This window comes from Helicoverpa zea, chromosome 15 (assembly GCF_022581195.2).
Source record: "Helicoverpa zea isolate HzStark_Cry1AcR chromosome 15, ilHelZeax1.1, whole genome shotgun sequence".
Classification (NCBI taxonomy): domain Eukaryota; kingdom Metazoa; phylum Arthropoda; class Insecta; order Lepidoptera; family Noctuidae; genus Helicoverpa; species Helicoverpa zea.
Window position 1 is genome coordinate 1,969,772 of NC_061466.1, and position 72,089 is coordinate 2,041,860.

General features: G+C 34.6%; 1 protein-coding gene across 1 annotated transcript; it reads right to left on the minus strand.

The window, feature by feature from the left end:
- Nucleotides 1–15,689: 15,689 nt before the first annotated feature.
- LOC124637166 lies at nt 15,690–16,298 on the minus strand. The gene has a single exon (XM_047173519.1). The coding sequence runs from the start codon at nt 16,296–16,298 to the stop codon at nt 15,690–15,692; it is 609 nt and encodes a 202-aa protein (XP_047029475.1).
- Nucleotides 16,299–72,089: the final 55,791 nt, after the last annotated feature.

A 72,089-nucleotide genomic window follows, 5' to 3' on the forward strand; every position in this document is an offset into this window, starting at 1 on the left:
ATGCATAACGAACCTCCCAAATATCAAGGAGGCTTAAATAGTGGGCTTAATTTTCACAACAAAGTAACACACATTTTCATACGAAACACTACGCGTAGCCAATTAATTCCATACAAAGTTAGGCAAAGGATTCACATAGGTACCAATATGAATGAATGGTTCAAACACAGACGGATCCGCGGGGCAAGTGAAGTGCCACGGGAATACCAGTTCGGACTTGACGTATGAATGAAGGCCGCTAAGCGAATTGAAAATCGCTTGCTATGTGAATCTGCAGTTCTTCATTATTGAGGGAATTCAGTGCATTTTGGGTTGGTCTAAAATTTGAAATGATTGATTTTGAGGTTAGAAAATCATTTTTACTGTGTTCTGTTTTATTGAGGGTAACTTTTATTTTGTCATACATTGAAGAAAATTTTATAAATTGACTAATACATTTATTTTGTAAAGATACCTAAAGATTATTGAGTCACCCATGATTCTTTGGCATTAAACTGATTAATTTACTAGTAGACATAGCCCTAGTCTGTCTTTCTAAATAGTTCCCCTGTCTCAAAATCACTTTATTCAGCATTTATTTCATCGATATAAAAGTATTCAAAAACTAAACCAACAAACAGTAAACACAAACATTTATTTAAACAAAAACAAAAGCACACTCTTTACTCACAATGTTTGCATCTTAAGAACAAACTTTCAACAAAAAATCGCTCGTATTTCCAAAATATTACAGAGACATATCATTATGTAAATATCTTGTAAAATTTCCAAAGAAATTGTTATTTGTTTGATGTACGAGTGTTTGAGATATACAAAGTTTACGTGACTCTGGTCGTGAAAGAGCAGATTATGTTCGGAATAAAATGTTATATTTTTTGAAACTAAAACAAAAAGGTGAGATTAAGTTATCAGTATTGGGAACAAGCTCGTGTAAAATGGTTTGGGTTACTTAAAAGGTAAGTTAAAACATGCGTGATGTAATTTTTTAAGCATTTTGAAAATTTATTTCACTGTTGGGCAGCTACACTATCCCTGGGTGATAAAGTGTATAATTTTAACCGGGTACGGGAAAAAGTTAACCTTCCATGGGATGCGGGTGAAACCACTGGAAACCACGAGTACCTACTATAAAGTTGCTTTATACAGTTTCCATTTTAAATCTTTGTCGATTTTCAAAAGTAATTTTAGTATACTATAGTAACTGGCTGTGCAACTTAAAAGGTTTTCAAGCTACAAGAGCCAGTCAATATTTGCTGATAAATTGAGATATTTTTAATTTAAAGGAAAACTGAATATTTCCCGGAAATATCGGTGCTAGCGAGCTATTAAAAATTGCTAAGATCTAAAAGGGATTTCAAGTATTTATCTCATCTTAAAATGGTTAAAACTCTTTAAAGCAAATTTTCTCTTTAGTGTACAACATTGTTGCTAACGATTTAGACGTAATTAATTATTCGATAAGCACAATAGAATCGATCGATACCTGTAGCATTCGATATTAAGTGTAGTAAATTGACACGCTAGACATGTGTCGGTGGTAATATCATTAGCCTAACGCCTGTTGTTACTAAATCGAATAGATACCTATTCGAATAGACGCCTATTCGATTATTGTCTGTTGTGTGAATTTTCGGAGCATGCTTAATTGGCTTGTCTGGTTGTTGATTTTTGTTTGTCAATATTCGAATAGGTTTGTCTGTAAATAATAGTTTTTAGAGATGAATGGAGTTATTTTGATTGTGAAATTGGGAATATTTTTGTGTCTCTTATGTAGAACAATGGTGTTTAAAAATAACTTTGATAGAGGAAGAAAGCGTCATGAACAAGAATTATTAGTCTAAATTCAAGTATAAGTAAGACGTTTGAAAGAATCCTATGTTGTGGCATTTTTTGGAATACCTCAGTTAGCCATGTTTGCTCTCGTTTAGTTGATCGATTAAAACCATAGTTGCTTAGAAAACTATATTTGTGGTATATTATCCGTTACGGAATGTGATATTTTTATCATAACAGATTAAAACGTACCAAAAAATGATTTGTCCGCACCGATCAACAGGCACCGGAACATTTATAGAAAACACAGTCTGACTGTTATCAGTACAATCGCGGTATAGCTCAACGCCCCTAATTGGTGCGAACGAACGAAACTTCCGTTCGACGGTTTACGATTTCCCTTCTCAAATGAACAGCGATACGTCATTTCCTTGCAACGATTGGTTTGATCGCGGTAACGACTTATCCGGTATTAATTTGTTCTGACGCAAACTCGTCAGCGGCGCGTGAATGGCTCCTTTATTTTATGCTGCCCTGGTAGTTTGGCGTGTGAGAATTATAGTTTAGTTTCTGGTTGCTTGTTTAAAGTATCAGTAGTTAGTTACTGGGGTCGGCTTCCAGTCTATTTTGATGCAGCTGAGTAAGACTATTTTACGTGGAGCCATAGAATATCTGACATCCTCAACCCAGTTATCCGGGCAACATGATACTCATTAGTAAAACTGATTGTCAGCTCTGAATACCCGTATAGACTGCCGAAGATATTCAAATGACAGCAGAACCAATCCAATGTGCTCAAATGGACACTCACACTCACAGATAATTTTAACAGATTATTTCGTTGTTGAACTAAATTGTTTTCGTGTCGTGTAATTGTACAGCAGACATTATTTACGAATAATAATCTAATAATCTTGCCTCCGAAGTGGCAAGTCAAATATGTACTCAATCAATCTAGGGAATCTTTGCTTGTTTTACCAATATTTTGTTTGAATAAAATACAAGTTCGTTTCAACAAAATGCCCACGCTTATCAAGGTTCAAAGTAATACCATCATTTCAGAGTACAGACAAACTGCAAAACTTTTAGTCGGCCGATAGTTTGTTTGGGCTCATAAATCGGTGTGAAGATGAATGGTAGCTACACACCTTACAACGATCAGGTATTTGGCCAGTATCAGACCGATTGAATACTTTGATTGGAATCCAGATTTTCTTTAAAAGATGTTTTCACCAATCATAGGTTCAATTGTCGGCCCACTGTTTGGTCTACAGTGTGCTTTCATTCGAAGTAAAATCGATATGCTTTGCATCTTTTCACCGGTAACAAACACAGCCACGGGGTAAGACAATGTTTGCAACACAATAGTTATCTTTAAAGCGATCTGTACGAAGATGCTGCGAAATGAAAGCGAGATTATTCTATGGACCAAGACGAAGGGTTTGTTGGGAATTACGTGGAAATATGCTGTTTCTTTCTGTCTTGGGATGAGTGAAAGAGTCAGTCACTTAGAATATTTAAAACGAAAATTCTTGCTTTGTATAGATATATACTTAAGTGACGATTTCATCCTTTCGTAAACGTAGCTATAGTTATCTACATTAACTGTGCACAGTTCTCTTTCTTTTTTTTAATGGTCAGTAATGAACCTTTTTTTCTTAAGTAGAAACTTGAACCAGTTTAGTGAATTAGATATCTCTAACGTTTAGTGATACTTGATCGATAAAATGCATAGATAGGCATCCTTCCAAAATTAATTAAAATAATGCAATACGAGATTTGACATTCTTCTTCAGAAGTAATGTTCCTCCTAGGTCATACTAATACCAGCCAACAAATTAAAATCTCTAACATAACATCTGACGTTTGCAATACCCCAAACGTATATCGACTAAGGCACAAACCCATACCCTCCGTGCACAGATTATCGCAAGGCCTCGTGCCGTGTGTACATTAGACACTTTGATGAGCTTATGAAGTCACTTTAGATGCAAAATTCTGTTACGGTACGGCTTTCGGACGTGTGTCGATAGCCTTATGAATTTCTGCCCAGCTTCTGCGGACTTTACTAAATTGTGTATTGATATCCGTTTTTGGTTGGTCTTGCTTGTTGTTGCTTGTTTATGAAGGCAGTTTTAGTTGCAGTGTTTTAGTGTTAAGACTTTTAGTTTTTGTTGTGTTGTGTGGCGTTGTAGAGTGTATCAATTAATGGACACCTTATTTGATTCTATTTGACCACTGCATGACATGACTTCTTAATTAAATGACTAGCCGACGTTATTTTATTCAGATAATAATGACATTGGGATCAAAATATTGTATAATGTCCCCCTTTTAAGCTATCTTAAAATGGCTAAAACTACTGGAACTCAGTAAGAAAGTAATACTAAAAGCCAAGTTATACGTCAGCAAACATGTCTAGATCACAATATTTTCAAGTACTGGCATCTATCTAAATTAATATTTTCTACAGCAAAATTCATCAAAAAAGTAGCAAATCATAAAAGAAAAATTCTTGGAGCAATTTTATCAAAATCAGTATAAATACCGTGACAATTCACAAACGATTAATTGAATACCCATGTAAGCATCACTCGCTAACATTTTATCTCCCTCGATATTATTCCGAGCAGAATTCTCCAACATAAAAATATCAATTAATGGACTAAACGTGTTTAAATGTACTTAATTTACCGCAGTATTTACTGTACATTTGAATACGTATTTATTCTGGTTTTTATATTATGAAAATAAATGTATTTTTTATACGAAAATTAGTTAAATAAGAAGGGACTGATTTATTGTGCGGAAAATTTTACGTCAATCTGTTTTTTTTTTTCTGATGCCAAAGTAAATAGACTACCAAATAAATTTTGGTTAATTCACAAGTGTTTCTTAGATGGTACCTCAAAAAATATTTGCTTGCGTAGGAAAAAAAAATATTTATTTGAAGCTGAAAAACCCACAAGTATAAATGTCATTTCATATAAAAAATACGCTTTCAAATACACCTCTGTTTACATTATCAGAACTGACAGTCTAACACATATTTTTATGTACAGAAACACGGTAACACACAAGACCCTTCTTGTGTAATAGGGCTATAATACCTACCTACCCTCCCTCGTACTTCGGTCATAAAATTCGCTACAAGAGTCGTAAAAAACTCCAGATATGTCATTATACATGTGTAACGTTACCCAGTCTAATATCAATAAGTTTTAGTGGCCTAGAATTTCGTTACTGGATACGTGACACCATGGGATGCCCATATAATACTGTCATCTTCAGAGCCTTTTCCCAACTATGTTGGGGTCGGCTTCAAGTCTAGCCGGACGCAGCTGAGTACCAGTGTTTTACAAGGAGTGACTACTTATATGAGGTCCTCACCTACTTGGCTACTTGGGTAAAACTGGCTGTCGATTTACCGGTTTCTGACTATTCGTAGCGACCAACGTGCCAAAGATGTTCAATGACAGCCGGGACGTACCGTTTAACGTGCCTTTCGAAACGCAGTTATTGGTGTCCAAGATATACTTAGAAAGTACATACAAACTTAGAAAAGTTGCATTTGTTCTTGCCTGACCTGGAATTGAACCCGCACACTTATACTTGAGAGGTTGATTCTTTACCCACCATGACATAAAATACTGTATAGTACGGTATATAGTGGTCTCTTCTGAGGTGTAAAGGATAAGTCGTGTGGAAGAAATTAGAATGTCGATTATGAGTGATGTATGGGTAAAATAGGGCCCTAGGGTACTCACCTATCTTCACCCTTTGGGTTTTGTAAAGGTTTATATACACTTTATGTAGGAAACTTTGGGAGGTTGTGTACGTTTTATGTAATCTGTGGAAAATTGCAAATCATTTTGTTGAGAGATGCCGAAGTAATTTTCCTTTTTCAATTGCATTAAATATAAAGTAAGAACACATCAAATATTTTTTTTCTTTTTGCTTTGATATTTTTAATCAACAAAAACAAACGTTTTAGCAGTCGGCTAAAAATCATATGCAGAATTGCGCCTAAAAACAATTCAATTCTAACAAGTACAGCCACTAACTGCCAAAATATGCTAAACAAAGTACATTTTCTTTCTCCAACACGATATTTTTACTCCAAAAAATATATTTTTAAATACAGAAGTATCGCGCGTAACATGTGGGACGAAAATTAGCGAACGCCGAGACAATGTTACTTGGAAGCCGGAATAATACATATACTTGTGTGCTCAGTAAATTATACAAATGTACTGTACTATACAATGTATTTCTGTGCAAAAGTATGTTGTATTTAATGTCTATGTCGCTGTGTAAAAATGTGGTTTTAGTATGCTTAGGTTGACATGATGTTAAGTGTCTTTTTTCGGAAGGATATGTAAGGATACTGGCTAATCTACTCTTAGTTTGTTTAGGCTTAAAATCAGTGAACTTTATTTAAGGTAAATTTTTCCGGGAATGTATAGTAAAATAATAATAATAAAATCACACCACAAATTATCTGCATGAACTCTTAATGGCAATTCGATACTATTTATAAAAACCAGTAAGACAATAAGGGGCCCTTTTCTTATGTTTTAAAGCTTGCAATAAAATCAACACAGATTTAAAATCACAAACTTACCTTATCCATTTGCACTCACCTGCAGCCCAGATTGCCGATACCACCGTGTCGGTGAGCGGTCAAATTGTGGTGATAAAAATAACTAAATAAAACCGGTAGAATCGACATGATGGATCACTGTGTCGTGATAGTGATCCAGTTTACCGTTTATTGTGTGTGTGACGGGTTTAAGATGCATGACTAGTATAGAAAGCGTAAAAGGGAATGTATTTAACACTCTTACATTTTAGTAACATTTTGTTTTTGTAAAATTTTTGGAGCTCCTCCTTCTAAACACTAGAATACTACGAACTTACATTTTAAAGTGAATAAGCTTTCTGCTCGTTGTTTGTCACTGTAAAAAAACATTCGGAATTAATGCGCCAAAGGCATTTTTCACTAGTCAACTATCGGATTAAAAGGAGATGAATCATTTTCTATGATCAAAAGCTATGATGTAGAGGTACGTACTGCGCAGCAAATAACCCTCAGACCTAAAACTAGATAGATAGCACAAAATCTCTAAAACAAAAATAATCTTCTTCAAGCATCCTGTAAATTAACTTTTCAGTTATCTAGGTGTACCTTGTATTAAAGGTTTCAGGAAGCGAGCGGAGCGAAGCGGAGCGAAGTGAAAACTCTGAAAATACACTTTTAAAACAAAGAAAGGAGAAAAATATAATGTTTTATCCTGTCTGTAGGTACCTAGGCTATGTAGGTCTGTGGTTCAACTGTAAAACTTTTGAAATAAGAACTAATGTGTCTAGCATTATCTAGATTAATGTAGGTAGCTAAAGTAAATTTTATGATGGGAAAAACGGAAGTTTGTTACTTGAAGACTGTGTGTTTTAGCTAAGTACTAACTTAAGTCGGAAATTAAGAAGACAGTTAACAACTTATTATGAGGAAGTTACAGTTATTAAGCTCTTGTTAAATTTAAAGTAATGTCGGTGTTTTATGGCTTTTGTAGTCTTCATTTAAATTCATAGATTTTAAATGATCGTCGTAAAAATAAAAACGCGGAATTTATTCTTATAACACACCTTTTTAAAATCGGTATGTATAGCAGATAGCATTTCCACAACATTATTTTGATGTATACATACATATATTGCAGAAGATCGAATATCAACCAATAAAAATAAATACACGAGTTTTTTTTTGCAAAATTTTCGTGGAACACATCATTTCGTCCTTTGACTTCAAAAATAACATCACCCCAATTGGCCTAAAATACATTTTTCCTAACTGTATGCCAACAATAATTGTGACAAGTTACCTTAGCATTGTATCGGCAATTCGTTGACAATGGGAGTGCCCAAACGTCCCAAATCATCTATTTGTCACGTACCGCTTTGTGAACGAAACCCCTTTTGACGTGGCGAACAGGTGGCATTAAATAGTTACTGCTGTTTGTTAACCGGTATCTTTGTTGACTGTACGTATGTCTGTTTGTCTGTTTGTTTTGATTGAAAACAGCATTCGTTGTGGTAAGACTGGAAGCATGGATGGGTCATTTATTTGCTTTGTAGCGATGGAAGTCTGCTTCAAAGTATTATTTTGATTGTGAAAATTCAGGCTACGTTTTAGCTAGACTATACATTTTAACCGTACATAATTTAATGAGATCTGTTTTTTTTTTTAATAAGGCCTGTATATCAATGCGCGAGTTAAATTCTCTTATATTATGTACTAGCCGTTTTCCCGCGGTTTTATCCGCGTCCCGTGGTAACTACTGCCCGCACCGGGATAAAATATAGCCTATGTTACTTGTGGATAATGTAGCTTTCGAATGGTGAAAGAATTTTTAAAAACAGTCCAGTAGTTTTTGAGCCTATTCTTTACAAACAAACAAACAAACAAAGTTTTCCTCTTATAATATTAGAATAGATATGTGCTTGTATCATGCAATTACTTGTGCTATGCACATGGCTATTGTCTCAGGTCCATAGTAAAAAGTACAACATAGAAACCTTAGTACGAAAATATGATCGACAAAATCGTTTCAAAATAGAGACATATTCTCATCAAACACAGATAGTCCTTTGTACAACATAATCCGTTTGCAATGAGCTCAGTTTTGAGTCGATAATCGTGTGGGTTCATCCTTTATGGTGACAAAATAGGTTTCATTCGCATTCGGTTCATAGCAATTTTGGGCCTATTTCAAACAACCTTTGTGTTAGCTGTTTGTATTTCATTTTATATTTTTGGTTGTAGAATTGTGGTAGAGAAATTGCATCAACTATATAATAGTACTTTTGAAGTTCGCTGTTCGATTTGTTATGGCTATTTTTATTCCACTCTGATATAAAAAAGAGGAAATGTTTAAAAATACTTTATACTGCAACTGGAATCCCTCAGGAAATACCTATATCTATATCTAAAATAAAAACCCATTATAAAGGAATGTTTATGAATCAGTGAACGCAACATTTATTTTCATGAAATAACCAATTTGAGTGAAACCGCTAACCACACAAAAGAATATAACAAATAAGCAAATACCACAAAACAATACAAATAAAATGTACCTCTTTGCTTACACAGCAATCAAGCATATTAGTATTCCCATGCCTAATATTGGCAGGGAGTTCTGACCCCATATACCCATACTGTTTCGCCCCATGCTAGTTACAGTTTCACCCCACCCCAGTTACAGTTTTGCCCCATATACGAGTCGTAAGTATGTTAACAGCATAGGTTATGGCTGGACCGACAGTAAATATGATAAACAGACATATTTATATAAATGTTTTACAAACAAAGTAATATGATATGTGGAATGGTTCAAGTGAATTGGGAAGTTGCTCGGTTTTGTTTTTAAAGTTTTGTTTGTTGCTCTTTTTTGTTTTATTGATTTATTTCGATTGTTTGTTTTGTATCATGTGAAACTAGAGGAAGAAAATGTAATAGTCATAACCAACAAAAAAAAAATCTCAAAATTTAAAACATTACAATAGTTCCGGCTTTGAAGGTAAGACATATTTATCCTGCCTATTTTGATTATTCCTGCTTATTTTGCAACTGGGTGCCATTTAAACTAAGCATTTCTATTCTCCACAGATAATACTGAACACCAAGCAACAACTAGGCACCAAATTCTTATCTCATTTATAAATACCTCGATAAGCTGAATTTCGCAAAACAAAATGATGCTTTCAACCACTAAAATTTTAATTCATATCATTTTCTAAGCATTGACAATAAATAAAATAGGCGTTTTAAAAACCTAACCGCAAAGTGCAGAGGCTGGTAACACCTAAAATAAACTTTAACGCTTAAGGTCGTATCGTAAAAATAAATGGGTGTTGCCCTTGCAAATATTCTGTTTCGACCCTTAAAAATTAGCATAAGCAGAACGCCTACTTCAAAGATTACGGCAGTAAGATACGTAGGCATAATTATATCGGTTCTATTTATACCTACGTAAGTAGCCGCTTCATGCGGCAATGCTTGCCTTTCGCAATTTACCCACTCTCCGACAATGATACGAAAAGTTAAATAAATCACTCTAGCCTTTAGAATACTGAACCTATTACTAAAAGTGTCTTTATTTGCATCTAGCCTTTAAATGTTTAAATGCCCCTGAAATCACAATTTTGGAGAACACTGAAGACGTGTGGGATACAGAAATCATAGCAAGTAAAATAGTTACATTGCAAAAAAAAAATATGTATTTGTTGAGATACAAAAACAACCTACATACAAGTTTGACCTACTATTGTATACATTTTCTTAAGGTTAAGCCGTCTTTCAATGGCACATCTTGTGAATGTCAATCGTATCGATTTCAGTTTTGTTTTTTATATTTTTAAGTGGCTGTAAACAGCTGTTTTACATTACTATTCAAGCCCAAATAGAATAATGGATTAATAAATTGCCCATATTTTGCGTTAAATAAATTGGAATTGAATAAAAGGCTTTTAGAGTCGTATTATTGATAAGTGTTGCGACTTTCTTGTCACCTCTAAAGGTAATATTTTAGGGTAATTTACGAGCTAGTGATAAATTTATTCCAGACGGCAATAACAATACTGTACAGTATAATATAGGTCTACATAATTATGCAATCATCAGCGTGTCAACGTCAAGTCCGCTACTTGACATAGGCCTCTCCCGTCACACGCCTCAAAACTATTAATCCCAGTCACCGAATATTCGCGAAACTTCCATACAACTTAGTACTAAAACAGTAACATCTAAACATAGCAACAGCAAAAGTATAGAAAAACTTGCTTCTGCTGAACAGCGACTTTCAGCGAGAGAGAAGTAAATACACGAATAAACATTAATAATTTAAGGTTATATCTGATACATCGGGCTTGGACGATGCTGGCGAACGTTTTCTGTAACTAGGGGACGGTTCAAGGCAAGAAATGTTGCGAAAAAACTTGTTTTTTTTTTCATCTCTTTCTTCTATTTGTTTATTTCCATATATTTTTTCATTCTATATGTCTCTTGTGATAACATAAATTATTAAAATGGCAAGTGGTGGGAAAGAAATGCAAGGGTTGCAATATACTTATTAGCTAATTATGTAAGTGGTAGCAAAGCTAACTGAACAATATGCAGTGTATTACGTAGTGATTATAGTGAGTGCTCTAGTAATACAGTACTATGTGTAGTACATATATTTTTTTTTATTTAACACTTTCATTGAAAATATGCAGACGATTCACAGGGAGATACTTAGTTAACAAAGTCTTGGTATTTAAAAAAATACAAAAAACCGAACCTCTTCCATTTCGGAATGTCGATTAATAACGTTCACGATTAGACAACCATACACATTTAAAAATATTTCATTTTCTGTAAAACTTAATAGCTGCTCCTGTTAACCAAAACTTCACAATCCCAATGCTGAAAAACTCTTACTCAAATAAACTACTAAATACCAATTTCCTATAACTTGCACCACACGCCCTGTCGGCGTACGGTCACGAACTACAGCGCCCCCTCCCACACAACAATGGGCGCCAGAAAATGGCTACAATAAAGTGATAGGGGGAGGGAATGGATAAATTTTGTCTTACACAGTTTTCGTGAATACTTTTAAGCACGAAGTTTACATTGAACGGCGTTTGAAAATTCTGTTTAGGCATTCTATTCGATATTAGGATAAGAAATGTACCTAGGTATGTATTGTAGTTATGATAGGAGCTAGCTATGATAGGAGATAGCTAGCTATGATAGGAGAGAAAAAAACAACGTGAGGTTGTAAATCCAAGCAGAAAAAGTATATTTTCCCAAGAAACAAAATATAACCAAGCATCTTTCTCAGCTTAATCATAACTAACACCTAGTGTATTTTCCTCCTCGCATCCGTATTTAAAGCAGGCTCATCACTGAGCTAAATACACAGAACTAACCTACTTTCCACGTTACAACTAGTCATAAAACAATCTCATCCGACCCTAACTTCAGAGCTCCACCGCCAAGAAAAAATAGAAAAAAAAAAGAAAACACATTCGCTCATTTATTTACGAGTGTGCCTTTGGCTCGCCTGCCCCGAGCCATTAGCAGGACTGCTATATCTGTCTGCTTCTATCTACAGCAGGCTTATATTAAGCTGTTTCGCCAAGATTTTCCACCACTATTACTCCACGGGTTAAAACACTTAAACTTTGAACTCGAGAAAATCGTACGTACGTTTTTATCAGTGTGCTGGAGATTTTTATCGCACGTTCAATTGTTTTTTTCGAGAATTTAGGCAACGTTACGGGCGGTAACTCTAACATGGTTACCTGGTTTTTATAAATAGGTGTACAGAAGGCGGGTTTAATATTTTCGGTGGGCAACGTATGCGTCGTTTGCAAGTCGTTTAACCGTTATTAAGCGTGATGAATTTTATTCAGAGCTATTTATTTTTGCGCTTGAATATTCGTTGTGCGGTAAACGGTACAATTTAACATGCGAACTGGAAGTTTCGTAGTATTTGTGTTACCCTTGCCTAGTTGTGTTCATTCAAGCATTTGAGGGTTTAAATGACGTCAGCACGGTGTTGTAATTTTCTTGGGTACATTTGCTGCTATCTACCAAGTTTGTTTACATAGAGTAATTATTTTTGTTAGCCATTTTAAAAGTGTTTTAGTTTCTTCAAAAAATGCATGCTTTGAGTTCCTTAAAAAAATGGATGAATGATGAACGTAAAAATCAAGCCTTACGCTATAATTTTGTTGTACTCAATGAAAATACCGGCCTTTAACACAAAACCACAATATTTTTCACGAAATACTTCAAAAGAGACATCAACAGCTTCTTGAACTCCACAAAAAAGAACACAGTGTAATTAAATAAACCTTTCAGTTAGAACGAAAATAGCCTTTCAAGACAATGCCTGTTTCAGTGTCCTAAAAAGAAGCCTTAGGAAGATTGAGATCAAAAGATTCTTTGATAACAATATATCTAAGTTCTTTTGAGGTCGATATTTGAGTCTCGGTGAGGCAGTGAGACCTTTTGTTTTGGGCAGTTGTGAATATGTGTTTTGGAACATTTATATTTGATGCTTCATATTTCGAAATTATTGTCAGGAAGTTGAAAGCTTAACTCGTACAACTGCCATATGATAGTCATCAATGTAAATGTTATTTCATGTCATAGGAGAAAATAATGATTGGTGGGAAGACTCAAAAGATCGAGAGGTGTGGAGACAAAATGGGGAGGCCTTTGCCCAGCAGTGGGACAATATCGGCTAAGAAAAAAAAAAGGAAAAACAGTTTTTTACAAACTTCACTACAACTAAATATTCATTGTTATAATAGTAATGTTTACAATCAGGATCTTGTGTCGCAATAAAAAAAAAAGAGAACAGAAATTATTCATGCCACTCTCACCTAAATTGAATAACCATCTCAATTAAAATTATCCCCCACAATCTTCACCCGCATCCCTACAACAAAAGAGAGCAAAAACAAAAATAAACAACATACAACAAAACAAAGTATAATTCCGGCCAAACACTTCCTTTACTGCTAATCTCTCATCGTTTACAACGTAATACCATTTATAAGGCCATTGCCGTTTCCTGTTTTTGTAGATTTTGGGACTCTCAAAAGGGATATATGGGGATAAAATAAATCTTATAATAAAGTACTCTATGGCAGTTGTAATTATTGTCGAAAATAACTTGTTTTTATTCTTAGTTGAATCTCCCGAAGTATTAGTAACGTCAATAGAAATGTGTGTAGTGTGTGAATATTTTAAGACTGCGCAGTCATTGCGTATGCACAAAAACGTCCTGAATAACTTTTTAGAGGACAGTGATGCGTTCTGCTTGACTCAGTAGGTGTAGGATATATTACTTGTTGTTAAGTTAAGTATGCTTAAAGACGCACGAAAGCGAAAAATGATCTAAATCTACAGGTTGTTATAAAAAAAAACGCTTAAAGCCAAAGGAGTCTCACAGAAGAACACTTATACTTCGGAATTCTAATATTAGTGAGTATTCTTCGAAAAGTGGTACTAAAGAATTTTCTCCAAACATACTAGTACTCAGTAATGGGTAGATAAAATCTATTCCATGCCCTTGTCTGGTCTAGGAGACATTTGTAGGATAATGATAATAAATACATGCTGAGATTTCATGATATGTACATGTAGGTATCAATAACATTGTGTTTCCATAAAATGTAGGAGTAACAAGACACCTCTGCCTGACCTTTACAAGGTGTGGGTTAAGCTAGACAGTTTTATACCTAGATCTAAAGGATAAGATTCTAATGATTTGTCATAATTTACGAAATTGATTTTATTGTAAAAACTAGCTTCCCCCGAGGGCTTCATCTGCCTACCGTGTCAACTACTTCGTGTACTCGGATAAATAGATTAAAGCCTCCTTCTATAAATGGGCTATCTCACAGTGAAATCATTTTTCAAATCGGATTGTAGTTGCTCAGATTTGTGCGTTCAAGCAAATAAACAAACTACACCTCACAATTAGGATTGAGAGTCGCAATAATTAACATCAAGTTTCATTTAAATGCCAGCAAAAATTAAGGTTCTCAAAGACAAGTTATTTTTTAAACCTTGTAATTTTTACTTCCTGCTTTCTCTTAAACAACTTCGCATAATCTTTAGCTCAACCCTTCGTACCGTGTTCAAAGTCATTCGAAAGCCAGTTGGTGCGTAAATAGTGTCAGCTACTAATTGCCTCCATGCTAACCCGTGTGCGCTGTCATGTGTATAATTATATTGAATATCATACGAGTACTGGGGTCTCATCGACCCCTTCGTTAGTTGGACGGTTGAAACTTCTGGAAAATTATTGGAACTGTATTGAAGATTATGGAAATTTCTTATTAAATTCGCAATACAAAATAAAAAATTACCTACCACTACAAACCTCCATGACCCATTGAACCACTAAAGCAAATAGCAAAAACCATTTCTATATTTAGCCGCACAATGCTAAATTTAACAGTATAGCATTAATTCTGGCAAAGTCTGGCTGATACCTGACAGGCTTGGCGCCGGACTGGCAAATTTGAATTGGTGCCAACACCATACAATACGCATGTATTCTTACTATGCCTCGAATTTGTAATCAATGCTTGCTCTTGTGGACATTAGGAAGCTGAAAATTAGTTATAGTTTCATGAGGTTATATTTAAATACAATCTGTTCCCCGTGGTGTCACTCGCGTTCCGAGGGACGACTTCTTGCCCCTGAATTAAAACTAGCCTACGTCCTTATTTTAGCAATACCTACAAATGTTTAAAACGGTATCTGAATAATATAGGTCAATAATTAAATACCCAATCACATGAAGTTTTAATATCATATGATCATCATTTATCTAAATACCTAATTTCATTTCCAAGAAACGTACCTGCTGATTCACATTAATTTATACAATTATACGCAAATCCGACGTCAGCTCCTTAAATACGACCTACAGCATAATTCAACATGTGTGTGTAAATATGGAAACTGCTGAATCTCCGCGGCTTATCTGTAGATCTAAATTTGTGGCGGTGGCTGTACCTAATTAAAGATGAATGTGACCTCACCTTGCTTCAACTGCAGACAGACGTAGCTTCCAATCAATAAGTATGCCGTTTTATGATTCTGTGCGGAACCCTATAAAAGTTATACTCAATTCAAGGGAAAACATTTCGGCCCTCTAATGTACATACGCTCCCTTTTCTCACTCCCGTTTCCTTGCCCTTCTGTACTGGCATTTTACTTTTATTGCTGTGTCTTGGTACATTTCTCGTTCTCACTAAGGTGTTACACTAAGATTTAAACTCAAAAATCATTAGAAGGAAAACACACAAAAATATGAACAAAAAATTTATTGAGAAAATTATTATCACAGGCTAGAACTTCTATTTGCTCCAAGGAGACTAGAAAGTGCGGTCTTGTCATGGGGAAAATCCACGTTCCTGATAATAAGCTTGAGTTGTTCTCTCAGTTCGTTTGTGAAAAATACTGTTTCGTATGATATTGATCTCTTTACTCTCAGCAGTTTAGGTAAGAGATTGCTATTTAACTTATTTGAAGTTTTTTCCTTGGAGCAGTCCACTGAATGGTGACTTTCCTTCTCAGTAAGAACACTTAAACTGGCAGTGTAAGAAAGTAGTGCTCTTACGCCGTATATCACAACGACCAGGAAAAGGGAGAAACCAGCAGTAAGGTAGTTCTTCTCCACATTATGCAGCAGAGTCAACTTGTCGTATTCATGAAGGTTAACGGTGAATATCAGTTTGTGAATACTCTGCAGAGGAATGTACATTCCCAGGTATAGAACAGATGTAAAATAGAAAGCGATGGAGAACAAATATGTTCGTCTGTAAGACTTGGTCACATCATTTATGAATTGCGTCAGTTTCGTCACATCGTAGATAGGATTCAGCATAGTCAGTACCATGGCCATTTGGATCATCAACAAGCAGCTCAGGATAATACAGCTGGCATCCATCTTTCTGGTGTTAATATTCTGGTGTGGTTGAGAAATTGTTTCTATGGCATTGTTACGTTAACTGTGTTTTTTTCTTCTTGGTACACTTTTCCTATTTTTTGTGCATTTGTATTTCACTATATTTGTGACAGTCTACTGACAATGTCATGACAAGCATTCGTTTTGTGAATTTGGAAATTCGTCATTTTATTCTTTTGTGGTGTTAGCCTGTTAATCTGTTATCGGACTTTTTCAAACTGTACTGCATGGTTTTAAAATGTTTATATTTCATGTCTTTTTAATTTTGTTAACAAATTTAAGTAATTTGAAAAATGTACCTTTGCAAATATTTAATAATTAAATGGTAGTTCTACGGATTTGGTGATCGCATTGTTTAGTACTAGATGGTTTATTTTTGGAAAAGGACGACTAACAGAAGCCGAATACACATCAGTTGTAATAACTGTAGTATTAGAAATCTGTGTGGTTTCGTCTCTAGTTAACACGGCATGTCTGCACATAAGCTCAAATTCTAAGAGTCGAGCAATTCTTATTGAAAAACTAACAAGCCATTCGATCAAAAAGAAGAGATAGGCTTGCATGAAGAAACAAGTATAGCATAGTGACACCTTACTACCATAAAATTGAAGAATGAGATTAGTGTTATGGACGTCTAAAAGGATATGACGATGGTCAGTGCTTTCCCAAGAAAGCTCTAATATAGTACCAAAAAATATAGCAGTTAGAAGTAACGCAATTATTTTAGGCGGTTGGGGAAATTTAGTTTTAAGTTTAAGGTAAGCATCCCTCAAGAAACATGGTTGTTGAAAAGGTTTTAATAATGCGATCACCGCAACCAATTCTAGAAATAGCGTAGCTCCAATACATATGCTAAATATATTAATCATTTTCGGTTCTTCGCGGCATTTGGGTCTGTTACCTTGTGGGGGGTCAAACGCGATGAGCTTAGTGATTCGACAGCATCAGACTGCTGGGGGATAAGTATCAACGAGTCTTGTTGTATAATAGTTACTGCCTGAGGAGTCTCCTCCAAGAACGTTTTTAGCCTTATAGCCTCTTTCTCACTGAGATGCACAACCAAAGGCCAATTTAGAGAATCATCATCCTCGTCTCCACTTAACGTATCTTCAATAATTTTCACCACAGGTAGGTCATCGTCATGGACTTGAGAGAATGCAATGTCGATCAAGTTGTAGTGGCCCATTAAATCGGAAAATTCGTGAAGTCTGGCTGAAAATATGATCAATTCAAGTATTCTCCACGTAATGAGTAGAAAGAAAAGTGAAAAAGATGCGAGCAAGTAGTTCCTGGTTGCGTTTGTAGATACAATGATACGTTCTATTTGCTCAGCCGATGTTTCGACAGGACGCACATGTTTTGGAATTTTATTATTGAACAATGTGAGCATTGGCCCATAAACTCCAAAGCCTCCTATTATCAAAATATATACAGAAGCAATAGCGAGAGTATAGTTGTTTTTTCTCAAATACTCGGAGAATTGCTTTATGTATTTGGAGAGGGTAACTATATCAGTAATCGGAAACATTAAACACGCAATCAGTGTCATTTGCAGTGCATTAGTTAGAAAGAGTAATACCGTGGAGCTATCTATAAACTGTTGCATTTTTACTTTAAATTTTACATTATGTTTACATCTGAATACTTAAGTCACAAATATGACAGTGACGTAGACGTCTAGATTAAAATGACAGCCATAGGTATTAAAGAAACCGCTGCCGTATATTCATTGCAATATTCCTTTTTGGTGGCATTGAGGGAAACAAAAATCCCTTTACGATCGTTTCCTTGAGGCGTATGAACGCAAATTGCGTCACCTACTTCCCCATGATTGAATTCGTTATCAAACGCCGCCTCACAATGGCGAATCGAAATCGAAACTTGTAACGGAGGCCTATTTACGTACGCAGCTATGAAACAAAATAACGGGACGGTATGTGGCATATATTTGGATGTTGAGCATATGTTGCGCTAGACTGTTCGGTGCGGCACCCACGCTACCTGTGAGCACTCGTACACGTCAGCCATTAGAGTGACGGAGAGGGGTGGTTCCGTCCCTGTCTCTCTGTTTCTGCACGTGGCGCCCCCTTACAGGTGGCAACCGCCCCACCTTCCCTTATCACAACCATTACCTATGTCGATTCAATTATGCTGAACTGTTGACTTTGCGGACACCGATATTTTCAACGGTTGCGGTTGTGTAACAAGCTCTCGTTGAGGAGCCCAATCTCGTGTCGATGGAATCTTTTAATTAATTACTGACTGCATGCAGTTGCTTAAATATTAAACGTATTTTTATTATGTTTGCGGTGGGCAATGAGATCAATCGCTTCACGGTTTGGCTGGTAATCTGTAAGGATATTTTTAAAACAGTGAACACTTTTGGATGGTTTATGAATATTCGTGTTTTTATGAGCTTTTGATGCTTCGTGTTTCGATTGTAGGATATTCGATGAACGATATTGTATTAATTTTCAATATATTGTTTTTTTTTAATACATTGTAAGTTTATCAACATTTTAATAAAAATAACTCTATTGGAATTGACTTGACGTGATAGGATATAATATTTGTTATTAAACTCTTATCGGTAACAACAAGCAAACTATCGAACAGGTAAAATTAAACAAAAAATAAACCACCAACAACACACAATTTCCTCTGCAAAAAACATACCTATCCCATTTGTAGAAATTCTTTTATTCTATTCAAATGAATTTATTACCAAGCCAGTTAGTATTTAGTACACTGCACTAACTCTAGAAGATTAACAAGCTATTTTAACTGTATCTCTGTGGACTTGCAATTAACCCGATGCTTCAGTGGCAGAAAAACTTGCAACTAAATATTTGAATATCGTAAAGCTTTTTATTTGAGGTCACGATGCTGGTTCTAATGTTTATGAGTTGTTTTTATTAACATTTGAAGTTACCCCTGTTCAACTTTGAGCCTTATTTCCTTAGGAACTTTTCTGATGATAAAATAATCAATCACTCTTTAAATTAGCAAAAACTTTAATATTATTTGCAAATGCCACTCGCATTGTGCTTGGTAACGAAATCATAGCTTGCTTTTAAACGCGGCAACGCCATCTAGTTATACAAAAGACAACATGTGCCAGGAATCGTGAACATAGGTACCCAGAATGGAATTAGAGTTTCGTAAATTACTAACAGCCGTTGTAACACAAGTCATGTGCATGTTCTGTTCTTATAAAAAGTTCAGGCATAATTAGTGTACTGATTAATTCAGAATCATAAAAGTATTCTGACAGCATTTACATAATTTATCAACAATTAAGCGACTTAACAAAAAGGATAAGGTTCCCAAATATTAACTAGATACAAAATACATGTCACTCATTTCAATTTCACAAACATAAGTAAGATAAATATCATACATAACTAAACAGCGTTCTTACTTGTTTCAGGTAAGTTGGACCTCTATCAAATGGACCCGTGGACGTCAACTTTTATTTACAGCTATTATTTGCGTAATATGACCTTTTGTATGCTGTGACCTCTGAAATCAAGGTTGAAAGATGTACCTTCATATGTGATGTGAAGCTATGATCACAGATAAGTTAAAAGATTAAATAATGATTTAATTAAAACCAGTATTTATAAAGTATTGAAAATGATATAAGCACTGTATTTTATTCTGTTTTTTTTTTTTTTTTTTTTTTTTTTTTTTTTAAATTCAGCTGTGATGTTAACCATATTGTTAGCCGAAACAAAATCTTTACAATATTTTGAATTATTCTGTTTGAACTACACCTACTAGAAAGTAATTGAATTGCGTTTTGAAAGCAACAGTAGCAGTAGCTACACATTTGTCAAAAATTCTTCTGGCGCAATTGGGTAAATAATTACCAATTTCAAAAAGATTCAAAAAAATATCGATGAACGGGATACAAGCTTTTTTCTACAGAAAAGATTATAAATTAATTAAATTAAATTAAATTAAATTAATTAAATTTTAAATTAAATTAAATTAAATATTGTTTATTTCAGGTAATTACCCATAACATACACGAGATACAGACACACTAACACAAACATGACTTAAACTTTGAAATACATAATACTTAATAAAATAAAATAAGTCTTAGGCGAAATTATAAAACGTATTACCTGAACAAAACAAGCTATTCTTGAGAACTTGTAAGTACAAACTTCAAGTAAAGCGTATAAAACTTCGAGTTGAACCAAATACCAAACTTAGGCGAACTAATACGTAGCATAGCATGTTATTCCAGTAGCTACCTATTTCTAGATTTTAGTTAAAGCTATAGTCATAGTTTGAAGTCTTGTTAAAGTAGAGGTGCTTTGAAATAGTTTTGAGTACACTGTGGTATCTGATAAGATTATTATAAATACAAATATTTGTCTGTATGTGCATCTTCAAAACTGCTGAAAAGATTTAAAGCAGTTCCCTCGAGAGGTGGTTCGCACCATGGGAAACAATACAGCTAGTTGTTTTATATAGGAAATTAATTCAGGAAATACGTATTTTTTCTTGTTTCATTAATTACGTTAGTCCATAAAATTAATCACATAAATTATACAAACATATTTGTAACATGAGACAAATGATATTAATTGAGTAGATTCTATCCACAAAATAATATTATACAAATATACATAACTTATTTTGAGGTGTACCACAAAACTTTCGTTTTCAGTTTCATTTCACACCATTACCAACGTGCACAAATGCAACCAATTTTCACTATTATATTTAAATACTGGAAAATGTGATAAGCGCGTCAAATCGTTTGCAATTTTCTAGGCAGTGATGTTTTACTGGTCATTAAATTTCAAGGAAAAGTGAAATAAAAAAAATCTTTAAGAGACTGCGATCGACAATTTCTTCTTTATTGAACACCCTTGTTCAACTTTGAGCTCTTTATATTGATTTTTGGTTAAAAACTTTTTGAAAAGGGAAAGCGTATCGTCAAACGACGTTTGGGATCGAGAGTAATTTTTGGCAAGCGGTCTTTGTGAAAAGTTTGAATGAAAAATCAAGTATCGTCTATATTGCCTACTTACCTTTGTATTAAAATTAATACACATTTCTTAGTTCGCGAAGAATCATTTATTCTTTGAAAACGATGGCTGGCAGGTGAATGATAAAAATGATACGTTTTTTGCATGGGTAGATAACTTGTTCACGGCTTTGTCTATCTTCGCCAATGTTTGTAATTGCTACTAGGTTTTGAAGTATGACCTTGTGATTTATATTTGATGTTCCGATGGTGTTGACAACTTTGACCTCTGCGAAATTGTGTAACATACACTTCTCTGTTTTTCATTTCTCAAAAATATTCTCATTAGCTGTTTATGCGTTCTTGCTTCTAAAATATCTCATCAAGTGGTTGATTCCAGGAACTGGTTCAGAAGGCGGTACTATATAATTCGTCAAGTATTGTAGGGAAGTTTCTGTCTCTTGAGACCTTCCTACCAGTCGTTTGGAAGCTTGAATATCGGTGGCCATCTTTTTGGTTCCAACAAAAATTAATGAACAAACTATACTAATATAATATACAGAAATAGTTTTTGTTTGTTTGTACCCTAAAGGCTTCGTGTCCATAGAGCCTGTTTGAAAAAATCTTTCACTATTCGAAAGCTACACTTTTCCCAAGTCACATAGGCTATATTTCATCCCGGTACGAGCAGTAGTTCTTACAAGACGCTTGCAAAAACGCATCAAAAGGGCTAGTCGTAAGCAAAATTTCAAATAATTATCGAATACAGCTAAATAATAACTATCCATTTGGCACGACATTCGCTTCAATACTGATGGTAACTAATTTAGCACCTCATTTACAATAACAGATAACTAATTGTTTCATGCGGGTCCTATCGGAGGAAGCTGGAGTAAATGCTTGATCAATTGGATAAGCCCTTTGTAATTGGTAAATTAATATTGTTCATTTTCGATATGTTTACCTTGTTCAGTCAGATCGATAGGGTTAAGGTTCTTGTGTGTCAATGTTTCATGTCAATATTGTTGTTTTATGGTGAATTAATTGCTGTGTTATTATGATTGTTGTACAATACATCAACGTATGCTCTACTAGTGTAGTATGTAGGTACTACCAATCTCTCGCATAGAAATAAAGGTATTTAGAGTATTCATCGAAGCTGACCACTACAAAAAAATACATAGAACTAATTTATAACTATTTATATGGATCGCCTACAGAAGCTACACTGCAGTAATATAAACATTCAAAACAATTATAGGTAACCACACCATACTATTCTGTTAGTTTTGTAAGTTTCCTTTTATCAATGAAACTATTCAAATTGCAACACGCGATAAGTAACTTCCTCTCTCACCTTAAGTCCGACCAAAAGCATTCAATGGCTACAAACTACTCCCAACCAATTAACGACAAAAATAGCTACCAAAAACCGCGAACCCTCAAATTTTTCACCGCCAACCTTTTACCGTCCACTGAAAGTTATCAGATGGCCACTTAAAGGCAATAACAATTAAGTTAAATGACTCAGTGTTACCCTAGCTTATTATCCCTGACCAATGAGGCGATCATGTTACTTGTGGATACATATGTACCTTTATATTCACTGTATTAGTAACAGGTGCCCCTTGTCCGTTGAAGTGTTAGTGGAAATGGTACCTAGTGGTAATTTTGTTGGGGATTTTTTTTATAACTGTTCGATTCGATTTATTCTTTGTTAAATTTCTGTGGGTTCTGTGATGTTTTTTTTTATTTTAATTGCCAGTGCTAATCATTCATTTGGATGCCCATTATTGCCCATTCTAGTAATACAATTAATTCTTATGAATCGCTGGTTGGGGACCACATTCTCTGTTTTGTTCTTAACATGTTAATGTTAATTCAATTTACTATGAAACAAATTACTCATAACTTAATTTTCTCATTCATTGTAATTTTTATTTTGATATTTGATGAGACCACAAAAAAAAAACAAACAAAAGAATTTTTGCGTTAAAATATGCTGGCAAAAAAGTATTCCATAATTATTAAATATCAGTATCTTCAAAAGCGAAAGATGAAAAATTTAATTAAAAAATAACAGTGGCCCCGCGGCCGGCGCTAACCATCGCTATCAATTTTATTTAAAAAAAGTTTTCGCTCGCAAATTCATCTGATTGCGACCTTCTTAGTTTACAAGACTTTTTAAATGCTTCTGTCTGCGTTCGTTTTGATAAATTCTTACCGGGACAAAAGAGGAGGATTTCGAGGGATTCGTTACCTTAGCCATCATTTCACAAGGAATACGAAACAAGTTTGTCGACACAACGGTATTGGTTTAGTTTTATCCAAGAATAAGAAGTTCACAATTTCGGAATGACCACAGTAACATAATTTCCTTGTTTCCTCATAAAAGGGTTGAATTAAGTTTGCGATTTTGTTACTTATACTCACAAAATGGCTTGAAAGATTCTTTCCTCAGATACGATAAAAGCGGACTTATTATTTTCGATGCTTAGTTCGAGTAGGCTTTGTGATTTAGCAATACGCATGGGAGGCCCTCCCTTTGTTGTGGTTATTACTCTCGGGATCAAGTATACGTAGTTATCAGTTATTACTTCTTGAACCATGAATTATAATAAAAAAGGGTACGCTACTTATTTGAACAACAATAGCTTTTTGTATAAATATTGATAGAGTTTAATCAAAAAATGATTACGCTGTTTTCTTTTATGAGAATGTAGTCGGCGTATTTGTAGGTAGGTAACAAAAATGTTTTGGTAAACAAAAATTTGGTAACTGTAAAAAAATAAAGCCACTGTATCTCCTAAGCTGTAGGCCCATAAATTCTGCCGACGAAGTCTTTGGAATCAACATATTTCACGTACTTAACAAATTTTATGTATGTCACGTTCAAACCGAATTCAGCTGCGAGTTTTCAGTGCCTACCAGGCTAATTCAGTTTTAGTTGGTTCCCTTTGCCCACTTCAATTCACTCCGTACATTCGCTTTTCAGTAGGTTCTTTGAAATTTTGTTTAATGTTGGCCGTTTGGCCCAATGTTTGGACCAATTTTGGGTTCGGTGTGTACGCAATTTGATCTAATTTTGTTAAGTCGGTAAATAGATGGGTTGATGTTGAATTTAGTTGAAAACTGCCTTTCCTTTTGGTAAGGGCGTGATTTTATTTCATTATTTGTTGTGCGTGGATGTTAGTACAAAATTCTAAGTAGGTATATTAAATAATTTCATACAAAGATACCACCACATAAAAGCAGGAAATAATAAACTGCTCCAGTGACATAGTTACCCCTAATAAAAATTCTGTTTCAACAAAAACTCGTAAAACTCGACACGATTTTTATCAAAACTGTCTAACTATCACCGCGAATCCTTTCCGATGCAAGGTTTACCTTTGTGCAAACTTTTGTTGACCTATCCTTTATGGTTTCCAAGTTTATTTTTGGTAACTTTGGATATCGGCCCTCGAAATCCCTGAGGTACATGTATATCGGTTTCACTTTCATCCCTTAAGGGGTAAGTTGAGCCTTTTCCCACCTTTTGAAGACGCATGTATCAAGCAAATTATTAAATGTACCGTATTTTATGGGAAGACATTTTATGGAGAAGAGGCCTTAAAAGTGTTGAACCGAGATCGTCTCATATTCCTACACTGTTTGTTATAGATAACTAATCGACATATAAACATGAAGTAGGTATATTTAAACATGCAAGGTGGAATTATGATGGTGATTAACGCTCACTCCTTCTCTGTGTGAGAGGTCGCCTATATCCAACAGTGGGACGATAAAAAGGATGATGAAAGTGAAAAAAATATTTTTATGTAATGGTCAGATATGGGTCAGATATTTAGATTTTTTTATACAAGAAGTTATTAGGTTAAGCTATGCACAATTGTTATTTTTAACCCCTAGCTATATCTATACATATGTATCCTTGCTACTTGAACAAATAAGAGAGTGATTTTCCTTCCCTCTTATCACCAAAACCAGTCCATTGAAATCAACTTTACGTAACTACCAGTCCTAAGCTTTATATTGAGGGTCCTTAATAAAATAGTGATATAATAACATTCCATGTCGCTGTCCCAAGAAAGGGTAATTGCATTTACGAAAGCAAACAACATTTGTTCGGGGACTTTTGCCAAGATCGAACGTTTGACTTCTGCCTCTTCAAATATTGAGAGTCTGAGAGGAAAGAGCTGTTTTTGGTAAAAAGTTTTTGTGGGGACTAGCAATATACTGATTTTATTTATGAAGAAAAATTATATGAATACATTTGGCTAATTAAATCGAGATGAAGTCGTGATTTTTATGCTTCATAATTTTATTTTTTATCTATCTATCATACATATATATCTATCTTTAAATAAAAAAGCTTCAAACGCTGAATACGTAACGCTTAAAGAAAATCTTATAAGATTACCATAAACTTAACAATTCCTATCAAAGTTGGACTCCAACCAAATAAACTTCATTACAAACTCACTACTTTACTTTTCGATCTCCAATTTTCACAGAAAAACCAATCTAACCCGACCCTTAATAAAATAAATTCATTGATATCGTTTTATTTAATAGATATTGCCTAGGGACCCTCGACGTCTACTTACTTAAAAGTAAATAAAAAGCTATTTCTAGCTAAATTAACCCAGAAAACTGTTTACCTGGAACTAATCAAAGGCACGGGAGGGTTAAACTCAATAAATGTTGACAAGTTTTTTAGGGTTTGCGTACGTGCGCTTACGCAATGCAAATTGGTCTCTCTCTAGGCTAAACTTCAACTTCCACTTGTGTTTTAAATACATGTTAAATGTATATGTGGACTTCGATTTGTTTTGTGTTTTAAAAACATTCTATCATGTACATGTATGTGGATTGAAGAGGACAGATTTAACATTGTTGTTTATTGGCTGTTGAAATGGCGCTTTGATTGGCTGTTATCTCCGTTTTAGAGCTCCTTTAAGATAACATCTCGTGAAATAAATTACTTTGATTACCACTTTTTACTTTGTTAAACATTTTTAAAGTACTATTAAACACACATATCTGTACCTATTATATTATTTCAAATATTTTCTTATCTAATATAATCGGGTAAACTTCTTGACCATACTAGCTTATGACTTAACAGCGACATTATTATTTCTAAAAGTATATCAACCTCCCTCTTCATAAGAGCACAGCTACATTGGAATGCAACAAACATCTCCACCACAATAATTAAATGAAACTGTACCATCACGAGAGCCGCTCTCCAAGACAACTACGGATCAAGAATTCACTTTCGAACTTTTGCTTCCGAAATTCCTTAACTCACAAAAACGTTTAGAATACAGGCTGGAGTTCACGTCTGTACCACATTGATATTCTAACGATACAAGAACTTTGGATAGAAGGAAAAGTTACTTAGTCGTGTTTTTCTGCAATTTTTCGTCGGTGAGAGGTCAATACGGGCGGTAACAAAGTGGACTTTGGTATACTTTCTTGTTAGTCTGTGGAGTTTCTAAATAGTGGTTCGTACTGAATAAAATCGTAAAGAATTAGTCTGAGTACTTGAAGGAATTAGGTTATCGGATTTTTCGTACTCATCGGCAAAACATTATTAACGTCATTTTTGGATGCCTTATTTTTAGTAAAATACTTTTTATTATCCATCCTATTAATAATCTTGGCATAAATACCAATCATCGTTTCTTAGAGCTCTCGACAGCAAGCTACAAATTCTCTTAAAGGAAAATAAGTCTAGATATCATTTAAAATCAATAAAAAGCCTAAAATCATCGAAACGGTAGAATATCAAAACGGCAAAATATCTGAGTCACGAATTAATTTTTATAGGTTTTTTTTTTCTACGATATTTGTTAAAAAACAAAAATAGTATCCGAAGACAAATCGCTTCGTAGAATTTTACTCATTTGGCAATTCTATCTAACTTTATATGGACTAAACGAAATAAATATTGTTTTGAACACAAACTTATATTTGTAACTTTGAATAACTTATAAACTTATGACGTAGGTACTAAGAAGAATCAATACCAAAAGCTTACCGACCGTTTTATATGCTTTTCTGTTTGATTAAAAAGCAGTAAAATATTAACGAACATGAAACAGACCGCTTTCCATTCCATGGCCTTTATAAACTAATAGGTAACTACAATGTATGTAAATATGCATATCTGTGACAAAAAATGGTGTTAGCTATATCCAAAAACTGAAATGGCCACGAAAAAAACAATTCGCAGCATTTAAAAACAAAAATACTTGTACAAAGCCTCACACTGCCACAGAAAGCAGCTTTGTGAAAAAAATAACGTCAAAAAAAGTCGGCAAAAACCCGTACAACGACGAAAATGTCCAAGCCAATGTATCCCATTCCGCCCCACTAGTTATATTCTGATAAATGATTGTGGGTGATATACTGTTTTGTGGAAATTGTGCCTTTTTTGTTTCAACCTTTTATGTTCTGTGTGACTCCGCGATTCGGTCAGGTTATACGAATTGAGTAGTGACTTTAGTGCCCGGGTCGAGTTACGTGGCGTCGAAAATCATTTTCGTATTATCTAATCTCGTTTTTGTTTTTGCGGCAAAACTCAATGAGGCGTGGTAATGGAATTATTATATATTTATCGTGTTTACTTTAGATCGCATTGTTCTTTTATTTCGATTTTTGTATTGAAATGTTTTATCGTAATATTTTTTCCGTGGGGACGTGATCAAAGCGCAAACGGAAATAATATTTCCCCTCCTCCCTGTGGATTTGGCGTAAAACGAAGTCCGTGTCCTTTTTGTGATATGTCGCATTCTTCTATTGGAGGGATAAAGGAATTGATTGCATTTACTTGTGTTAATGCGCCTTCATATGGAATATTTCTTGGAACGTGGTTTTAAAAGCTTTTTGCGTTTTAAATCTCGTTATTTTATTATCTTGTCTAATCTTGTCTAATATCTAGCCTGATATTTATAATAATCCTAATAAATAAGACTTGTCCATTTAACAACTTCAAAATATTCATAACCAAACTCTAATACTAAACATCACCATTTCCACGTCGTATCCAAACGTAAAGTGCAAAATTATGTAACACGACAACTGTAAATTAATTCCTTCACTTTCTCCATTAAAACCCTTTAAAACCGACATTTATCCGTAACCACATCGTTAAAATCAACTAGAACTTTTAATTTAGCGTCGTAAATTCTTCGCACATAATTTGTTACAACGACCCTATAAAAGTAGTTTAAAACTGGGGTATAATCGTCCAATCTATTGAAACTGCTTCCTCTATTATATGCAATCTCAGAACAGTTTAAATCGTTCGTGTAACTTTAAGAATGCTCGCACACTGCAGATTTTTAGTCGGCCGATAATTTGTTCGAGCTCATAAATTAGTATGGAAATGTGTAGAACGCATATACCTTATAACGATCAGGTATTTGGCCGGTATCAGATCGACTAAAAACTGATTGAAATCACGATTTTTTAAAATATATTTTTTTCAACTGTATAAAGTTATCGGCACGAATGTTGAGCTATGACCTTCACCTGCGCAGAAGTAATTTATTGTGTCCCTTTTGTGGTATGAAGTGAGGCGCGGGGGCGGGCTAGAGCGGTGATTGGCCCGCAGTGCATCGCGGCATAGCCGTCACTCGGGATTGGTTCTTTGCTAATAAATCACTTCTGCGCAGATGTAGGTCAGAGCTCGAGATTCGTGCCGATAACTATAGTTTGCAGTGTGCTGGTACTTTAATACATTCTTGGAGTCTTTAAATCGACCAAGAGAAAATGTAAGGGGTCACTTCAGTTTTGGGTCATACAAAGACTTGCGAATTTTTATGGACGGGTTTTTATGATGGTTCTAACCTTCAGACTGTGTATCTGTACTTAAGCATTAATATATGTAAAGCCGATGAGTTTGTTTGTATGCTAAAGCTTGAAAATATAGCTTTATATTGATCAGGAAAATTCTAAGATATTACTCTTAAAAATAGCTTGTTTCTACCATCAGATGTTATTAAGTAACTAGATTGCAGATGGCTAACTTGGCAGATGATTTATGTAAAATTATGATTATCTAGCTGCCTCTTCGGTAAACAGTTAGTTGAGATCATTGCGTGCTTTTACAAAAACTGTAACATTTGTTTTCTTTATTGTCATTGCTACAAGGTATCTTATATATCTTAGTTAATTTATATAAACCATACAAAACTTTTTAGTCATAATAAAAACATGCTTTTTAAACTCAAAAGAAAAGTCCAATTCCCTTACTGGCAGTTCAAAAGAATTGTATCTAAACACATCCTAAGACTTTGCATGCGAGCGAAGCATACACACGGTCGGCTAACTTCGCGTACACTTTGCAAAATTCAATTTCCTATTTACACTGCATCGGAAAAAGCGTATAACTTGAATAATGTAACGAACGTTCGAGAAGTATGTGACAAACTTCCACCTTCGTTTGCTTGGAAATGTTTACAGACTTCTTCAGAGCAATATGAACAGCATATATTTTGAAATTATTTCGTTGCTCTCAGATAGGGAGTTTCGAAGTGGAAGTAATAGCGTACCTTTAAAGATTTTTTCCTGTAAGCAAATGCGATGATTGATTTTATGGTTGATTGATTTTCGATTTTTATTTTGATGTCATAAAATCATAGGAGTGTGCTAGATGTGGCATACATGAAGCATTTACTTACCGTGTTCAATGAATAAAAATCATACAATGTACATACTCCCCTATTACAAAATAACATATACAAAATTCCTATACAATCTGAAATCCAAAACAAACATCACCTATGTATTAACGAAGCTATTCTTTCAAATCATCCGTCACTCGCGTCTGCTTTTGACTTTGCCGTCAATTAAAGGCCCAGCGATTTGTCAATTAATTCCCGTCAGAGGACAAAGAAGGCTATTGTAATGGCAAGACGTGTGGAGCGCCCTTATATTAATGGATCTTGAGGGACGAGCAGCTCTGATGGATAATTGCTTCTACGGCTATACTATGTTATGTTTCAAGTGGATTTGAACTTTACTATTGAACATTTAGAGACCTTTATCAATTGACTACGTTTGACAGGTTGAAGCGTCTACACGCAGAATGATTCGAATTCTATTTCGGTAAAATAAGAGGATTTTTTTGCATGTAATCTGGTTTCCACAATGTCGTTAACTGTCCAGTGTTTGCTTGTAAGACAAAAGAAATGTAAAGATATTTGCAGGTAAGGGTCTAGACAATACTCATTACTTGAACCTTTGAAGTTTTTTTTATTTTTGTAGTGTTCTCCATGCATAAATACGGTTGGTTTTCACGTCCCGTATTCACTGGGAACGTTCAATTGGATTACTGAAAGTTATTTTTAGTTCGACCTTTATTTGATTTTTGCATCTTGTCAATTTATTAATACGGCCAGAACTTATTTTACTGTTAATATTGATCTTTTTGATCTCTTGTATTATGAATTTGATATAAAGCTGTAAACAGGAAAAAAACAAGAAAATTATGAAATTGAAAATAATGAACGACTTACAACAGATTAGCAAGAAACCTTAAGACAGGGAAGATAAAAATTCTAAACTATGAAAGAGGAAAAAATAAAAAAAGATAACGGAAGCTTCGCGAGTCTAATAAAGAACTTAGCAACAGAGTTGAATGACACGTTCCTATAGAAACCATAACAAGCTCCACAGTAAAATCCCCATTGAATATTCGTACTTACTGAAGTATGTGAGGATTTTCTAAAACACGTCCCGGGTCAGTGATCAGTGACACCCCCTGACTTGTGACTCGTAAGATTGGATTCCAGATTGAGGCCAATCTTTTGACAAGTCTCCCGAGGAAAACCATTCAGCCGTGCTACCGGGTAAAGGTTGCGAACAAATAAAATATATTCAACTATGAATGTATGAAGATGACTCCAATATGAAAGGTAAAACAAAAGAAGGTGAGCGTGACGATATTTGTCTTGTAGATTGATTTGAACGATGCTCTGATTTTGTAAGTACTGATTGTGATGGCTATGAACTGTTTTTATTTGAAGATCAGTTTTATCAGAATACAGGGTATTCAATTCTTGTGGTCTTATGTCTTCTTTCACTTTTGTAGCCCACAAAGAGTAAGCAAATATTTTAATGGTACGATAAAGTCTCATGACTAAATAATGGTATCTACAAGGTACTTGGGCATACCTATTCCTACACAAGATAAAAGTAAATTATAAAAAAAAGACTGGTAGAAAACGCCTAAGGCGTTAAATCCACCATTGTACAAACTTGTGCATGAAGTATTAAATAAATAAATAAATAAATTTAATTCATAGCCATACATAATCCAATCAAAACCCAAATGAGATCCAACAAAAGCGCATCCCGGACTAACAAATAAATTCAAAGTAAAACAATAACCCTTAATTACTCGAACCAGATCCTATTCCATCGAATATCGAGCAAGTCAGCTTTCAGAGAAACTAACTTGTCGTTCCTAACTGGACGTATTATCAGTGCTGTGAACTTATCCCGCGAGATTCACTGAACCAGCTGAAGTTAAGTGTTTCTGTTACATCTTGATAGGGATTAAATGGAAACACAGTTGACGGCTCCAGCTAAACACCCAGTTAGTTTTGCTGTAGTTCGCGTTAGAACAGATTTCCTTTGTGATCTAAATGGGGGTGATGAAAAAGGCCACAGGGATACAGGGACTGAAGGAATACTTCTATTCCTTCTATTTGATCCTATCAGGAGATATCTTTGCTGTCAGGAGTTTCTATAGAATCATTAGTGTAAAGCATAGAGCATAATCTGTAGTATGCCGGAATCGCGATGATTCACACGAGACACAATTAATGTTCTATTGTCTTAAATGTTCTACTCTAGAGCATAGGAGAGATCAATCCAGTAAATGGATGGTACCTGGTGACTGCAAAATATAACATCTCCTTTTCGGCGGTGAACACAGCTACATTTTTTATAAAAATAATATAAACCGTTGCATATTTTTAAAAGCACATTCCGAAAAATTTTGGCAACGCAGCACAGTCGTTCGTTCACATTTTTCCTAGAAATAGAACACACTACGTTTCCCGGCTTAAGGAACGGAATATAATATCCCCGTATATCCTACCATTCATTTTATTCCGCAAACCGTATCTCGTTTATTAAATGAAGCTTAAATCCTATATTCCCTGTACTTTGCATACTGCAGCTTGAATTTCGCAGCTTAGTAGGAACTAGTAGCACTAACAAGACGCATTATCTATGCCGTAGACTCATTCCCAGGAGCGCCATGTGTTGAATCAGCTGAGTCAACTGTTTCTCTTCCATTTGTATAGAAATTGAACTCAGACTTGGTAGCTTTATCAAGCCAGGCATGTGGAGTGCTTCGACAATTGTCGGCTGCTCTTTTTGTTTGAATTTTTACATTGCCTTTTAGAGGTAATGGGTTGTCGACTTCTTAATTTGTTCATCATTCTATTCATAATTGTCGGAAATTTATTAGGTGGTTTGTTATTGAGAAGGCTTATGTACAGGTCCGTTTTTAACCTTACATTCTACTAAAGGCCCATCTTTCATCAGTTTAACCATCTGATGATAACCAATCTCAGGAATAAATATGTCAATACGTCACACATATTCTTCAGATAAAAGCTATCTGTCGATTGCAGAATCGAACCTTATTCAAAAATAAAATAAATTATTTGGTTTATGGTTATTTTTTGACTCAAAAATGTTCTTAAATCATCGATAACAATAAACAGTTAGTAACAGTTTCCTATACACTACACACCAACAGAATATCACTTGACAGTGACGTCAAACTCATATCTTTAGCCTTGGAAAGCCATTCCGTCGCTAACATGTTTAAATCGAAGGCTGGCCACTAGAACACGTTCGTTGTAAGCTAGAAGCAACTTGTTTGATCTACACATTTGTGTATCGCTTTCTGTTTCAAATATAGTGGCGTTTAATTTGGTTAGATATCTAGTTCAAACAATTGGAATTATTAAGGTTTGCGTTTTGTTTCTTAAAATTGAGATGTGTTTATTAACACGGTGAAATTTAATTTTGTACACTATGCCACTATTAAATAAGTGTGTTAGGGTGCATTTTTTGCTGTTAGCTGAATATACATACATTAATTTTTTGCATATACTGTACAACTTTTTGTGGAAAGTTTTTATTGTTATTTTCAATCTAAAATACCAATTCAATACATTTTGACCAAAACATTTTTAGATAAAACCACCGTGAAACCGCCAATAAAATACGAGGGCTATCACAAAAATTAATTAATGCTATATCAACAGAGCAGGAATCAATTATTCTGGCTCGCGACCATCGACCGCAGCGCGACCAGATGTGTGAGGCCGCACGCGATCACGCCAGTCCCGGTCAGAGATACCGTGCCCACCGCGACCAATCAAGTGCTTCGTTATTTTATATTATTAATATTTTTCTATTTTCATGGTAATTAAAATACATTTATTTATTATTACACACATATATTTTTTTATTTGTTTTCTATTTATAATACATTGATCGATTTTGAATTAGGATGGTCACATGGATTTTAAACTTATCTGCGGCAGTGCCGGTCAGCGATAGCAATAAATTGACCACAGTGGCGTTATTATTGGTTTCCATGATAGTATTTACTCGTGAGTAGAAATTTACAATATTTCCGATGAATAATAATTTTGATGGAACAAAAGATATATACAATTTTGTTCCATCAATTCGGCTTCGTTCCTAGAAATCATATTATACTGGTTTTGATTAGAAATAAATCATTTGACATTTTATTTTGGATACTATCTTCGGTACGCAGTTTCACTCGCGTCTCGTGGAAACAATTCCGCGCACGAATTAACCATTAGCCTTTAGCTTTTCTAGATACACTATCTAACACTGATCATCAATCAGAATTTTACTTACTTGAGTTCAGCGCGTTCAAATGTACTGTAGCGGTACTACAACTTAAGACACCGCCGGTGTCCGGTCGGAGGATCCTCCCTTTAGTGCGAGGTATGATGAGCTTTACTCTCTGCTCTCATACCTCCACCGTACAAACGCTTCATCTGATAATATTAGTACTTATAGATTTTTTTCCATATTTATTTCGGAGTCGAAAGCAACCATGAGGAAGATCCAGGAAACGCTGGCAGTAAGATTTGGACAGCTGCCTCGTGGACTGGACACAAACAGCTACCGATAGGGAAAAATGAAAACCTATGGGGGAAGCCTTTGCCTAGCAGTGGGACAGCATGGTCAAAAAAATACAAAATTTTGAGGTTACATTAATAAGAACCAAGAAATTCATCATAATTAACTACTAATATAACAGTTCCTGTACCAAATATACTGTGGAATATACTCAGTCAAACGTGTTACTTAGTACAGACTAATCTATCCTCGTTACGAGCTATTAGGTTATTTCCGTTATTCATACCAATTCCTGCATCGCTTACGGAGCTAAGTATTAGTTAAGTTTTGCTTGGTAACTTAGGCTTTTGTGTGTATTTGGGTATACTTCTTACTACCAGATTCTTCTTACTACCTTTCTATTTTAGAAAAATTACATAGCATTTTGTGTGAATGTGTCGTTACCTTAAAAATACCCTATTTACACACAAGACTTCTCCACACTGACACACACCGCATTATAATCAGAAAGTGTTTCAGTATCATATCATATACAGCATATAGGCCTGATGCCCGAAGTAAATGTATAAATAAACTAAATAAATTAGCTGTCCAAATTAATAATATGTAAAGAAATGAATTGCATGCTGTTTAAATTTTTCATAGGTAACTACGTTATTACAACGTTTAATTCATTGCGATCGGGACGGTGTGCTATCGCTGACCGGCACTGCCGCAGATAAGTTTAAAATCCATGTGACCATCCTAATTCAAAATCGATCAATGTATTATAAATAGAAAACAAATAAAAAAATATATGTGTGTAATAATAAATAAATGTATTTTAATTACCATGAAAATAGAAAAATATTAATAATATAAAATAACGAAGCACTTGATTGGTCGCGGTGGGCACGGTATCTCTGACCGGGACTGGCGTGATCGCGTGCGGCCTCACACATCTGGTCGCGCTGCGGTCGATGGTCGCGAGCCAGAATAATTGCAAAAGCTACGCGTCCCTTTTTTCTGCATTAATTTGGAAAAGGGTGTATGAAAGTTCTTTTGAAAATATTATCTAAATAAAATGTTTTGTTGATTAGTAGGTAACGTTTAACAGAATAGACAGATAATAAATGATCAATTTAAAACGAGAAGCAAAATTCTTATGTTCTTAACTTTGGTCCGTTTTAGCTTTTGAAATAAAGTCTTTAAGAAATTCTTTGATTTCCTTGGATGAAATATTTCCCAAAAATAAACCCTTTCGAATGTTCCTATCATATCGGTACTTGTATCAGATTTAAAGGCGCGAACGCACATTCATGAATACTCAGTGATTCAATCAGATTTCGTAATCCAATACCGTCCGCAAATCTTTAATATCACAGGCAAAACTTTTGGAATATATCAACGAATAAAAGGTAAAATCCGGATGCATTATACATGAGTACACATGAGCAGATTAATAAATATAAACTTTTTTATGGATAGTAGTACGTATGTGGGTCCTCCATTTTTTCCGGAACAGAAGTCAGTCAGCGAGTAGGTAATCTAACCAAATGATAGCTGGTCAATCATTATCAGTCTTATTATCCCAGTGCTAAACACAGGCGTCTTCTCGTGCAGAGAAGAAATGTGACTTAAGCACTAAACTTGCTAAAGCCGGATTGGCGGTTTCAAAGGGTTCTATAGCACAGATGCTCCCATCCACGGAGCGACCGTGCCAAGCGTTGCTTGACGTTTATATCGTCCCATGCAACTTTAACTTGTCCAAGATCTTCTCCATGACATTCCATATTCTATCTTCGTCTTTAATTTATTCCAAGTTGGTGCAGTTTCTTACATTTCCGATTCCTAGTTCCTATACCTTCACTAACTTGACTGATATACCATTACTTACATAATATGTATGGTCAGTTAAAATACCCTTGACCTGTTTATGTTAGTATTGAAATCTAAAACGGCCTGGTTAGTGATAGCAATATTAATTTCATACTTCACGGAATTGTGGTCTCGTACACAATAATTATCGTGGAAATGTTATTTTAATAGCATTTCAAAATTAAAGATGATTTTAAGGGTTCCGTAGCGAAAGGGTAAAACGGGATCTTATTGTTAAGACTTCGCTGCTCGTCTGTCTGTCACCAGGCTGTATCTTAAGAACCGTGATAGCTAGACAGTTGAAATTTTCAGACACTATGTATTATTGTTGCCTTAATAACGACAAAAATAGTAAAAATCAGAACAAAATAAATATTTTAGGGGACTGCCAAAAAAACAACAAAATTACAAAATTATTTTTTTATAAGCTTGGCCATTTTTATTTATTTCTGGAAACAATTTAATTAAGTATCTTTTTTATAATTTCTTTGGGAATATTGGCTTCCATTTTAAACGCCTTTTCCTGGAAGAATCAATTTCTGTATTGGAAAATAATGAATTGCAAATAGACGGCGTTTCAACGCAGGTTCAGTTGTTTACAGGTCTATTATGGCTTTATTTTTTCTTTTATGTTTACCACTTATTGCACCAAATATTTTGATGGAAACAATTCGTAAGGCTCTGAAACTGCTGGTCCAATTTGAAAAATTATTTCACTGTTGGAAAGTTGCTCTATCCTCGGGTGACCTAGGCTATTTCACTGCTGGAAGGCTACACTCTACTGGGCGACATAGGCCATATTTTATTCGGGTGTGCGTAGTATTTTCCAGGAAACAAGAGTGAAACGGGAGGAAGCAGTTAGTCAATCATACAATAATTAAATACTTACAAGTACTCATTACTTACATGTCATAATGTACTTTTTATGGCATAGTAACAGTATCCAACAAAGTTATATTTTTAACGAGTTTATTCACAAGTCGAGCGCGCTCCATCACCTACGCTCCGTGGAGTTTATGCCGCATCACTAACCAGGCCGTTTTAGATTTCAATACTAACATAAACAGGTCAAGGGTATTTTAACTGACCATACATATTATGTAAGTAATGGTATATCAGTCAAGTTAGTGAAGGTATAGGAACTAGGAATCGGAAATGTAAGAAACTGCACCAACTTGGAATAAATTAAAGACGAAGATAGAATATGGAATGTCATGGAGAAGATCTTGGACAAGTTAAAGTTGCATGGGACGATATAAACGTCAAGCAACGCTTGGCACGGTCGCTCCGTGGATGGGAGCATCTGTGCTATAGAACCCTTTGAAACCGCCAATCCGGCTTTAGCAAGTTTAGTGCTTAAGTCACATTTCTTCTCTGCACGAGAAGACGCCTGTGTTTAGCACTGGGATAATAAGACTGATAATGATTGACCAGCTATCATTTGGTTAGATTACCTACTCGCTGACCGACTTCTGTTCCGGAAAAAATGAAGGACCCACATACGTACCACTATCCATAAAAAAGTTTATATTTATTAATCTGCTCATGTGTACTCATGTATAATGCATCCGGATTTTACCTTTTATTCGTTGATATATTCCAAAAGTTTTGCCTGTGATATTAAAGATTTGCGGACGGTATTGGATTACGAAATCTGATTGAATCACTGAGTATTCATGAATGTGCGTTCGCGCCTTTAAATCTGATACAAGTACAGATATGATAGGAACATTTGAAAGGGCTTATTTTTGGGAAATATTTCATCCAAGGAAATCAAAGAATTTCTTAAAGACTTTATTTCAAAAGCTAAAACGGACCAAAGTTAAGAACATAAGAATTTTGCTTCTCGTTTTAAATTGATCATTTATTATCTGTCTATTCTGTTAAACGTTACCTACTAATCAACAAAACATTTTATTTAGATAATATTTTCAAAAGAACTTTCATACACCCTTTTCCAAATTAATGCAGAAAAAAGGGACGCGTAGCATTTGTAAAATATCGAGCTTAAACTCTCATAAAGTAATAACGGGTCCCAAGAGTCTACAAGACCTAAAAGTTTTAGCAAGAACATTACCTACCCACATAACATTATGTCCTACAAGATCTTGTGTCCCTAAAAAGAAAATGGCACACAATGGCATACAGTAACAATACTACGACCATTAGTTGAAATTCAAACGCGTAATGATTCCTACCTGAAGCCCTCTACGCCCAAATGCTACGATAAAATTCAACATAAAAATTCTAAGCGTTCACCAAACTTAAAACACAATAAACAGAAGGGACAGAATCGTTTTCGTTCACCTCACAATAAAAATATCATAGGACCGCCGGAATGGTCCACGTATATAAAATAAACAATGTCTGTAAAGAAGTAAAAAGGTATGAGGAGATATTTAGGTTTCACGTCGAAAGTTTATGGGGTAATATCGTTATTTCTCATGATTGCGAGTGAAATTGCCTTTTTGGGAACGGTTAGTTTCTGTACGCGTTTTTTTTTCTTTCATTCTTTCTTTTTTTCCCCAATTATTTTTGGGCCAAGGCAAGGAGTTATTTCATAGAAATAATTCAGGGGCTCATGAAGGCTCCCGGGAGTTACGGACAATTCTATCAAGAAAGGGACACGGGCTCAAAATGATTTTTTGTGGAAACTAGCCGGTTATCGTTTTACTTTATCGCTGGCCTGTTACGTGGCTCTTACAAGTTTCTGTTCGCCTGGTACTTCGTATAAGCTTGCCTTACTGCTTAAAATATAATTCGGTCGATTGAATTTTGCTATTTCGGTTCTATTACCTATCGGAACTCGACCTACTTTGCGTTGCTAAAGCAATTTTTGGAAATGGACTTCGTTTTGCTTTCAATTCCAAAGCTAACTTTGTGATTCAAGCTTAATTTTCTGATCGAGGCTAGCTTCTAAAGGTGCATCTAAGCTTTGATCATAGTTGGAAACAGTTATGCAATCATATTTTCTTTCAACATTCAACTATTCAAAATTGTAAAAGCAGGAAATGTAAGGTTAGAAGAAGAAACCAGACGGAATGTCGCCAACACACAATGATTTTCCGACTTTCAAGTACATAAATATGAATCTTATGATTGACATTTTAAAGTTTGTTTAAAGTTTTCGCAGCACTGTTTTATCAATATTATCATTTGTAGAACCTTGATTTATGTGTTTCTATACCTAGATCATTCAGAAGATATACGTCGGAGCATAATATGAGAAAACAATTTTTCTAAACATTATATATTTTCATATGACGTACCTATGCAATACTGCCATCCAACGTGGCAATGCTGCCAGCCTCTTGGGTACACTCCCGGTGGGCAGCGATGAGGAGTTTTTTGATGCCATTTTATAATTGTTTTTAGTTGTATATTATGTATAAATAAGTTTATTTTTACGTCATGTAAATATGTACATATAATTCCTAAATAAAAATATCTGTCATACTATATAATATTATAAAGTGCAATACTACAATATTACAGTTATTAGGACTACAAAAAACGTATTACCAAGCGATTACACTTCCAGCAAAATAATCATATAAACTCATTAATCCACGAACATAGTCAAAACCGCTTGTAATACGAGATATTTCTATTCGAACAACAATTAGTAATGGAATGTGGTTTGGTGGTCGACACTCAACTGTGATGCATCTGTCGTTAATTATAAGCGAAGTATTAATACGTCACTATTATTTGCTGGCTTTGTAATGTCAATCAGTACGATGAAATTATGGGTCAGCCATGATGGATTATTTTGGAGTATGATGCGGATTATTAGGCTGGAATTAGTAGCTGCATATTTTTGGTTAGCCTCTACACATGAACTATTCAATATTTCTGCCTATTGTTTGGTCTGTTATGGTTAGATTCCATCACAATTGTGCTTCCACATTTGTTCACGAATGCGTGTCTACTGCTGGCATAATACTTCGCGCACATAGGTTGAACATTTTATTTACGTTAATATCCACAAGCAATTTTTTACAGTTTGCTCGAAAAAGTTTGCTTAAAAAATTGTTTGTGTCCGAAGGATCGCCTCTACCTCTACATATTGCCTAAATATCACAGCCTGTAAATCACAGTAAAAAATCCTGAATTATGCGATTTTTATACTTCAAATACAGCTTTATATTTCTAATCATTGATTAATTTCCCAATCCCTATAAAACTCTTTCTAAACTCTAAACAAGAGGTCCTTTATGGGCGACATTTTCTTTATATCTAAAAGAATCAGGAGTGAAGGACCATCGAGTTTTCTTCCGCCAACTTTGTGTTCTTTCAGACTTGTTTCCTCATGATTGATGAAGTGTCAATCAATTCAGTGATGTGACAAATATTTTGCGATACTCCAAGTTTTGCTTTAAAGAATCTCTTGCGCTCTTTTCATTTAAAAAATTGCTGATAAGTATTATTATTTTGTAACTGTTATTTTTGGAGTTAATGTCCCGGAAATTTTGGACGGTGTTATTTTTTGTTTTAATTAGTGCTTTTATCGTGCCCGAGCTTGATTTTATTAGAAAGTTTTTTTTTTCAATAAAAGACCCATACAACTTGTTACTTTGAAGATTTTGAATATACTCCTACAACGTTTAACTTAATGTAAACTTATGTATATTCTTTTATTATTCATGCCATTGTACTTGCTCTCGTGAAGCTAATCTAGTTACTAATTACTAACATTAATATAGGAATCTGAGCAATAATCCTTTTTCGATCTGTACGGTTTTTTATTTATTTTAATATTAAATATTTACCATACTTCAACGTTTTGCCTATTTCACTTTACTTATGTAAGTTTTTCTTATATTTTCAGGTAAGTCTCGATCTGTCGATGACGCAACCAAGGAGGACCCATGTCTTACTGGTAGGCCTTATACCTACTTATAATATTCACATACTTAAAGATATTTTACTTCACAAGAGCGGGTAAGTCATACTTGTCTGCGAATGTATGTAACGCTACTGAGCGCTCCCCAGCTTACGCATAAAAAGACAATGTGCATGAACATTCACGCACACGACCATGATTTACCTGCATTCGTGAAAAAAAACTTCTATAAGTTACAAAATATTGGCTTGTTAATATTTTAACACCATGAAAATATACATGATGTCTTATAATCACATTTTATCACAATATCCAATATGTGCTTCCTGTTTTTTGTTGATGTTTTTAAACCCACCTGAATTTACGTTAAAGTAAATTATTATTTTCAAGAATTTACTTCATAAATAACATGATCCAAAACCAATCAAAATTACTTCGGCAGCATCAATTCTTGCTACATTGTAATACAACTAGGCAATACGATTCTCAGTATGCCGAACAAAAGCCTTCAAAACCGTTTTAAAATTAATCCAATTCAAAGAAAACATTAAATAAAACAACTGGCTGTTTACGGCTTAAAATGGAAGTTTTCAACACCAATTTTAAATTATCAACTTTAAGCTGTATCTAATAATTAATTTGCTTAACTTGGGTTGTTTGCAGCACTTTCACAGTCATGGTTCCCATAGGCCCTGGTCCATCTTTCGAGTTACGAGCTAATTATAAGCTAGCTTTCCTGCGAGGCTTTAATAAGTAATAGTATGCTACTACGCCCCGGGTTTTTACGGCTGACTGTTACACCGAAGCGGTTGTGTTATTGTGTTTTTAGTTATGCGTTTTCATAGACAGGTTTTGAAAACGTTAGTTTCTGAATAATAATTTCGTTTTAGGTTAATTAATTGAATAAATATTTAAGTGGATAGGGTAGCCTTTGAGTATATTAATAGGATATTTCTCTTTTGATTCTTAAATATTTCATTAAAAGTTTTCGTCTTAAGTGGATATGGTGAATTTTCATGAAAAAGTCACACACCTCGAAATGCTCAAATGTTACTTTAATTTCTACATTTCAGTATTCGGACTACAGGATTTTTTTTCTTTTTGAAAATATTTTTCGTTTATAAAACACAACGGCCACAAAACGAAAGAGACCTTAATATACAAAAACCGTTTACCATAACACGTATTCCGTTTAGTCACTAAGAACCTTTTTACCCAAACGATGTACAAGCGAAGTTCGAACGTGACCTACATTCTAGTACCAATAAATAAATTCCCACGTTCGGTACGGTGTGACACTGGCTTAACTTTAATATGAATCGAGCCTAAACAACGGACTTTTAATAAAACAGCAACGCAGCGATAGCTTGGCTCATGAAATTTATATTAACACCCGAGATTGTCCCGCGATGTTGGCTGTACAAGCATTTTTTTGCTTTTAAGGCGAGCTGGAACAAAAAGAATGCTTAGTGGGTTAAATTAAATTCTGCAATGACTCTCAGCGATTTATGCGCGCCTGGTAGCTGTGGTTGGTCGTGTTGTGGTGATCGGTGAAATAGAGCAACAATTTTAGATAAGAAGAATGGGATGAGAAAGGGTTAGTGGGTTAAATTAAATTCTGCAATGACTCTCAGCGATTTATGCGCGCCTGGTAGCTGTGGTTGGTCGTGTTGTGGTGATCGGTGAAATAGAGCAACAATTTTAGATAAGAAGAATGGGATGAGAAAGGGTTAATAATTGTAATTACACAGTACAAAGTGCGTTTGTTAGAAAGGAAGCCATCCATGGTGGCTCTCTTATAATTGTGTCTAATAATATAAAGTGTAAAGAACGTTTGGATATAGTTAAATTATCAGTGGAGCGCAACATAGAACTGTCATGTGTTGAACTGGAGCGGTTTGTTATAATTTGTGTGTACAGGCCTCCTTCTGGGGATTTTAACATCTTTGAATCGGTAATGGAAAATTCCCTTTCTAAACTAAATTCAAGTAGTAAAACACTTTTAGTCTGCGGTGATTTCAATGTTAATATTTTAGAATCATCTCCCTTAACTATAAGGTTGCTTAACTTATTTAAATCTTTCAACTTGTTTAATTTATTTCTAGAACCAACAAGAATTACGGCAACCTCGTCAACCTGTTTAGATAATATATTTAGTAATTGTACCGCCACGGAGACTCTGATTACCAATGGCCTTCCTTCCGATCACCGTGGTCAACTGGCACGGTTTCCTGATAGACAGCATAAAATCAAACGGGAAATAACATGTCGCCCCTTAACAACCAGTCGTTTTAATACTTTCAAAAATAATATAATTGCAAAACTAGGCTATGAGATATTAGATAATGACAATCCCCATTTAATGTACGGAGCTCTGTTCGATATCATTAAATATGAATTTAATTCTAGTTTTAAAACCAAAACTTTCGTAATAAAAGAAACGGCTAATTTCAATGAGTGGGCTACCCCCGGCATTTACAAGAGTAGAGCTAAGTTGTATGAGCTGTATGAAATGAAAAATTATAAATTTGATGAAAATTTTATTACATTTGTTAGAAATTATTCCAAATTGTTTAAAAAAGTCTGTTATGCGGCAAAATCGATGTATTTTAGTAATAAAATCAAGAACAGTAATAGTGTAATTAAAGCTACGTGGAATATTATTAATAGTGAGACTGGAAAAAATAAACAGCGTGATACTCGATACAAAATCGTTGATGAGGATCAAGTTTATGAGAAAGATTCGGATGTAGCTAGAGAATTTAATACCTTCTTTTCTAATATTGCAATAAAGACCACTAGCGACTTAGACTCCTCTACCACCAACGCCGAAAAATTTTTACGAAGTAGTGTTAGCCAATGTGAAGCCACATTTACTTTTAGTTATATTACACCTCATGATATAGTTAGAACCTTCAAGTCATTAAATTCAAAAAAGACAGGTGACTTGTGGGGTATCTCTGTAAAAGTTATAGACTGTATTATTGTCGATATTGCACCCTATTTGGCTAGTATATTTAATGAGTGTATTGAGTCAGGTACCTTTCCGGAACTTATGAAATACAGTAAGGTTATACCACTCTTTAAATCAGGGAGCAAGAATGACCTAGGCAACTTTAGGCCGATTTCAATTTTACCCGCGTTAAGCAAAATTTATGAAAAAATCATTTTAAATCAGCTACTGCGCCATTTCAATTTACATAATATTTTACATGCGGAACAATATGGTTTCACTAAGGGTCGCTCAACAACGGATGCCGGAGTTGCTCTACTGAAGCACATTTATACCGCGTGGGAGAAGTCGCAGAATGCAATTGGGGTGTTTTGTGATCTTTCTAAGGCGTTTGACTGCGTCCAACATGAAACGCTTACTCAGAAGCTTAAGTACTATGGCATTAGAGATAGCGCACTTAGTGTTATTAGCTCATATTTAAGCGGCAGAATGCAATGTGTTGACGTTAATGGTGTCAAATCTTCCAATCTACCCGTTTGTTTGGGCGTACCGCAAGGCTCGATTCTAGGGCCATTTTTATTTCTTGTGTACATTAATGACTTGCCATATTATTTAAAATCATTGTGTGATGTAGTATTGTTTGCTGATGACACGTCTCTAATTTTTAAAGTTGATAGGAATAGAGTAGATTTTGATGACGTGAATTCGTGTCTGTCGTTAGTAACGCACTGGTTCACAGCCAATAATTTGGTTTTGAATGCGAAGAAAACCAAATGTATAAAATTTGCTTTGCCAAACGTGAAAAATCTCGGCCCCAGTGTAGTTTTAAACAACGAGGAAATTGAAACGGTCCAAGCTACCACTTTTCTAGGAATAACTGTAGACTCCAAAATTCAATGGGGTGAGCATATAACTGGCCTCACGAATAGACTAAGCTCTGCTGCGTACGCTGTCAGAAAGGTAAGAGCTCTCACCGATGTAGCCACGGCGAGTTTAGTGTACTTCAGTTATTTCCACAGTGTTATGTCTTACGGAATTCTTATGTGGGGCAATGCTGCCGACATAGAAAATGTCTTCGTGTTACAGAAGCGTGCTATCCGTGCTATATACCGACTAGGTACTAGAGTCTCCCTAAGGGAAAGGTTTAAGGATATTGGTGTTCTGACTGTGGCGTCTCAATATATTTATGCCAATATAATATATGTAAGGCAAAACATAGAGTTTTTTAGTAAAAAGAGTGACGTGCACAATTTCAACACTAGAAATAAACATAAATTAACCGCATCCAACTATCGATTGCATAAAGTGCACGGTTCGTTTGTGGGCCTTTGTATACGCATTTATAATAGAATCCCAGTTCATTTGTTAGAACTAACGGACAGTTCTTTTAAAATCAAAATTAAGGATATACTGATTAAAAAGGCTTATTATAACATTAATGATTATTTCACAGATACACGCAGATGGCAGCTCTGAAGTGGACAACAAGTGTTTTTTTTATATATATATATTTTGCGACTAATATTGAATTGTATAATTGTAATTTAATTATAATTAAATTGTAATAGACAGCTGTGTTGCTGGGAAGTTTGTTCTTCACCACTTCTTCTTCCCAGCCATAACACTAGGAAGTGGTGAAAGGGGGGCGTTTTGGGGGTGCTGTCATTTTGTATTTTTTTGACGTGAAAAAGTGCTAGAATCTAGCCTATTTTCAATAAACGATTTTGACTTTGACTTTGACTTTGACTTTATTTGTGTAAATAATTGTGATTGATATCTGTAGTTTCTATGTCATATATAATACACCGTGACTTTTTAGTCGTCTTACAACGGCAGCCCACTTAATGTATCCAATGACTAGTAAACGTTCATATATAAAAAAAATATGACATTAAAAAAAATATTCAAAATTTAAAAATAAAAATTAATTCATTATTATGATGCATGACGTAGATTATAAGAACACCCTGTTGTGAGCGCTGCCCGAATCTTGTATCAATGGAGCGCGGCGCGTTGGGAAGGTACCTACTTTCTACCGTTTGATACGTAAACATTTTTTTTTTCAGTATTTTTCTTTGCACCTATTATCTTAATTAAGTAAGGCTATAAAGTTAATAATCGTGTCTAGTGGTATTTTATGTCGGATAGATTGAGTGGACCACCTTTGTAAGACGACTAAAAGTCACGGTGTATATATGTAAATAGGCTTTTTCCTTTTTTTGTACATAAATAATTACATTTTAGAGTGATTGAGTTATGCGAGTAGTAAAAACGAATAATAACAAAAAAAATATATTCTATTAACACACAGTTTTTCCACATAATTTTGTGTTATAAAACAATGAAATGTACAACATAAACCTACCAAAGGTTTATTTACAAAAGAAAATAATTTTGAAAAATAGGCTTAACAATGAAATGGCAGGAAAGTTATTGCAATATTCCTTATTTTCATTTTTGGTCTTTCGCAATCAATAAAATTTAATCTTTACAATCGCCAATCTCTTAAGCGGATTAATATAAAAGCTGCATTTGATTTATGAGACCCTGGTACCGGCAGTTGTTGATCAGATTTACTCCACAATGTTGAATTGTGAAACAACTTAGGGGCCATTGAAAGATTTGAGATCAAAAACTAATTATACTTTTTACATGCTTAGTTTTGATCTTTTGCGCTTTGAAATTTTTCCTGTAAATGTCTTGATACTTTATTTAATTACTAATAAAACAAGCAAGTATCATAAGTATAAAAAAACGTTTAATAACTTAATAGTCTTACGGAATTGGCTGTTGAATTGCCCATCCTTTCCAACCATGTAATATGATCAATAATTTGCCTATCATAATCAGTATTCAATCCCTGTCTAGTCTCCATAAATCCTAAACCACTTTATGACTCAGCGATCTCCACAGTGCTTAAATGGAGCAACGTCAATAATTTTGACTGATGCCAAAACTTTGGACCATCCACTAAAACAAATCCAATCATCCCCACGCCATTGCACACACAAGATAATAATAGGAACAACGTAAAAACTTGTATAAAACATCCACAGGATCGAACTGGTACTTCGACGAACTTGCTAACTAACTTCTTTCGTTATATTTCGCTCCGTGCCATCGTTACTGGCGAGCGTGACTGCGTTGATTAATTCATTCTAAGTGAGGGGGGCATTGTTTTTCCCTCTTTTTAGGTTATTTGGCTTTGATAAATGAATGGGAATTTGTCTATTGTGGTGTAGACGGGAGATAAATTGGGAGGTTCTTCCCAGGATGGAGTAACAGCCCATTGATGTCCAGTTAAGACAGTTTTGTTGTTCGTACTTATTTGAGGCTTCCTTGATGGAGATATTCCGCTTTATATGATTTACTGATCAATTTGGGGTTTCTTTTAGAATACGGTCCAAAATCGCGAATCTTTATTTTAACTGACTCATGGTGGAACGAATTAGTAACGGAGAGATTAAATACGCATGTTTTATTTACATTTACAGTAACATCATTTTTAAATTTATACAGCAACAAAATAGGCTGTATGTAATTATAAATCCACCTTACCTAATTTCCAAAATAATTAACAGACTTCATTAATAATTTTGAATTCTGAACAGTCCACTTACCAGGGCTACATACTCCAAAGAAGTACTACGCATAATTACATAATTCAGTTTGCTACCCTTATCGACACGACCTTTGTCACTGGGGCCGAAATTTAAATATATATACATCTATATATATATATACATCTATTTAAATATATATATATACAGATATACATCTTTCTACTAAAGTATGTGTTTTATGTAACACACAGCAGAACAGAATACAAAGTTAGAATATTCTTTTGAAATAGGTAGTTCAAGAACAGATCCTATTGAGATCTTCCGCGTTCTCTCGCATTTGTATTCAAATATTACTCCCTTTGGGAATATACTTGCTCAGTGTAAGTTTTGGAATCTATACTGAGATGTTTAATATGATTGGATTCTGTGTTCGTTACAGTGTCCCGGCTTAAAATAAATACAAGTAATCTATATAATCTGTAGTGAGAAGAATATTTAGAAAAGCGCTCGGTTTTTGTTTCTTGAGAACAATTAGCAAAACTTTTTAAACCGCAAATGAATTGCAAAAAAAAACTGTATTTTTAACATACTCATAAAATAAATTTCTAAACCATCGGCCATAAAATACGCAGCCTATAATTGTTCACAACACGCCATAATCCTTCAATCCGCTATATTTTACCGATGTCCATAAAAACATCGAATCGAAATATATGGGTTCACCAAATTCCATTGTCTAACACACATGTTAAAATATTTCATCGAAACACAATATTCGTCATTGGGACGTATAAAATCGTGGTTCCAAGTGTACCAGCATACTGTAATATTTTAAAAATATGTAAAAATATTTTTTAAAGAAAATCAATCAAAGTTTTTAGTCGGTCTGATATCGGCCAAATACCTGATTGATCTTATTTGCGTACCATTCATTTCCATACTGATTTACGAGCCCGAACAAACTGTCGTCGGCCAACTAAAAGATTGTAGTGTGCGCATAGGCTACGTGCAAATATCATCAATGGACGGGTTCGGCTATAAAAACGCCAAGTAAAGTGACGAATGGTTGCTATGTACGACCCAGTAACGTATGATGCCGAATAAAACCAGCAATGTATGACGTGCGATATTTAAAAACCGTTTGCGTTTCTTTTTTGTTTTTAGGTGGCCTAATATTTGGCTTGTGCTGTGTTTTATTGGCGATGGTTTTAATGGAATTTAATGAATATTTGTTGTTTTATAGATGGTGTTGGACTCTGATGAATGGTTTTAGGAATAGTAGATATATCATCATCATCATCATCATCAGATATATGCAGTAGATTAATTACTACTGGTTATATCAAATCTCTAAAGATTACGTGTCAGTAAACGTAGATAATAATCGAGTGCATTTTGCTTATGTATTTTTAATACCATTATTAATCCCTTCTACCCGCGCCCTCATACTTTAAAGGACCAACCTCTCAAGTATGAGGGCGCGGGTTCGATCCCAGGTCAGGCAAGTACCAATGCAACTTTTCTAAGTTTGTATGTACTTTCTAAGTATATCTTAGACACCATTGACTGTGTTTCGGATGGCACGTTAAACTGTAGGTCCCGGCTGTCATTGAACATCCTTGGCAGTCGTTACGGGTAGTCAGAAGCCAGTAAGTCTGACACCAGTCTAACCAAGGGGTATCGGGTTGCCCGGGTAACTGGGTTGAGGAGGTCAGATAGGCAGTCGCTTCTTGTAAAGCACTGGTACTCAGCTGAATCCGGATAGACTGGAAGCCGACCCCAACATGATTGGGAAAAAGGCTCGGAGGATGATATTAATCCCTTCTACCTGTTGCTAAAAACTCTCACCTTGACTTCCCAAATACGTTACAGCTAACTTATTTTTTATTGACTCTTAAAAATACCTATTTTCAATTAAGACAAGTGACACTTCCAACTACGCATTTAACAAAGAAAATCTTAAACAGTAGTGTTTAGCTGTAACCTTTAGTCAAAGTAACTGTGAACTCTTTGAACTCGACTTAAACAACATCCATCATTTCATTTCACTTGTGTTTGTTGTATTAACCTCTGTGTAGTGATGTACACAACAACGATTAGTCGATATCGAGTCTGTTTTAGCTTTTTGATCGTCCTATTGTTGAATAAAAGTCTGCGATAAAATAGAGGGTATCAATAAATATGTATCGAGATTTCTTTTACTAAAATTAAATATTGATCACTTGATACCAATTTAATGTTGATAATCAGAAGCCTATCAATTACTAAACGAAAAAAAATATGTAAAAAAATCAACTAACTATACAGAAATTAATCTACAATCAATTTTAAGTTCAACATTTGTAACAGTAACAGTAATAATTACCTTTATCGATTACTCGGCTTACAAGACCGTTTTCGATAGTCGGCAATGAGCTCCAAACACTAATTTGGCCATCCCTACTTACTAATGTTCGTTGCGTAGGCGGGAGGGTAGGTCTGACGTCACGAACAACCTTCATCCAGGTATAAGCTTCATATTAAATTTATACTGAGAACGATAATATTTTCTTTTTTTTTTTATTATTTAACGAGGTGTTTCGATGCTGTTTGTTTTTGTTTGAGACGTTATTATTATTACCTTTTTTGGTTTGTGAAATTTGAACAAAAACACCTAAACTGGTTAAAAAAACAGTGAAACCGTGTGAAAACAAAAAAAAAATAAACTAAGTAAGTTTTCATAATTTAGAATACGTTAACGTTGAAACGGCCGAATCAATGTTTATTATATTTTTTGTAGAAATAGGCGCAAAGGATAAAATTATGGTAAAAAAATTACTGGGTTTTCTGAAAATGTGAATGAAACAGGCACACAACAGTCACCAATATTTACTTTGTACCAAATACGGAAAAAATGAAAAAAATCTCAGCTTCAGTTATTAAAAAAAAAAATAAACAAAGATTTACCTTTAATCTTAAACCCATGATATATAATTATTTATTTTTTGTAAATAGTGGAAAGAAATTATTTTTGGTTTAACAACAGTTAAATAGCTTTTTAGCTCAAACATACGCAGTGAACTAAAAATAATAATAACTAAACAATTTGCCTTTGACTAAAAAACATATTTTTTGCTGTTCATCCGTCACTTTATCGCTTGATTAATACATAGAAGAATGCAAAACGCCCTGAATTTGAAACATTTGATGCGCGCTCATTTTTTGCGCAACAAATTCTTTGCCATTTTGATTCATTGATTCTGTCGTACTAATTCAATACCGATGTTCGTGTCACTTGACGTTCATTCAATCAGTATTTTTTTCCTTCAGTAAATACGACATATTTTGTTGTTCTGTGGGAGAAGTTATTTTGCTCCGTTCTTGAATATTATTAAGCTGGAGATCAATAGTTATTATTCAAAGCGTAGTCTTTTTATGTAACTAATTTAAGGTCCTATTCTTTGTGTAAGCACTTGAATTACTTCGAATCTCAGTTCTTTTTACTTACACGTAAGTACACATATCTTTAAGAAAGTCATATGTTTCACACCACAAAAAAAAAACATTTACAATTCCAACCCTATGCACGTACATTTCAGAGTGTAGCATACTTAAATCGAGTCTCGATTCTTATCTAAAGTTGCGAACTGAAGGTGTTACTTACTTCTGAAGTGTTTAAAGTGTATAAAAGTAGTTTTAGTGTAGCCCGAGTGCAACGTCAATAATGGTTTATACGTCTATTTTTATAGACTCCGATACTGGATAGAGCTTGCTATTACATTTTGTACTGCAGTGATTTTTTACATTGTTGCCATATTGGAAAAACGAAGTGTCTCTTTGCATTTTATACAATGTTGACCAAACGACACTATATTTTGGGACACCTAATTTTTAAACTATGTCGACTGCCAAGAATACCACAGCGAAAGTTCTGATCTCAAGTAGAAAATTGAACGTAACAGGAAACTTAATTATTCCATCGGCCAATTCAGCAAAAACACTACTTCTATAATTTATTTGCTCCGATAACTCTGCGACGAACCAAATTTGGTGCAAGCGTAAGCCATGCACCACTTTTGACAGAGTGCCAACTTCGGAAACCGGTTCAGACCGGTTAAATTCGGATATAACCAGACCAATCCAATGTAACAATGCAAAACTTTGTGGATATAAAAACTATAAAAAAGGTTTTATTTAACTTTTGGAGTCGTTTCAAATTAATTTTTGGTAGTTATTTTTGGCAACATTGCGAATTTATTGTTGGTATTTTATGGTATTGGGGATAATGGAAAGTAATTTTCAAGTAGCATTTGGCTATTGTTTTCAAATTCCGTTTTCCTATCGCTGTGGTCATAGCATAATTTTATTACTACCATTTTAACTCAGACGCACAAATGAGTTCTAAAACTATTATAGCTCCCATCTTTGCCCAAACGACAAGCATGCCTGTGGATGAAATTGAGACCAAGCATTAGCAACAATTGTTCCGTCGTGACCGTTCTACGCTTGGGTGCAAATTTCTGCTAACCGCAATCAACACATATTACCATTATTCCCGTTCCATGTGACACTACCCCTATTTCACTTAACCAAGCTAACCTAAGTTCCACTTAACCACCAACATATTTATTTCAACCAAAATTCACGAGTAAACTACTAAAAAGTCTTCCGAGAACTCCATAAATCCAACTTAAGTTTACATTGACGTTTTTATATGAGCAGGAGCCTAAAGAGGGCTAATGAAAGTTAACTTGGATAGCGAACTTGGGTAGAACTTTGTTATTGGCCCATACTTCATGATTAGTCGGGAGCGAACGGGATCAAGACTGTCACAATAAAGATAAGATTTCATCAATTGGCCTTCTCAGAGATTATCCCAGTTTAGACAAAAGAATTTTCGTCTCGGATTTTTTTATTCGGCGCCCCAGTATTACGGAGCGAACTTAGTACGCCTGGAATTTATTTTTCGACGTCTAAGTTTCCTTTGAGCCATTGATGTTGAGAGTACTTATGTCTTTTTACGTTAAATAAATGACAGCCATTATTAAAATTGGCGCTTTCAATGTTATCGTTAACGGCATGTGAAATTATCACGTAAACTTAATTGCATTTCACTTCATAAAACGTAAAACGAGTTTGTAATTAATTCATAATTTAAAACAAATTGGATATCGCTTATGGTATTCAAAAAATGATCACTTTGTTGTCCGTCTGTCTGTCTGTCTGTCTGTCTGTCTGTCTGTCTGTCTGTCTGTCTGTCTGTCTGTCAAGACCCTTTATCTTAAGAACGCGTGGACGTATCAAGCTGAAATTCACATGAAATACTCGGGTCTATTGTCCCTTTAGGCTGTGAAAATATCAAGCTTCTAAGCCAAGCCAATCAAAAGATACAACCGATTATGTCGATATTTTCAACAAATTCTCGACACTCGCAAAGGAATCAAAACCTACAGGGTACTTCCCGTAAACTCAGAATCTTGAAATTTGGCATGAAGCATTGTTATATAATGCAAATATAGGAAAAATTGCGAAAATCTCATTTTTTTTGTTATATAATATAAAAAAAATATTTTAATAAAATGAAACTTACTACCTTATTTCTCACGAACGAATAAAGGTACCAAATTGAAATTTATACCAAATACCTAAGTCTATTGTCCCTTTAGGCAGTAAAAAAATCAAACTTCTAAGTTAACGCGATCAAAAGATACAGCAGTTTTACCGACACCTTAGACGAATTTCCGTCACACGCTAGGGAATCAAAACCTACAAGGTACTTCCCGTGAACTCAGAATCTTAAAATTCGGCACGAAGCAACGTTATATAGTACAGATAAAGGAAAAATTGCGAAAATGATAAATTTGAAGTTACATAAAATATTAAAATATTATTTTTGCTTACATGACATAAAATATTTTTTTAATAATTATAAACTTACTACCTACCCTTTTTCACATGAACGCGTAGAGATATTAACGTTTTGAATAAAAAGTGAAATTCATATCAAACACTTCTTAAATATAATGGCCTCTAAACTGTGAAAAATTTTAAATCATTCAATGGTCATTGGGCACCTTAGTATGAAAACCATACCCACGGCGGATACGAACGAAATATAGCACAGTATAATGATAAAGGCTCTGATTTACTATGGCATTAGTCGCATCAATGTGAACCATGGGAATCTAGAGAAAATCAGGTGTAAACATTAAATATTTTCCTCATTTCAATGGGGAATTTAAACGACCAAGTTTGACGGAATTGAGAAATCATTTCTTTGTAGTGAAAGAGTATACTCGCCGTTTATTTCCATTGTCATCAGGTCAGGATCTGATGATGGAAATCCTGAGAAATCGAGGGCAACTATCAGAAATTGTAGGCATGCATAGGATTAAAACTTGATTCTCAGATGTATGTCTGGTGATACTGTCAAACAGTGAAGGTTTAGAGCTTACCTGATGATGGAGACGTGAGAAAGTCGAGAGAACTCCTCAACAGTATGTTTTAGTTACGTCGTGTTTGGGCTTATATTATTCGTATTGACGAGAACTTTTCACAAAAGTTATAAAAATAAAAACTTTTTACAAAAAAAAACAACTTCTAAAACAACAAGAAAACTGTTTATATGCATCGGTCTATATCTCGGTGGTTAAATAAATATAGATGCATCCTCTAGACACCGACTTCTAGACCGATGCACCTAACATCTTTTTAATTTCTTTCTTGCTTTTGTTTTCTTGTTGCTTTTTTATATGTTTGAAGTTGGATTTGTTTGTAAAATGCTACAAAATAAAATAATGCCGACTTTATAAAACAAAGAAAGGGACAGAATTACACTTTTGTCAAGGCTCTAGAAACCAGGCGGAAAAAAACCTGAAACTGGGGCTCTTTAGGTGATTAATCCCTCAAAAATAAAAGATCCCATTCCTGCAATGGCTGCTTTAACCCAAGTTAGTAGTGAATTCTCATCACCTAAAATAAAATAAGCTCCAACACAAGGTTACGTTATAAATTGTAAAGGAGTTCCCATAACTATATCTGATCTTAGCTGTCGATCCCACAATGGCAGTCAAACCTATCTTTGTGGAAAGTCTTCGCCAATACGAATAAAATAAGCCCAAACACGTGGTAGTTGCAACATACCGTTCGGGAGTTCCCTTGACTCTCTGTAGTCTCCATAATCAAATCAGCTCCAAACCTTCAGTTTACCAGTACCCTCAAAAATACACTCACATGTCTGGTTATGACTCGATGCGTGCCTACAATATTCAAGAGTTGCCCTCGATTTCTCTGGGTTTCCAGATCCTCATCAGATCCTGGTCATCCGGATTGGCACCTTCCTTCTTTATGAAATGTCTTTACCAATAAAAACTAGCATTGCAACCTGTACAATCCTCTGAAACTGCTTGTCTTTTATATTTTTCAAACGATCCTGGACATTCGTCTCCATGGAATTTTAATAAAATATTTATATTCAAAGAAACGTCATACCATTCTCCACGATTTAAAACGACTTTGATTCATGTCCGCCACTTTTTACAAAGCGGGTCAGATATGCCCCATGACCTTTAAGACATAATTAGTTATTTTCAATCAGATTTCTGAATGATGACTATAAAATGTTGTATATAAAACTTCAATAAAATAACTTTTACAAGGTACTGGCCTACTATTTTAGTTATATCTATACTTATAATAAATCTGTAGAGAGGTCAATTCTGTACATTGAATATATTTCCAAAATAACTATTAGGGGGTGATTAGTGATCGATACTGATGCCAAAAATGCAATCAGTAAAATTTTTGTCTGTCTGTCTGTCTGTCTGTCTGTCTGTCTGTCTGTCTGTCTGTATGTTCGTTATGGAAACAAAAACTACTGGACAGATTTTAATGAAACTTGGCACAAATATTCTTCATACTCCTGGGCAGGTTATAGGATACTTTCCATCACGCTACGATCAATAGGAGCAGAGCAGTGAAGGTAAATGTTGGGAAAACGGGAGAAGTTACTCCATTTTTTAAGCTTCCGTCGCGTGTGCAGCCTTAATGGTTACAGCTACACAGAAACCATGTACGATGGAAATATTCTTCATAAAATTATGTAAAAAATATCCCATGGGAGCATATGTCTATCTTTTATGGTTGACTCACAATAACACGTAAAACTCTCGGTAACTTAGCAGCTCGGAGCTTTCTGATTATATTTGTCTACTATTTCGTTTATAACACTCTTACTCACACTAATTAAACATAGTTAACAGTATTATCTATTAATTAAAAAAAGAATGATTTAAATCGGTAAAGAAACACCAAAGTTATACATGAAAAACGGTAATAAGCCACCGCGCGTGAATACTGAATCACGCACGCTATAAGGATCATTTTAGTGCAACGGTCGCCGCGCTCGACGCGACTCGCGGCGCGGTGGCTGCGCGAGCTTCATACAATATTTGGCTGTTGGTGCGATTGATGCGAATAAACGTTCAGAGCGTTCAACCTTATTGCGCGATTTTTAGGTTTTAAATAATTTATTTTTAACTTTCTTTTGTTGTTATTTTATAAAATAGGTTGGTATCTATTAGTTATTTTTGTGTTTAAATATTCGTTCAAATTACAAATTATTAATAGTTTACATTTTATTACTTAAAGAAGCAGTAAGTACGCATAGATTTAGATAATTGGAGGGGCTGGTGTTTATTATTTCTTCCTCTCTTTGCACAATGTCCGACTCTAACGCGGACGAAGTCGCTGGCAGAAGCTAGTTATAAAATAAAAAATATTAACTATTTTGACTCTCACGAAATTACCATAACTATGATTGTTCTAAACTGAACGGTTGGCGCGAAACTCACTTTTTATCTATACAGCATTTGTACGGAACCCTCGGTGCGCGAGTCCGACTCGCACTTGGCCGGTTTAAAAAACACGACGTAACTAAAACATACCGAGTTCTCTCGACTTTCTCACGTCTCCATCATCACATAAGCTCTAAACCTTCACTGTTTGATAGTATCACCAGACATACATCTGAGAATCAAGTTTTAATCCTATGCATGCCTACAATTCCTGATAGTTGCCCTCGATTTCTCAGGATTTCCATCATCAGATCCTGACCTGATGACAATGGAAATAAACGGCGAGTATACTCTTTCACTACAAAAAAAATGATTTCTCAAATCCGTCAAACTTGGTCGTTTAAATTCCTCATTGAAATGAGGAAAATATTTGATGTTTACACCTGATTTTCTCTAGATTCCCATGGTTCACATTGATGCGACTAATGCCATAGTAAATCAGAGCCTTTATCATTATACTGTGCTATATTTCGTTCGTATCCGCCGTGGGTATGGTTTTCATACTAAGGTGCCCAATGACCTTTGAATGATTTAAAATTTTTCACAGTTTAGAGGCCATTATATTTAAGAAAGATTATATTTAGTGTTTGATATGTATTTCACTTTTTATTCAAAACTTTAATATCTCTACGCGTTCATGTGAAAAAGGGTAGGTAGTAAGTTTATAATTATTAAAAAAATATTTTATGTCATGTAAGCAAAAATAATATTTTAATATTTTATGTAACTTCAAATTTATCATTTTCGCAATTTTTCCTTTATCTGTACTATATAACGTTGCTTCGTGCCGAATTTTAAGATTCTGAGTTCACGGGAAGTACCTTGTAGGTTTTGATTCCCTAGCGTGTGACGGAAATTCGTCTAAGGTGTTGGTAAAACTGCTGTATCTTTTGATCGCGTTAACTTAGAAGTTTGATTTTTTCATTGCTTAAAGGGACAATAGACTTAGGTATTTGGTATAAATTTCAATTTGGTACCTTTATTCGTTCGTGAGAAATAAGGTAGTAAGTTTCATTTTATTAAAATATTTTTATTATATTATATAACAAAAAAAATGAGATTTTCGCAATTTTTCCTATATTTGCATTATATAACAATGCTTCATGCCAAATTTCAAGATTCTGAGTTTACGGGAAGTACCCTGTAGGTTTTGATTCCTTTGCGAGTGTCGAGAATTTGTTGAAAATATCGACATAATCGGTTGTATCTTTTGATTGGCTTGGCTTAGAAGCTTGATATTTTCACAGCCTAAAGGGACAATAGACCCGAGTATTTCATGTGAATTTCAGCTTGATACATCCACGCGTTCTTAAGATAAAGGGTCTTGACAGACAGACAGACAGACAGACAGACAGACAGACAGACAGACAGACAGACAGACAGACGGACAACAAAGTGATCCTATAAGGGTTCCGTTTTTTCCTTTCGAGGTACGGAACCCTAAAAATGATACTAAGCGTAACAAATTAACAAGGCGTCACATACATTTTAAATACGTTTTTATATTACTTGGAGGACGAGTAAAATTCCGTGAATTTATATAAAAGCCGGTCCCATTTATTTCGTCTCATATCTTTAATGAATAGATCATGTTTTCTGAAGATATTATTTACGTTTTACAAATTGATGTCGACACAGCATTTCAAAGCAGATATTTTAATTCGAAGTATCTCTTCGTGCGATCTAAATCAAAGCTAACACTTTTTCTGCTTTTGTACTTAGTTATCGAAGCTATGTATTTTTGACTATTTACTTATTGGATTTCCTTTGAAAACATTCTTTATCCGATTCGTTTTAATTCAGCTTACCGAAAAGGTCCTAAAATTTTTCAATGTCAAACGTTGTTAATCCCGTCTCCAGAACAAACGTAGCAAAAGTTATTTCCACAGATTTCCGGGAAATAAAACAGCGTTACTGTAAAGCTGGGTCCGAATATGGGGAGGTACCTAATTACGTCATCGGGTCTCCATGGCTGAAAGCCAGCGGCGCGTGAACTCCGGCCGACAGCAATTGTATCCATTGGACAGACGACTGTCGAATTTCATTCCTGCGACGTGTTAAAAACGTACTTTTTTCTATTTCAGTTCAAGCCACGCCGAATAATATTAAGGATTTTTATTGGAAAAGGTTATTGTTCCCAGGCGTGAGGCGGCTATTCGATTTTTGATTCGAATGCGGTTTAGGATACCATTACTTTGGAATGCAGGTGCGGGTTTTTCGCCATTTAATTTATTGTTATCGCTGCCATTTTTAGATTTAGAAAGACCAAAGTTATTATTGGAATTCTACCCACAAGTGTTCCTAAAAAGACACGTTACTAATTAAATTGGTCTTAAAAGAATATCGTAGGTATTTTGTCCAATTGTTTTGAAGCAATTTAAATAAGCTTCTCAAAAACATTTCTATTAAGGTTTATACGCCTCAATCGTGACCTTATCATCAGATAATTAATTTCAAAGGTCAAGACAGAGACGATTCATCTCCAGTCATTTTTCCTGTCCGCCATTTTGTATGTTACCCACAAAGGTCTGTCAGAGGAATTTATTGAGATGTATAAGCCAAAGTGACGATTCCCAAGACTTATAGTTTGTCGTACATTTGTGTGGAAATGTCCTTTTTTACGTCAATCCAAATCTATTTGGGTTTGTAAATGTGTTTTGTACGCCCTCAATTTTTTTCTTTTAGTGTTTGTTCCGCGAATGGTTAAAGGGTGATTGTTTGTTTTTTACTTTCATTTTTGGTAGGGCTATTTTTGGAGTTATTTAACTTTGGGTGTGTGCTTTGTAAATTCCATTAGCAACAACTTATACATTCTAAATGAATCCCTAAATATTGGTTGTAAACGTGGCTCGAATCCTAAAATGAAAATATTCACAATTCCTGTAACAGGTTATCGGAAAATGATAAATTCCTATTAAATTCCTACTTTCACTTACTAAATCTATTTGCAGCGATTTCCTCCCGGGAGGTATTTATGTCAGAGACGGAATTTCTCCGCCGCGGTATTCCGGGAAATACTTTTTTCTTGCATTAGGGTTACATTGCTCTGTAAAAGTGTCTTTCTGAAATAAATTTATTTAAAATACGGTCTAAAGTTACAGACTAGAAAAGATTTTAATTGGTAGCCATAAAAAAGTAAACCTTTAAATAATATCACTCAAAAAATTCTATTATAGCAAATCGCTTAGGACAAAAGAAAAACATCAGAGCTATTTTCTTCTATACCATTTACTTACATATTTGTTTTAGTAAAAATAATTTCTAATTAGCAAGTATGTATACCTGTTTGTCCAAACCTTGTACGAAGTTTCGTCTTCCCTAGCAAGGAAAACAACATACACAAACACACTCACATGCTTTTGTTTTTCCGCTTGCTTACAATACTGGAACGGTTCAGTCAAGTGTAACCTAAGAATACTAGCTAATGCCTACGGCATCGTACGGTATTTTCTACGGGCAGTACTTATTTTTTTAAAGTAGATAACTAATGCTTACTCTTAACTTACTTCCATATGAAAACCTCTCGTTTTCCAGAAATCACTGATATACGTTTGTCTTTATATCCTTTTCTTCTCTCTTGTTTGTTTCGTGTGTACATAAATTGAAAAATAAATTAATATACACAAACAGACAATTTCCTTTTCTTCTTTAATTTTAACATTACGAATCGACACACCAATTTCTCTATTTACACATACATATTTATGCGTATAGCTAACCAAACCACCTCGTAACTAAAAGAATCAGTTTCATTCAACAGGCATGATATACCAAGTCACGTTGAGACACAATGGGCACCCCTGCTGTGGATTTTTATACACCTGGCGATGGTGGGGTCGTTGCACTCGACGGTGAATAAGAATGCCTACGATACACAGGGGTCGGCAAGTTGGCGAGTTGTGGGCATTTTGAGAGGGGTTATTTTTTTTTCTTCGATCGTAGGCAGGTTGTGGGTGTCGTAGGTTTGGTAATAGACAATGAGTATAAAGCGTTCAAAAATGTTATATTATTATTCTCATATGTTAAATAATTTTTAATATTTGATAAATTTCCTGCTAGTGGCAGTTGGTTATGAAAAAAGCCTTCTTTGACACCTCGCTAACTAAAATTGAAATAAAAAAACAAATCAATCCAGTGTGGTTTGATATTACAGAGTTCTTGCCAACAAACAAATTCTTCAGCTTTATTAAGTATACTTTCATAGAAATATTATCACATACATAAATTAAATACCATCTAAACAATAAGTACCATCCAGTAACTAACCTACACAAATTTAAGTGTCTGTATGTCACAATCCTTTGAACGACGACCGTACGAAAATAGGATACGCTGCAAACACGTCTGCTTTAGAGCACTGAACCCCAGAGATATCTACTTAACATCTTGGAATCGGCTAAAAGAGCTAAGCTGTAAAAGCTTTCTTTTAGAGCACTTTTAAACGATGATAATGAAGTGTTCGTGATTGTTGTTCTTTTGATTACTTAGCCATGTTTAGGGGGCTCGTGGCAACGTGTTATTATGTAGCCACGAAAGTCATGATTGCTATCTGTGCTAGCTGTTCAATATGTGCTACGAGAATTCGTAGCGCTACGTAGACTTCGTAGCACAAATCGCGTAGCACTTTAGCTACGCAGTTGTTTGAAGTACTTACTGATTCTTTTTTATTTTATTTATGTACGTCACATTAATTAAATTAACTGTTTAACGACCTCTTTACTAGTAAATAAATCCTTTTTCACATTAAATACTTTATATAAAGAAGGCGTTCCATTAGTCATTGAATTTGCGAGGTCCAACCCTTCACCGCTGGTATTTCGATAATGAACAGAGGTCATTAATTAGGTGTTAGATCCTCCAAAGCTGGTGTCTTAGACTTTCTTTAAATACTTGAGGCCTTATTAAATAACTTGTTGAGTAGGAAATTATGTCTCAATGGATTTAGATTTAATTTTAGCTGAATTAGTTTTTTTCGTGACATTTTTAACACGTCTATTTACAAAGAGTCTAGCTAATACATGCTGGTAGAAATTTCTAGCAGGACAGACGAAAAATAAACTACATCATTTATTTTACAAAGAAATAATATTTTTCACAATAAATAGTAGTAAGCAAACACTTACGACATCGAGAGTACATAATCCTGAAATCTGAAAATCACTGAAAGGCATTTCGTAAGAGGTATTGACATTGTCGTACAAAAGAATACAGAGAACATAGAATTATTGTTTCTGGCGGCCATCTTGAAAAGAAAAATCCGATATATTGAAGGAAAATTGTAACGATAAAAGAAAATATTTCGGCTAGGCTTTGAGGGTCAGATACTATTTATCAGTATTTTTTATTGAATTTATTTTCTTTCTTAGTAAAATCGTGCCAAGAAATATTACTTACTATGAAAGATTTTCATACTGTAGCTTAATTAATAGTGTAAATGTTTGCTATCAAACAACTGCTAAAAAACCATTATGCTAATATACTAAAAATTCCATCAAACCTTAGAAATTTTCATCAAACTTTTGTCACACGTATTTAATCAAAAATAACCGTTTAGATATTAACTATTGTTGATTCATTTATAATTTTAAATTATAAAATATTCACAAAAAAGGACACTAAAATTAAGAAATTACAATAGAAAAAAAATAAAGCACTGAATTTAGAAAAAAAATAAAGAAAAAAACTTAGCACTAAGGAATTCCGGCTTAAAAATGCGAGAAAAAAAATACGGCACGAGGTGATCCCAATATTTTAACATACCTCGGAATGACAAGTACTCAATGTTATTTCCTTGCCATTGGAAGTTACTACCGGTCTAATATAAAATTTATGAGCCATAAACCTTACAACGAGTGTAATGTAAGAACCACCCACAAGATTGATTTATAAAAAATACTCACATTCAATTAAATTCGTTTTATGATTCCTTAACATGCCTGGGGAAAGTCGTGGCTTTTTTTTTGTAGTTGTAGAAATTCGGAAGTAGTTTTATTCTTATAAAAAATTTATTTGTGGTAATGTATGAAATGTTTTTGGCTTTAAATGTATCAACAATAAGTGTTCAACATTTAAGAATTTTGGAATGGAACTCTAATGGCCTTACTACAAAAACTTTAGCAACTGTTTTACACTTGTCTAAAAAAATGTGGCTCAATAATGAACCATATGTCAACGTCATAATTTGACATTTTTTTAGACAAGTCTTAAACTGACGTTAAAAAGTTTTTGTGGTAAGACGGAAAATCTCTTATTTTTGGTATGTCAGTAATAGCTGTTGTAATAATATAATTTGCAGTGACGGAATTTGGAACAGGATATTCCAAATTTGTACGAATTAACAATAAACTCCAATCCCTTAAGCAAGATATACAATAAATCAAAGCAATTAACCGCCCCAAACCGTATTTCAAAACGTACCGCAATAAAACCTATAGCAGGCAGAAGGAACGAGAAAATTCAAAGTCAAAGAACACCGTCATTACTTAAACTTTAATGTTACAACGTGGACTGTGCCTGTGAAACATTGCCACTTAGAAGGGGCTGAGAATTTCAATTTTAGGTCAGGCCTCCCTCGAAAGGGATTAGACAGGCTCCTCCGAGGCGCTATTACTACAACCCTTCACAAACAACGGATTCGTCCTTTTCTCCTATAAAAGTAAAATATGAGACGACTGCGTGACCTACTCGACGTTTCTGATCGCCTGGTATTTTGGTCGTCTTAATGGCTGGTGATTTTCAAGCTAAATGTTTGCGTTTTGAATTTTGTTGGCGGAGTATTTAATTCTGTTGTAATTAGTTGTATTTCAAGTCAATAATTTAAGTTATTTTCGTGATAAACAGCAAAAGCTGTTTGCAGTTTGGTGTAACACCAAAAATATATATTTCTCTCATTTTATCTGAGAAACTTGTGCCATTCCATAAATATGAGCGTCTTATTTCCGTTCGAAAGACACTAAATGTTACTAAGCCCTTGAATGCCGACTTTGAGAAGAAACACGTCGAAATATTGTCAGCACTACGACTGTCCCAAGCAATGTTCAAGCAGATATTTTAAAAATGTCTGAAAGTAAACTGAAAATTCAATTTCCAGTACCATCGCCTTTCATAAGCTCAGATACTAAAAGACATTGGATAGGACACTAAGTCTTGGATTGCAACGTTGGATGTACGCGACAAATGTCAACTTTCGGCTTATTTTTTGGAAATGCATTTAGTTCGTGTTGCGAGCTTTTAGTGCGCGGAGTCGCAATCGTTTTGAAAATAACTGCGTTTGACAAGGCTTTAAGTGTAAATGTAAGATATTTTGGGGTGTTGTGATTCGAGCTTTGTGCCCGAAAATATTTATACTTACCTACTGATAATGAAATTAATCTGGGAATGAGGAATGGCAAAAAATTTAAATGAAGCTACTTTTAGCTTTTCATTATTTTTTGTCTGTTTGTATGCAATACAATTTAAATTAAAGATAGCGTTTAAAGTCTCAACAGATTTATATTGTCTCGTCGTAGCAATTTGAAAAATCTGTAGGCGTAGAACAAGGCTTAGGATATTTATAGTGGTCTTCCTACGCTCGACGCCTACTAGGCTAGCATAAACGCAGTAATTGGCGCAAGTCCAACTGTGGCCTTAAACATAAACTTAAGTTTTTGTTGGTTTATCTTTGTAGAGATTGCAAGGAGCAATGCGGCAGAATTACATTGTTGCCGAGTTATTTTTAGGTTCAGATATATGCGGACAAGTGGTCCTTTTGCCATATTAAATAAATTGTACCTAATGGATAATATATAAGTTTGTAGTTTAATACTGTAAATACCATCTAAGTATAGGTATAACAGTTATATCATGAAAATTTTCAACAATATATCAGTCAAGATACATCTGCAAAAGTTCGCTTTATTATCGAAAACTACAACATTCTCCAATGCACTTATAAATTCAAAGAACAAAAGTCTTTTTAAACTTTTGACTCCAACATGCCTTTTCGAATGGAAATTCCAATTCAAATGTTCAAATAGACCTGAAGTGAGTCTCCATTAGTCATTTCTTAGAAATTACTTCCAAAGTCCAACTTACAATTTATGCTTTAAAATACTTGAAGTCGGCGAGGCGTTGTAATAAGACCCCGTGGGTATGAATAACCTTTTGTAAGGCGACAAAAGAGTTTGAGTATTAACGTTATATGTGAGCAAATCGATTTTAAAGAAGCTTTAATGATAATATTCAAAAATATGATTAGCTAAGCATATGAGTAAAAAGTTACAGTAGTTACAATCGCTCCAAATAAAATGAATCGAGCAAGACATTTTTCATTTTTACGACACAAAATTCAGAAAATGAGAAAACATTGTGACCAGACCTATACTACGTCATACTTTATACGAGAAGGGATTTAACGGGGGATCCTTAAAGAACATTGATCATCATTATTAAGTAATATACGTTAGTAACAAGTCAACAACCCCATAAACTCCTTCTAATCTCCCAATGAAGGACCAATTTTATCCAGACACGGATTTACGAGGGACCTCATGCGACGAAATAAATCAAAACACACGTGGCCTAGAAAAATAGAAAGAGCTGAGTAGAAAATTGTTGGGCTTAGTTCTCGCCATAAAATCCGATTACCTAGAAAGAAAAAAACAAGGTTAATAAACTAGAGTCACCTTCAATAATTCGTCACGGGTATCGTAGGGGCAGAATGCTGACTCGTCGACAGCATATGTGGTGGTCGTAAAATGAGCAAGGAGCCCACGCTCCCTGCGATCGAATAACGCCAGGGTTGCAAGCTTAGACAGATTTATTAGAACACTTTCGATATTAAAATAGAGTTAATGTCATTACATTGTAAATGACGTGTGTTAACCTTGTTTTGATCTCAAAAGTTTGGGATAAGCTATTTTTGGTGTTTTGAAGATGCTTATTGGTTACATTTAAGTAAATGAAATTTATTTTTGACGCTGTTTAAATATTTCACATTCATCATAGTCCCTTTCTGTTATTCTCATACATCACAATGATTATTCCTGAGACCTATTGAGTGCTATCAGACCTAAAATATGCAAAATATTGTGAAGTGATTAATTTTATAAATTCTACATGCCCTCATTTTTAAGTATGATATTTCCCCGAAGTTAATCCGACAGCAGTTCAATAGAAGCCAAGCAACCCTGAGGTAAACGTTCTGGTCACGGCGTCTTTCAGTAATTTATTGCTTTTATTGACCGTTACCGCTGTTAAGTGCGGCTCTGGAGTTCTCTCAAACGTTTTCTCAAAGTATTAACTTGTTTTAATTTAGTGGTCGAGTTTTTGCGTGTGTAATAAAACATATCAGTACTTCAGAAACTTCTGGGAGTAGGTCGGAACTATTTATGGAAAGTTTTGGGAGTAGTAAAAGTTTCTGCCCTTTGGTGATGGAGTGAGTCATCGATCAGGTGGTCGAAATGGCGGATAGAAAAGTCTCTCTGTGTGGAATGAATGATGATATTGCTAAACAGACACAAGATGTGTATAATGAACACGATACTTTTTGAAGAATTATAAAGAATATTTCGTCGTTTTTAAAGGCAATTTGGTCTTTTGGAAATGGTTTTAAAGGTCTCGGCAAACACTTTATTAGGCAGCAGATTGAGACTGTTACATCTTAAGAGTACATAACTAAAGGAAATTCTATTTTTATCTCCACTAAACAACTGCACACTGCGTTAACTCCATTCAAAACTTGGACAAAGTAACACCTTGCTTCGTAAACTGCACAGTGGGCCATCAAATTTAACTGCCGCTCTATAGGGACACAAACTGGATTTTATCACCCCTAACGTGCGCATACGGCTCGAAATAGCTCCCTGAGCGATCCAAACTAGTAAGTAAACTAAACTTATTCAGATTTATAACTCCGATATCTGTTTAGAATAACTATGTTGAAGTTCGACGTTACATTCGAAGTGATCAGTCGTTTTCGTCAATGTCTCTGTCGAAATCTGAGTTTGTAACGTTAATACTAGTCCAACTTGACAGTTTTTTATGTACATTTTAGGTTAACTGCAATTGAAAGCTGTTTCTCATTAATAGGCTATCGTAGCGATTCATGTATCCTGTACTTCACTAAGATATTGTTAGACTAGCCATCACTCTCCCTTTGTTCTATTGCCAGATATAGTAAGCTGAATACTACATACAAACATCAATACTAAGAAATTATCCTGTAAACATGATGTTTGTATGTGTGTGTGTGTACTCCCACTACACTAACCCGTCTACAAATCAACATTTCAGATCAAAGGCTCTCTCAATCCAACAATAAACTTCAAAAACAACATCAGCCCAAATGTAATCCCCATCAAAGTTTATTTCGTTTCGATACCAAAAGATTTAGGACTCGGACAAATATTTTGTTGATACGTACGTACAGATAGGTTTTATCACATTGCCGACATGTGTTGGAGTCATAAGCCGAGGAAAGTAGCAGTGAGCGCCAAGCCTATAAGGCGACGGTCAGTCCCAACTATTTATTGTTGGTCTCTAATAGTTTATTGCAGATCTTTTATCGTGATATATTGCTTACTCTGCTAGTTCTGAAACGAAAGTTTTAGTGCGTATGTTTGGCCTTTGTTATTTTTTTTCGTTTTTGTTATTATCTGAGACTGTATTGTTAGTAGCTTTTAGCAAATTACCATAATTACAAAGGGAAAATAATAAGTTTTTACTTCGCAAAATAACCCCGATTCCACAAAGTGTAGCTAAGCGGAGATGTTTTTAATTTCTTAAAAAAGCTGGTCCGCTTCGCTCCGTTTTGGCCGAATCTGGATTTTAAATGCCTTATAACTTATTAGGAACGATTTTACTGTTTTTTCTGCAAATATTTTAAAATTACAATACACAACAATTAATAAAATAAAATCCAATTTTACAGGATCTCCATTCCACATCTACATAGACCAAACAAGTAAGCTTATAAGATTGCAACTTTCATCACTTGGGATATTGCGACAACGTTTAGACTAATCCTTCACTTTGTATTGTTGTACCTGAGTTGAGGTCTGGACTCAATTGTAAGAGGATATCTTTAAACAAGTTCAAAGTAACGCCGTTTTTGTTCCCATTTAATAGTATTTCGACTAATTTCAGTGTCAGCTCTAAACATTAGTTTTCCCTGCCTACAATAATCCATCATACGAACAATTATATTTTCCACTTCGAAACAGTTCTTACGTATACGCTTGAACCTTTGTACCCGCCTCAAAGATAGTCCAATTACGCATTTACACAAAAAAAGTCAGATATTCACAAAAGGATCTTATCTAAGTAACGTTTTAGAAGTTCAAAAGGGACGTCGCATTTTAAATCTATTGCTAAAAATTATACATGGAATTATTCATTTAAAAGGCCGGACGAATGAAATGTTCAATTTTTTCCTCGGTCCCTTAGGGAATGGCTTTTCATCTTTCCTTCTTATCTCTTAAATAATTAAAATTTGAGCGGCCTCTGCGTATCGGTGTTCGGATTCTGGGCATTATCACTTTTTTACATGTTTTGGGATGTGAATGGAGCATTATGAAGCTTCCATTCTCTTTTTTTGTTAAAGGTTATTCGATGTAATGAGGCGAGCTTAAAGGATATTTTGGCTTTCGTTTTATGTTTAATTGTGTAGAATAAATGTAGAGAAAGAATATATTAATCCCTCTTATTATATTTGAAAATACAATTGAAATGCCCAAGTGATTGAGTGTGGAGGTCAGAGCGGCAGTCGTTCCTTGTAAAACCCAGGATCTGAGCTGCATCTGGTTAGACTGGAAGCTGACCCCAACATAGTTGGAAAAAGGCTACGCAGATGATGAAATTGAGATACCTATTTCAAGTTAAAAATAGGGTTATGGCTAAACTGGACTGAGCAAATATATATTTTTCTGGCTACAAACACTTTAGTTGTTAACAACCAAACTAAACGACTTAAAGAAACTATTCAAAAGCATCACATGTTTCAAACGAGCTGTGAAAAAACGGGTCGTGTTTGAAGTACCAAAGGGATAGCGTTCATCACATAACTTCTAAGATTTCGTGAAAGCACTTCTTAAGAGTAGCAGCTTTTGTCATCCGCCGACGTAGTTCCGAACTATCGTTGAGCACGAATACACTTGTTTTCGTTAAATATATATTTTAGTTTATTTGTGTGTGGTTCGGAATCTTTTGTTGGCTGTAGACGAGGAAGGTTTTGTTTCAATTTCATTTGTTATTTCGCTTCCTTTGGCAGACTTTGCTAGATTTTCTAGATTTACCTGCAGTTCTTTTTTAGATCATCTGTCACTTACTGTTCAACAATTATTATTTTTGAAAGAGTTAATTCATCATGATCAGCCTATTGTCATCCGCAAATCCGGGTTTTGGCCAGCCCGAAAGTAGATTAAAAATGTTGGAAATTATAAAATCCTTTTACTCAAATTTTTTTCTGTACTCTTTGTGAAATTGTTTCTGTTCTCTTTGTGAAAAGTGTTCTCTGTGTTTTCAAGAATAAACTCTTTTGATAGATTTGAACGTACCTATATGATTGTTGTATTAAACCACGCATCTAAGATAGTCTTGTGAAGTAACTAAACCGCTTAGTTCGGAGACATGAATGGGGGACACCCATTCAAGGCGAGTTCAAACAGTTTCTGTATTCATTCTATTCTATTTGAACAATGTCGATCAATGTGGGCAAAGGTTTTGTTCATGAAATATATATTTTTTGTTTCTTATTAAAATTGAAGAAAAAAAAAAGAAATAGAATGATTAAAATATTATATTAGAATATTATTAGATGCGTCATTAGTTGTAAAGAAATGTAAAGGTTTTATAAACAAGGCGAAATACTCTCTCTGATACATAACTTAAACAATTTGTACCTACATACTTATATCTTTTTAATATGCTAGATAAGCTCGTTTTTCTGTCTACCTAATTGCATCAACCACTGCGCATTTCCTCATGTAAAACTTTTACCTTTACCAACAAAATATGACTGTAAAGTACACCATTAATTAGAGTCACACGAACGTTAATCTTTGTGGATTTTACTGGACATGCGAAATGATATCGTGGTTGCGCACTGGACAATCTAGCTAATTTCATGTTCAGTAACGAACCAGTGTTTGTATTTTATGCAGCCACATAAGAGGCAAACCTTTTACTAGTCTGATGAAAATAGGTCGTACCTGATTTTGACAATCGATCATGATCAATTTTGTTTACTTGCTTCTGCCCACGACTTCGTCAATGTTCAGTGGAATTTTATGCATACGCCTATCCAATTTCCATGCAACGTGTAATTTAAATAAACACGAAATTAGGTATTCCTGCTTAAAGCAGATAAGATAGCTGTGTTTTACACGTCCACGCACAAACGGCTGAAGCAATTCTGTTAATCTTGGCAGTAATATACCTAGTAAACATATAAATGGGTAACTATTTTGGAAAAAAAGGATACAATGAGCGAAGCTGAAAAGATACACATTATCATGTCGCAGACTATTTTAGAAGTTCTAAAGAAGAAGCAATTATAAATATATCGATTTGCGATTTTTAGTAACTTTAACGCACGCAACGGAATAATGACTGCCATTACAGGTTCAATCTTACAAAATCCAAACAAAATCCTGTATTTGGGCTTTTTTTATTCGTATGGTCGAACAGTGCAATAGCCACGGTGACAAAAAAAGCTGTAACAACAAACAAGAAACCAATTTCTAGAGCTACATCAAAATTAAATAATTTGTATGTCCTTTTCAGTGTTTTTTTCTTCAATCAGTGGTTTATATTATCTGAAAACGTTGACATGACAGTTGTCTTTGTGCTCGATAGATGGCGTTGGCTCAAAAAAGAACGCGCTATGGTTTCGTTATAAGTCGATGTGTAAATAGTACGGATAAATATTCATTCAGTACTCTCTACATTAGCTACGTCCTAGACCTCGCTGGACAAGTTGTAATCTTATTAAGTTTTATAGATAACCACTTTTTGTAAAGGTCGTGCACGACCTTTGAATGAGCCATTCAATTCCGATTATTTTAAGTCGAGTGTCTAGGAATAGTTATGAAAATAACACCTTCTTATACAATGTCTTTCGTGTCAGGTACTTAGCTATTACTATCCCACCAAAAACGTAAGTTTAGAAAAGGGAAGCCAAGTTCAATACAAAAATCATGTTTATATGTCAGCTTATCAGTCTTAAATGAGTGCCAAATTCTATGCAAAATCAAAGTATTATGTATTTATAAGAATAAAATAACATTATGAATTATTAAACTATTGCTTTATAGGATATGTTATTTAGAAATGTACCTACTGTTGGTTTTAATAAAGCACGCAGGCCGATTTGTTCTTCAATATAAAATACTAGCTTCTGCCAGCGGTTTCACCCGCATCCCGTGGAAAACTCTGCATGAACCCGGATAAAAAGTAGCCTATAGCCTTCCTTAATAAATGGGTTATCTAACACTGAAAGAATTTTTCAAATCGGACCAGTAGTTCCTGAGATTAGCGCGTTCAAACAAACAAACAAACAAACAAACTCTTCAGCTTTATAATATTAGTCTAGATTCAATGTACAAAAATTACTTCTTCACAGATTTATTACACTTATGCATATAGATATTGACGAGATCATTTTCCCGAGTTGTGTAAGACTGCCATTGCAGGCTCTATAATGATATCGAAATATCGTTTAAAGAATTCCTTAACAGTAGCTAGCAGTTGCAATCTTATATTTCCATTTAATTCATTAATGTTGTGGGTTGATGCAATCCTGACGTTGACAAAAATAACAGCAGCAACCTCAAGTTCTCCCAAAAGTATTTTTTATTTTTATTTTAGGTTTTTTCGGGTAAATTTCTAGTTTTTATGTAAAAAGGTTGACATCATAGACACGTGGCTCGATAGATGGCGTTGGCTCAAATAAGAACGCGCTATGGTTTCGTTACAAGCCATTGTATAAAACGAAGAAATATTCGTTCAGTATATACCTGCCTAAACCTAGCGAATTTGACCTAAGAAAACGTTAATGTTATCTTATTAAGTTTCATAGATAACAACTTTTTGTAAAGGTCGTGCACGACCTTTGAGTATCTATTAAATCCTGTTTACAATACAGGAATGAACTGTATTCATTGTGAAAACTTTGTCAACTTATAGTTAAATAAGTTTTATAGATACCTATATTTTTATTTTGCTGTGTTTTAGTACAAAAAAGAATAGTTATTGATAGCGAAAGATGTTTATATTGTAACCGATTGTACGGTCACAGTCGTAATAGCAGGCACGGCGCAGACGGCAACGCGAAACCGGTTTACTGACGCGAGCGCTGCTCCAAGCGCGTAAGAATAGTTGGTATCCATATTTTGCTAATTTTAGGGCGGGCGGATATTTTATTTTTTTATACTGATGATGCAGATGTTCTGTTAAAAATTCTGGGCCGCCAGTTTTTTTGCAATGCTTAAAATTCATTTTTGTATACTAAGTAGGTAATATAATGTTATAAGTATAGAAGTTGAGTGCCTCGGAATAATTTTCATAGATTATTTTGCCTCGAATTTAATAGTATT

Bases quoted from the DNA above. Each gene is read 5' to 3' on its own strand.
- LOC124637166 (XM_047173519.1), bottom strand. From the start codon at position 16,298: ATGGATGCCAGCTGTATTATCCTGAGCTGCTTGTTGATGATCCAAATG.